We start from the raw sequence: 69,324 nt of genomic DNA, 5'->3' as shown, positions 1-69,324 counted from the left end.
GTCATCCTCCACACCTCACCCAAGTCCAAGGTGGATCAATTCTCCTTTGGAAATGTCATTTGGATCTGCTTCCTTCCCTTTGCCATTCCATACATATTATCCTAGACCAAGCCCCAGCCCCAGCGAGTCATTCTGGGCCCTCATAGAAGCCTCAGAGGTGGACTTCCCACTTGGGTTTGCTACAAATGCAGTCCCTCTTCAGAAACCAGACATGGCCAGGTGCCGTGGCTCATGCCTGTAATCCTAGCACTTTGGGAGGCCGAGGCGTGTGGATCACCTGAGGTCAGGAGTTCAAGACCAGCCTGGCCAACTTGGTGAAACCCCACTAAAAATACAAAATTACCTGGACATAGTGGCACATGCCTGTAATCCCTGCTATTCAGGAGGCTGAGGCAGGAGAATCACCTGAACCCAGGAGATGGAGGTTGCAGTGAGCCAAGATCATGCCACTGCACTCTAGCCTGGGCAATAGAGTGAGACACTACTAGACCTGGGCCTGTCCTGAGCACCACTTTCTTCTCCTCTTCCTCACCCTCTCGTTTTTCTCCTTCATTTATTGAGTACCTGTTATGTACTAGGCTGTTCATACATGCTATCTCATTTAATCTTCACAATAAATCCTAAGGTAATTGTTATCCCATTTTACAGAAGAAACTGATGCTCAGAGCAGTCAATTTGCCCAAAGTTCTACAGCTAATAAGCAATAGAGCTGGAATTGTAGATCAGATCCAGATCTGTTGAGTTCCAAGGTTAGTGTTTTGTTTTTTTTGCTATGCCAGATTGTTCCTTGTATCACTCTTCTACTCAAAAACCTCTGAGCCTTTCTATTTTCTTCTTTTGAGGCTCATTTTGATCTGACTCGATCCCACCTACAAAATCATTTATTCTTGCTACGTCTCAGCGTGACGTGGATTGGTACCACCCGGAAGAACATTTGCGTACTTTTGGGTTTTGTCTCCTTCTCTTTCCTGTTAGATTATTTTTATTAACAGCTTATACGAAAATACAGTATCACATTTCATAGATAAAACCCTTGAGGGATAGTAAACATTGAAAGATAAGGATCCAAGAATGCGGGCGCGGTGGCTCATGCCTGTAATCCCAGCACTTTGGGAGGCTGAGGTGGGTGGATCGCCTGAGGTCAGGAGTTCAAGGCTAGCCTGACCTCATGGCAAAACCCCTATGGTGGCACAAGCCTGTAATCCCAGCTACTCGGGAGGCTGAGGCAGGAGAATCGCTTGAACCTGGGAGGCAGAGGTTGCAGTGAGCCGAGATCGTGCCACTGCACTCCAGCCTGGGCAATAAGAGTGAAACTCCGTCTCAAAAAAAATAAAAAAATAAAAAAATTCAAGAATCACCTCCATGTATAGAATGGTTAGGTAAACCTAACAGAATAAAGTGATCAAATATCTAAGACCTCAGCAATACACAGTGGGCCAGACATGGCTTAGAAGAAGTTCAGGTGAAAAAGAATCAGGGGTTTTAGTAAGTTCAGTCTGAGACATCAGCATTGGTGGGGGAGAGGGGAATGGGAGAAAGTAAAAGGAACATCAGGCCGGGTGTGGTGGCTCATGCCTGTAATCCCTTTGGGAAGCTGGGGCGGGCGGATCACGTGAGGTCAGGAATTCCAGGAGTTCGAGACCAGCCTGGCCAACATAGTGAAACCCCATCTCTACTAAAAATATAAAAATTAGCTGAGCGTGGTGGCAGGCACCTGTAATCCCAACTACTTGGGAGGCTGAGGCAAGAGAATTGCTTGAACCCAGGAGGTGGAGGTTGTGGTGAGCTGAGACTGACTGCGCCATTGCACTCCAGCCTGGGCAACAAGAGTGAAACTCCATCTCAAAGAAAGAAAAGAAAAAGGAACATCAGGCTGGGAGTGGTGTCTCATGCCTGTAATCTCAGCATTTTGGGAGGCTAAGGCAGGTGGATCACCTGAGATCAGGAGTTCAAAACCAGCTTGGCTAACATGGTGAAACCCCGTTTCTACAAAAAATACAAAACCCCGCTTGAATGTGGGAGGCGGAGGTTGCAGTGGAGCCAAGGTCGTGCCATTGCACGCCAGCTTGGGGAACAAGAGAAAAACTGTGTCTCCAAAAAAAAAAGAAAGAAAGAAAGAAAAAGGGGCATCAGCATAACGTGACTGCCAGGAGCAAATCCAATGTTAAGTCATGTTACCGGAGGTACAGTATTTGGAATAAAGGAGAAGACAGATAATCTTGCTTTACTGTAAGTTGACCAGGTGTTACAATGGGAGCCATTGTTTTGTTACTTGGGAATGTTTAGGCAAAGGAAAAGAGTGGATCACGAGGTCAGGAGTTCGAGACCAACCTGGCCAACATGCCGAAACCCTGTCTCTACTATAAATATTAAAATTAGCTGGGCATGGTGGCAGGTGCCTGTAATCCCAGCTACTTGGGAGGGTGAGGCAGAAGAATTCCTTGAACCCAGGAGTGGAGATTGCAGTGAGCTGAGATTGCACCACAGCACTCCAGCCTGGGCGACAAGAGCAAGACTCTATCTCAAAAAAAAAAAAAAAAAAAAAAAAAAAAAGAAAGAGTAGGGACCACTAAAGCTCAAATACCTGAAGGACTATCATGGGGAAAAAGAATTAGACTTACAGTGTGCACCCCCACAAAGTGGTGCACAGACCACCAGGAGATAAGAGATCAGCTCAAAATGAAGTTCAGTTCTGTGGAGACCACTGGGAGATGAAGTTCAGCTTTGAGGAAGGAAAAACAGATGTCCATAAATGGAGTGAGCTGTCTTGGGAGGCAGTAAGCTCCCTGTTACTGAAGGTGTTCAAGAAGATACTGATAGCCAGGTGCCATGGCTCACGCCTATAATCTCAGCACTTTGGAGGCCCAGGTGGGCGGATCATGAGGTCAAGAGATCAAGACAATCCTGGTCAACATGGTTAAACTTTGTCTCTACTAAAAATACAAAAATTAGCTGGGAGTGGTGACACGTGCCTGTAGTCCCAGCTACTAGGGAGGCTGAGGCAAGAGAATCGCTTGAACCTGGGAGGAGAAAGTTACAGTGAGCTGAGACCGCCCCACTGCACTCCAGTCTGGCGATAGAGCAAAACTGCATCTCAAGAAAAAAAAAAAAAAGAAGATGCTAATACACTGCTGGCCAGAGATGTTGGCAGGGAGGTAACCATCAGAAAGAGTTTGAAGGCTGGGTACAGTGGCTCACACCTATAAGCCCAGCACTTTGGGAGGCTGAGGAGGGACGGTTGCTTGAGTCCAGGAGTTAGAAACAAGCCTGGGCAACATGGCAAAACCCCAGCTCTACAAAAAATACAAAAATTAGCCAGGTGTCATGGTACATGCCTGTAGTCCCAGCTACATGGGAGGCTGAGGTGAGAGGACCACCCAGGCCCAGGGAGGCTGAGGCTGCAGGGAGCCATGATCACGCCACTGCACTCCAGCCTGAGCAACAAAGTGAGACCCCATTTCAGAAAAAAAAAAAAAAAAAAAAAAGAGAGAACTTGAACTAGGTAGTTGGTCTTTGAGATTCACTCCCTTCCCATTAACATTCATCCTGCTTTTTCTTTCCCTGCCCTTCACCGAGCCCTCTGTGCACCTCTGTTCCTGGCTTGTCTTTCTAGGCCCAGGTCAGTTTTCTCTTTCTCCACGAGGTCTACGTGAGGATGCAATTTGCACTGACTGCATAAACTTCATATCACTTAATTATTCCGCATCTTTTTTTTTTGAGATGGAGTCTTGCTCTGTTTCCCAGGCTGGAGTGCAGTGGTGTGATTTCGGCTTAGTGCAGTCTTCACCTCCCGGGTTCAAGTGATTATCCTGCCTCAGCCTCACGAGTAGCTGGGATTACAGACATGCATCACCACTCCAGGCTAATTTTTTTGTATTTTAAGTAGAGATGGGGTTTCACCATGTTGGCCAGGCTGGCCTTGAACTCCTGACCTCCCGTGATTTGCCTGCCTGGGCCTCCCAGAGTGCTGGGATTACAGGTGTGAGGAGCCACTGCGCCCGGCCTATTCAGCATCTTTTATTGTTCTCTCACTGTCCCCATCTTATAAGCCCCTTGAAGGCAGGTACCTGTATTATTTGTACAATGACTAGTAAGGATAAGAACTTGGGGCTGGGCAATATAGAGAGACAACCACCTCTGGAAAAAAAAAAGCAGCACCCTAGTCCCTGCAGATAAAGCAGATGCGGTCCTGAGGCTGTGAGACCCTGCAGGAAGACAGAAGCATTAGGCTTATTCCCTTACCTCAGAGCTATGTCTTTTTTTTTTTTTTGAGACAGAGTCTCGCTCTGTCACCCAGGCTGGAGTGCAATGGTGCGATCTCTGCCCGCTGCAAACTCCGCCTCCCGGGTGCAAGTGATTCTCCTGCCTCAGTCTCCCAGGTGCGTGCCACCATGCCTGGCTAATTTTTGTATTTTTGTAGAGACAGGGTTTCACCATATTGGCCAGACTGGTCTCAAAACTCCTGACCTTGTGGTCCACCTGCCTAGGCCCCCCAAAGTGCTGGGATTACAGGTGTGAGCCACCGCCCAGCAGAGCTATGTCTTTTAAAAACACTTCCCTGATTTGGCATTTCAGAGGTGATAGTACAAATGCCTTAAGAATTAGAATAGGTTATAGGTCTTTTTTTTTTTTTTTTTGAGATGGAGCCTCATTCTGTCACCCAGGTTGGTGCGCAGTAGCACGATCTTGGTTCACTGCAAATTCCACCTCCTGGGTTCAAGTGATTCTCCTGCCTCAGCCTCCCGAGTAGCTGGGACTATAGGCGTGCACCACCACACCCAGCTAATTTTTTTTGGTATTTTTAGTAGAAACAGGGTTTCACCATGTTGGCCAGAATGGTCTCAATCTCCTGACCTCGTGATCTGCTTGTCTCGGCCTCCCAAAGTGCTGGGATTACAGGCATGAGCCACCGCGCCTGGCCTAATTTTTGTATTTTTAGTAGAGACGAGGTTTCACCATGTTGGCTAGGCTGGTCTCAAACTCCTGACTTCAAGTGATCCACCCACCTCGGCCTCCCAAAGTGTTGGGATTACAGGCGTGAGCCACTGTGCCCCGCCAGGTTATAGGTCTTGACAGATGGAGAACACAAGGCCCAGGGAAGTGAATCAGTTTGTTTTAAGTCACAGAGCAGGTTTTAGGTCTGGCTGGGATTGGGAGTATGCCTGGCCCAGGGCTTTGTTCATAATCCAGGGAAGCTGTTTTATTTATTTATTTATTTATTTATTTATTTATTTATTTATTTTGAGACGGAGTCTCGCTCTGTCGCCTGGGCTGGAGTGCAGTGGCCGGATCTCAGCTCACTGCAAGCTCTGCCTCCCAGGTTTACGCCATTCTCCTGCCTCAGCCTCCCGAGTAGCTGGGACTACAGGTGCCAGCCACCTTGCCCGGCTAGCTTTTTTTTTTGTATTTTTTTTTGTATTTTTTGTATTTTTTTTTTTTTTTTTTGAGACGCAGTCTCGCTCTGTCACCCCAGGCTGGAGTGCAGTGGCGGGATCTTGGCTCACTGCAAGCTCCGCCTCCAGGGTTCACGCCATTCTCCTGCCTCAGCCTCCCGAGTAGGGAGGGCTACAGGCACCCGCCACCTTGCCCGGCTAGTTTTTTTGTATTTTTTAGTAGAGACGGGGTTTCACTTTGTCTGCCAGGATGGTCTCGATCTCCTGACCTCGTGATCCGCCCGTCTCGGCCTCCCAAAGTGCTGGGATTACAGGCTTGAGCCACCGCACCCGGCTTTTTTTTGTATTTTTTAGTAGAGACGGGGTTTCACCGTGTTAGCCAGGATGGTCTTGATCTCCTGACCTCGTGATCCGCCAGTCTCGGCCTCCCAAAGTGCTGGGATTACAGGCTTACAAGCCACCGCGCCCGGCTTGGGAAGCTGTTTTAGAACGAGTAAGGGAGCTACATAAATATAAACAGGGTCATGATGAGAGAGAAAAGGGGGGCCTGGGAGAAGGCAGGTTCTGATCACCCCTCCAGGCTCTGGGGCATGTCCAGATAAGGAGGCCGAGTCTGCCTTCCCAGATCGTATGGCCTCACAGGGAAATGAGCCAGACACAGGAAGAAGTCCAGTGGAAAGTTGGATCAAGTGCTGCCGTGGTGTAGTGGAAAGAGTCTGGCCATGGAGGCCTGGGTACCTCTTCCAGCTATCAGCACCAGCCCTGTGCTTTTAGGGAAGTCCTTTCACCACTCTGGACCTTCACCGAGCAGTTTCCTCACCTGAGAACCTTCCATCTCTCAAAAATAACAGTCCTATAGTGCTACATATTGGAGCAGATTAATGCAGTAACTAAATATATTATGGGCATGCTCTCCCCTCCAGCACAATCTCAGAAAGCCTCTTGCCTTCCATTAGCAGCAAGAATGACATGTTCCCAGGACGCAGAACTGCCAGACCAAGGGGGCAGTGGGCGAGACACGAGTGACTGACCAACTGGCTTTCTCTGAGACCCTGCCTCTGGCAGCTTCTCCTGGGTTTATGAGCTCTGGTAACCCCATGCAGATCAGAGCCAAGTGAGTGTTTGTCTCTCAATAAGCCAACTATTTAATCGCTATCTATAGGATAAAGAAGAGCATGAAGATAAAGGCACCTAAGCCTCTTGTTTTACATTTGAAGAAGCTGCAACCCAGAGATAGGGAGTGACTAGGCCAAGGACTTGTACTTTGGACTCTCAGACCAAAGTTCTTTTGGGACTTGGAGAATCAGAAATGGGTTGTTTGGGGCTGGGCATGGTGGCTCACGCCTGTAATCCCAGCACTTTGGGAGACTGAGGTGGGTGGATCACAAGGTCAGGAGTTCGAGACCATCCTGCCTAAAACAGTGAAACCCCATCTCTACTAAAAACACACACAAAAAATTAGCTGGATGTGGTGGCAGACACCTATAGTCCCAGCTACTCGGGAGGCTGAGGCAGGAGAATTGCTTGAACCTGGGAGGCGGGGGTTGCAGTGAGCAGAGATCGCGCCACTGCACTCCAGCCTGGGCAATAGAGCAAGACTCTGTCTCGGAAAAAAACAAACAAAAAGAAGCATTGTTTGGGAATGCTGCCTTAGAGGCCTCTCATAACAACTGGTGGAGAGGCTTTGGTGGGATGCTACTTTTTTTTTGAGACAGGGTCTAACTCCAGTTGCCCAGGCTGGAGTGCAGTGGCACGATCTCGGCTCACTGCAGCCTCGACCACCTCAGACTCAGGTGATTCTCCCACCTCAGCCTCCCGAGTAGTTGGGACTACAGGAATGCACCACCATGCCTGGCTAATTTTTTTGTGTGTGTGCTTTCAGTAGAGACAGAGTTTTGCCATGTTGCCCAGGCTGATTTTGAACTCCTGGACTCAAGCAATCCACCCAACTCAGCCTCTCAAAGTGCTGGGATTATAGGGTGAGCCTCCACACCCAGCCTCCTATTCTATCTTTAGAGCTCTAGTGAGATGTACTGTTTGTCTGGACAGAACCATACCTTATGCTGGAAGTTCCAGCTCAGACAGTTGGTCCCTGCAGGAAGCTTCCTCAAACTCTCAAGTCTGGGATTGGCGTCCACTTCCCCTAAGTGTGCCCACACTGAATTGAAATCACCCGTTCACTTGTTTTCTGACCCCCACAAGGCTGCAGGCTGTGTGAGGACAAGGACAAACATCTATGTCACCAACATATACCACCCTAGTGTCTAGTCAAGTGCCAGGCACATAGCAGCTCCTCAATAAATATCTGTTGGATGAATAAGTAGGTGGGGCTGGTCAGAGAAGGATTCCTGAAGGAAAAGACTTTTTTTTTGTTTTTGTTTTTGTTTTTTTTAAGAGACAAGGTCTCATCTGGTTTGAGCTGGTGTTTGAAAAAAAATAAAAATAAAGAGAAAGGGTGTCTTTGTGTTGTCCAGGCTTGTGTGCCCAATCCCACCATGATCCGCACCAGAGTTTCAATCTATTCCATTCTGACCTGGGCCAGTTCACTGTTCCTTAGTCAACCTGGTGGTCTCCCACTCCTAGGAGGTCACCATATCGATGCTGCACTTGATGTGGACACCCATCAGCATAATGCATTACAGCCCAGAACTCCTGTGGTCAAGCGATCCTCCCGCCTGCTAGCTGGGGCTACAGGGCTTGCCACTGAGCTGGGAGAAAAGGCAAATATTGAGGTATCACAGGGTACAAGGAGGACAGAATTGTCTCCAATTGGGTGAACTGCCCATGCAAAAAGAAGTCTTGAAAGGAAAGTAGTGGGAAATAAGGAGAGGCAGAAAAGTAAGGCAATTGAAAGGGGGAGGGGAAGGAGCCCTTCAAGATGATTGGCTTTGCTAACCAGGGAGGGCTTTGGGTAGATGGGAGGAAGGGTCTCAGCCATGCTGGGGATAAGAACACCTGGAATCCCTCAAGTGGAGTCTTTTTACAGGGAGGGACCTAGAAAGCAGCTTGGCTGGAGGGGAGGGAAGCTGAAGCGGCTTGGGGTGGCTGGTAGGAGCTTTGAAGCCTGGCTGATTTGTATTTGATGCTGGGGTCTGGAGGGAATGGGTGCTCTGGGAAGGCGTGAGGCACAGAAAGAAAAGGTAGGAGAGAGCAACTTCCTCCTACAGACCCTCTCTATTAGATGGAGACCTTGGGAGGACAGGGCCTATATCTTCCGGTTTTTTTTCTACCCTCCTTCAGGTGTTTGGGACGCACAAATAGAGCCCCTAGGGCAAGGATCTGGAAGTGGCTGAGGCAGCCTGCTGAAAGAGATGGTGTGGCAGGGACTGTGGGAGCTCCCTCCTTCCATCAGCCTTCCCAGAAGGATCTCCTTCCCTGGGAAGGTGCTGTTCCCGCAAGAGGAACACTCTACTGTCGTCGCCAATGCTCTTCTTCCGCGAATCCCCATGTGAGCCTATTTTTGCCAGCGGCTGCTAAGCCAGATTTAGCCACCAGGGGGCAAAAAAGCAGCCCTTAAGGTCAGTATACCCTCCTCTTTCCCCACCCACACACCTGAAGGCCAAGATGGGCGGTGCCTCACCTGGCGCTCCAGTCGAGCGCGGTAGCTGCGTTAACCCCTTCCTGCCTAGTCTGCGGTATTCTCTCGGCAGTCATTCACAGCAGAGCTGAGGGGCACAGAGGACGGGGGAGGGGCTGTTCGCCAGGGGAGGGGCTAGGGTAGAGGCGAAGTCAGGTTTCCAGCTACTCAGGTCCTTAGTCCTCGCTGGAGCAGGCTAGCGTTCCCTGCCTCCGTAGGGTAGTTAGCCCCCCAGATGGGTGAAGCAGCCCCTCTAGGGGCAAGAGAGGCATGGGCTGCGGTCACCTGCGCTGGGCCTCAGTGGTGGGATGTAGAGGAGAGCGCTGAGGCAGCTACAGAACCCAGACTTCCGGGCTCCCCTGCGTCAATCTGGCAAGGACCTCTGCTGTCGGCTGCAACTTGGAGATGGGGGGGTGGGGGGAGGGTAGCCAAAGAGTGGAGGGAGAGACCCAGAGGGCGGCGGTGGGGATGGGAGGCAGGGAAGATTAGGCAAGAGAGCGGGCGATTCCGCAACTCTCAGGTGCCTTGTTTTGCGTGTGGCGACTCCAGAACCAAGCAGCCTTTCAGGGCCCTGGAACCCGACCAGTTCCGGGATTGAGTTCCGGGGCACAAGGTGTTAAACTGTGGGTGGGAGTGGGGTCCGGAGTCCCTCCTCCTTCCCTCCCTCACAGCGTCATCACCACAGAGTCCACCAGGCTGGCACTCAAGGAGTTAAGTCTGCCCGCAATCTGCAAGACTGGAGCCGCGGAGGGGGAGGAGGGGGAAGCGGAGGGGGTAGAGGAGAAGGGGGAAGCAGACTGCAGGGAGACAGCGTCAGGAACCCCCTCCCCAGGGTCCTGGCCCCTGGGCCCCCAGCCCCAAAAGAGGCCCTGTCCTCCCCGGGGTCGTGCTCTCTCCCCCCGCCCTGCCCCCGCCGTCCAGCTTTGTGTCCCCAGGAGGGTGGGCTGCAGGATTTCCAGCCAAGCCTTGGCTGCCTGCTCAGTTTTTCCAAACCCTCCAGTCGGGGAAGGCGGGAGCCCTGTCAGGATAAGAGTCCCTCCCCCTTGCCCCAGCCGGCCCCCTCTCTCAGCCTCCCTTTCCTGCCCCCGCACCTTTTCCAAACTCCTTCCCGTTCCCACCCTGGCCCCTGCGCCCCCTAGCACCTCCTCTGTTGGCTCCCAAGTTGCAAGCTCAGGTTGGAAGGGGCCAGGCGGGTCCCACTATCCTGAGAGGAGCTTATGAAGCCACACTCCTCAGGCCGACCCTGAGACCCGCAGGGCACCGGCTCTGCTTCTCTCCGCTTGGCGCCCGCCCCATCCCAGGACCTGGTCCTGGGGTCTCCCACCCCGAAACGGAGGCGTTGCTGGGGGGCGCCGGCAGAACCAGGCAGCAGGCTCTGTATGGCAGGTGCCAGGCCCTGGGGCAAGCTTCGAGGAGGGGGCAATGTTCCGAGCGCTGGCACGGTTCTGTCCAGCAAGTCTATTATATAATAATCACCATCTATCAGGAAGCCAGGCAGCTGGAGTGAGTGGGGAAGCCAGGATGCCCGGATCAGCTCTTCCTCCAGGGCCCAGGACGGTGTCGCCACCAAGATGGGGGTGCGGGCGCAGCCCAGCAGTGAGATGATGTGGGGGTCGAGGGGCAAGTGAGGGGCGCTGGGCAGTCAGACGGCGGCCACACAAACCCCGCCCCCAGACCTCTGACTGACAGTGCCCTGAACCAATGATTGAAGTCACTGTGGGACTCTGCGTTAACTCTTTCTTGGGTCCCTATTTGCTTTAGGGGATAGAGTCCTTTCCAGGAACTGTTTGGTCTGGACTCCTCCCACCGTCTTGGGCTAGTGCTCCAGCCGGTGAAGAGTACCAGCTGGAGAATCCTTTTGTCCTAGTAACCCCGGCAACGGGATGCCTAATCTCAGATCAGCAGCAGCCCTCGCGCCGACCCCCAGCAGCCTCAAAGTAAATTGCATTACAATATAACAGTTGTGTGTACACACTGTGCTTCCAGAAACACCCCCTCGTGGCGCTGGCACACCCACACTGCGTCACAAACGGGCACCCTCACGCATCCATACCCATGCGGGCACTTCCACCGACGAACGCCAACGCTGACACACCTGTGACACCCCTCGTGACACAGTGACACACAGATACACGGAAACACAGAGATTTCCCGAGTTGGCCAGTAGAGGGAGCCGCTCGATTCCAGCAAGGGCCCCCTGCCTCTCCTTTCCTCCTGGCTCTCTTCAGGGTTCCACCCAGAACTTGTGGCTGCCCAGAGCTCAGCTCCGAATCCCAACCTGGAACCTCCGCTGGGGGAATGAGTCACAGCCCCACCCAGGGGAGCGCTCTGCATGACTGCTCCATAGGACATGTATTGTGCACCATTTAAGAGACCCCTGGCAACACAGACTCACTCGCCCCTGCAAACTCTGTTTTGGACCCTGCCATGAGCCAGGAATTGTGCCCCTTTGGCTTGTCACATATGTAAGGGAAAACTGATCCACATAAATGCCGTGGTCCCCTCTAACAAGCACCCTGTTTGAGAAGTGGGGGCCCATATTATGTCTTTCTGGAGAGAAGATAAGAAATTAAACCTTATTTCCATGGGTCAGGTACTAGTCTAGGTGCTGGGATCTTTCACACTAGAAGCCTCTCTGGCTTTTGGTTTTCTTTTCTTTTAAGTGGGGATAAAATCGACTTCTCAGGACTGTGGTGATTCAACCCCCTAACCCAGGGCAGTGCTTGGCGCAGCAGATTCGCACTTGGAAAAGTTTTGGTGATTAGATCAAAGCATCATCATGAGACAACATGCATGAAAATGCTTTGTAAGTGGTGACGGGACACATGGTGAGGGGGGCTACTATGTTATCTTCTTTCAGGTTTTTGGCCCCTTCCACCTGTGCCTCCCTAAACCTTGTCCAGTGCCCAGCTGTTGGCACCATCAACCCATCAAATCAGTATTTACTGAAGTCCTACTATGAACCCAGCCAGCACTTGAGTATTGTGGGGAATGTAGAGGCTAGGAGGCATGGTCTGAGCCCTTAGGAATCTTTTGGGGGAAATCAGACATATATATGTGTGTGTGTGTATACACCTATATATGTATAGGGATGTATATACACACACACACATATATGTATGTGACAAACAAGATAAAACACATGAGGAAGTACTCAGATGCTATGACAGGATAGGTGGTCAGAAGAGAGGGAGGTCAGTGAGGCTAGAGTTATCTGGGGACCATCTGTGAGGATGGGCAGGGGACAGGGCTGAGGAAACAGCAGGAGCAAGCAGGCTGGCTAGTGTTCTTCCTATCAGACACAGTCAATGCTTGTCACTTGGTATTAATTCTGGGTGGGTGGGGACAGTAGGAAACAGTGAAAGTGCCCTGGGATAAGGAGACCCAAATTCTAGTCCTGGGCTTACCACTTTCTAGCTGGGTAGCTCTGGGTAAGCCCGTAGGTAATGTAAACCTCAATTTCCTCACCTCTGTAATGGGACCATAACATCTTTCTTGAAGGTTTGTGATGAACATTGAAACATGTGAAATGTTTTTAAAAAGTGCTTTGGGCCAGGCGCAGTGGCTTATGTCTGTAATCCCAGCACTTTGGGAGGCCAAGGCAGGCCAATTACTTGAGGTCAGCAGTTCAAGACCAGCCTGGCCAACATGGTGAAACGCCGTCTCTACTAAAAATACAAAATCAGCCAGGCATGGTGGCAGGTGCCTGTAATCCCAGCTACTTGGGAGGCTGAGGCAGGAGAATCGCTTGAACCCAGGAGGCGGAGGTTGCAGTGAGCTGAGACCGCGCCATTGTACTCTAGCCTGGGCAACAAGAGCGAAACTCCGTCTGAAAAAAAAAAAAGTGCTTTACAATTTGTTTTTCATTGCATCGATAGTCCTATAGGGTGGTGAGAGTGTGTGTGAGTGTGTGTGTGAGAGAGAGAGAGAAGCACTTTGAGGTTAGGTTAGGAGAGCTCTTTTGAGAAGACAAAGGTTTCACTTCCACAAACATTTTCTTAGCATCTACTTTGTGCTGCTGAGGATTGAGATGAAAAAACTCAGTCTGTGTCCTCAAGGACCTCATGGTCTACTAGGGGAGAGACATGAATAGAGATGCTCAGTGCATTATGGATGTGGGTGGGTACAATGAAGAGGGGACCCAGTGCTGTGTGTGTGTGTGTGTGTGTGTGTGTCCGGGCAACTTCCACTCCTTCCAATCAGTGCAGACAGGAAGGTAGGTTTGTCAAACCTTTCCCTAGCCTGGGATGTTGTTGGCGCGTCTCCTCCTCAATCCTCAGGAGTGGGGAGAAGAAACCCCCCTCCCTGCCCCCGGGCCAACCTGCCTCCGGCTAGCCGGCCGGGCGCCTTACCGAGTCAGACCACTGGGAGGCTGGGGGAGCCGGGTTGGGCGAGGAGGCAAGCGAGATGGGGGAGCTCTTATTTTGACAGGGGCCTCTCCGGGCTCTGGTATGAAGGCAGAAGGAGGCAGCCAGAGAGCCCCGATGCTTATTCAGGCTGGGGAGTGGAGCCGAGTGGAGGGGCGAGCGAGGCTCCGGCAGCGCAGGGGAGCCCGGGGAGGCGGCGGCGCGCGGCGGAGCCAGTGGCTGGACATGCCCCGGACCCGGGGCCGCTGCACCACTGCCGCCGCCCGGAGCCAGACGGCCGGACGCCCGCACACCTGGGTCCCCCGGCGCCGCGCAGCCCGGGGGCTGCGACCCGGACCCTCGGCGTCCGACCAACAATAAGCGCCCAGACAGCCCCCTCCCCACCCAGCGCCCGCCATCCCCGCGGGCTTTGGGGAAAGTGAAAGGAGGAGGCGAAGGAAGGAAGGAAGGAAGCAAGCAAGGGAGGAGGAGCGGGAGCAGGAGCCGGAGTCCTGAGGTTCGGGGCCGAGACCCCAGCCCCGCGCCCCGGCCCCGGCGGGTGTGCGCGCTCTCCCGCCGCTGCCCGGCGCCCACGACCATGCTCCGCGGTTGGGAGGCAGGAACCCAGGCACCCAGCGATCCCCGGATAGCCTCCCCCGGGCCGGGCTGGTATTGAGATTCAAGGCGTCCAGGATCAAAAGATCACCGCCTGCCTGCCCTCTCTGCATCTCCAACTGGCGAGCAGGAGGACCCCCATCCACACACCGACCCTGACCTGGTTATGGCTTCCAGCTCCGGCCTGGCGTGAGGACCCCCCAATCCGCGTGAGGTGAGGGGTGGGCTGGGGGCAAGGCGAAAGTCATGCCAGGCCAGCAGAGGCGCGAGGAGGGAGATCCAGTTTAAATCGGGGAGGGGAAACACAGTCGAATTGTCTCTTGCTCTCTGGCACGTACCCCTAGGCTGTTTAAGGTGTGGGGGACGCCCCCAGGGTCAGTGGAGGCTACTCTTAAGCCCCCAATCAGGTTGGCAGCTCCAGAACACCGTGGGGAGGGCTTAGGGGCAGCCAGGGGACCCTGCCACCCTAGCGCAGAGAACAAGGCCGGCCTTGGGCCAGCTGGAGCAGCGAACCTTGCCCTGGGGGCTTCTGGGAGATGTAGTCCCCCTCCCAGGCTCACCAACCCTGTGGGTCTTCGCACCCCAGCCCTCCTCCCCTGACTGATGGGAGCCTCCAGAAGGAGGTGGGTTAGGACTAGGGAGAGCTGGGGGTCAGTCACCCTTTTCCCCTAGGCACTGCCTGCAAGTAGCGGGGGCTGTGACTGAGGAGTCTCTTCTTTCAAGGCTTCTGAGTGATGTGGGCTTGGCTGGGGGTGGGGCAGTCATACAGTTCCTTGGAGGTGTCCCTGCGCTGCTAAGGGGAGGTGGCCCCTGCCTTGATCCAAAGGAACCCTCGGGGAAGAATGCAGGAAGAGAAGTGAGCTTACGCTTCTTGTTCCGCTAGGGTAGGTCCTATTCCAGAGCTGCTGGAATTTGGTTTCAGAAGAGACAGAGGACTACTAAGGAGAGAGTCCCTTGAAGTCTAGGAGTCTGGAGGGTGTCTCTGTGGAGGAATGAGGCTAGGATCAGCTTCTGTCTGTCTGTCCAGCTTCCTTCCTTCCGGGTTTTTCTGACACCCCCTCCCTCCCTCCTCTTTCTGTCTGTCTGCTGCTTGGGGTGGGTGTCTGTGTCTGTGTCTGGGGGGACCTCTGCTGAGAGGAGAAAAAGTGTTGCTCTGAGAGAGGTGACCTGGGCATGTGTTTGAGCCTTCAGAAAGGGGCTCCAAGGCTCCCTGGATCTTTTGCCCTCACTCCCAGCCTTGGTTTAGTGTGAAAGCTGTCTGTGAACTGTGTCTGCTTTAACTCTGCTGCTGCCTCTGAGCAGCTCTCTGGATGAGACCGCCACAGTGAGTGGGCTTCCACTGTCTTCTCCCTCTCTTCTCAGCCTCTCCAGGGTGCAGCCACTTCCGGGCAGGGGCTGCCTTGCTCCTTTGCTGCCTCTCAGCATGGGCCTGGCTACCTTCTTCGGGTCAGAACCACAGTTTCATGACCCCAGAGGAAGAGCGTGCTCAGGCCCTGTCTTCCTGGTGTCAGCTCTGAGGCCCTGATGATAGAGGCCTCAGGACAGGACCGGGAGAGAATGGGTGAAGAAGGTGAGGAGCAGGGAGAGAGACTGGGAGGCTGGTGCCAGGAAGGAAGGTGCCACCTCCCCCAGGTGATTTGCCTCCTTGGCCTTGGAGAGCCAGGTCTGGAAGGCCAGCCTTCTGGCCACCTCCCTCTAGGGGTTCCCTGCTTGCCCATGTTGCTCCTGAGTGGTGTGGGGTGATGGCTCACAGCAGGAAGGGTGCTGAGGGGCAGGTGGAATACCTAAAATCTTGGATCCAGAGTGACTTTTGTGCCTGGAGTAGAAGGGGTCCCATGACTGGTGATGGGTTCTGGAGGCCCATATGGAGGTTCAGAATGAGTTTCTACTAGGATGGGGAGTCATAGGATTGGAGAGATACTACAGGGTCCTAGAGAGGGAGTGGCAGTCCACAGAAATCTAGCGCCTCAGTGGCAGTTTAGGACCTATTGATCTCGCTTGTTGAATCTGTGTTGGGTACCCATGACCCTGCTTAGCTAGTTCCTGCCTTTGGAGTCCTGGTACCTGGGTTAAGCGGGAGCCCTAGGCTGGGATCTCAACTTCCACACCAGGCAGGACAGTAGCCTCTAGGCAGAGGCCTAGGGGGTGGCAGTGTCGGCTCAGCAAGGGCTGGAATGCCTGGCACCTGCTTTAGATTAAAGGAGATGCCGAGCAAAGGGGAGCTGCCTGCCTGTCAGGGGAGTGGCTGGGATGGAGCTCCATGGAGCCCAGGAGTGGAGAGGGAGGAAAGGACCAGGGTTGCAGCAGCAGCAGCCCAGGCAGGAGTGGAGGAAGCCACTGTCACCCAGCTCTGCAGCCCTCCTCCAGGGAGTCTGAGAGCCACTGTCACCTAGCTCTGCAGCCCTCCTCCAGGGAGTCCAATAGGAGGAGCTGGAGGCACCCACACTGCCCCTAGCACCACACACTGAAGTTCTGTCCCAGGACCTGGGGCAGCTCTGGAGAGCTGGGGTGTTCAAGTGTCCGGTCTTCCCAGGATCAGAAGAGGCCCACAGGGAGGTGTAGGGGGGTCCTTTGGGATTCTCATGGTCCTGCTGCCATGCTGGCTCTTTCTGGGGCTCTTTGGCTGCTGAGAGTGAGGTCTCTCAAGAGCCTGGGCACCCAGGGGTGACAGGGGAATGGCATCCCTTGCTTCCTTGTGCCAGAGCCCTGGGCACTGCCCGGGTGCTGACCTCTGATGGGGGGAGGGGGCAGAAGGGGGATGGCACCGTGGGAAAGTGGGCAGCTGTGGGAGCCAAGTGGGTACAGGCTGGGTGCCGCGGGCAGGGAGCCTCTGCCAGGCCCGCTCTCCCTGGGGTGGGGCGACTGTTCCATGGACTGGCTCAACCTGTTGAGCGCCTGGCTGCTCTAGCTCGGCATGTGTGCCCCTGCCTGCCAGCCCTGCCAGCTGCCCACCCATAGCCACACTGTGGGGGCTGCCCTCGGAACTGAGGAAACAAGGCTCTAACTGGCCAGAGGGGCCGGGATGGGGCCGGTGGGAGCTCCTGCCAGGGCTGAGGAGCCCATCTGAGTCCCAGAGCTGGGGCTGAAGCCAGTTGGAGGGCTGGAAGGCCAGGACTAGGAGGGGAAGGCCAGAGCACTGCACCTCCTGAGCTGGTGCATGTCACTTGGCTCGGCGGCCCTGAAGGCTGCCTGGACTTACAGCCTGGAATTTCCTCTGCCTGGTGCCAGGGCCAGGCCTCCGAGCCCCACCCCCAGCCTGGACTGACCTCCCCTCCCTCCCCTCCTCGGGGAGAGCTCAGCCTGACTTTCCCTGGAGGCTGGGGGAGGGGCAGTAAGGGCATTCTGGCTGCTGTGGGAGGGGCGACTTCCTGGGTGTGGGCATGTGTTGCACTGCCTCAGTCTCCCCGAGGGTCCGCATCCCTGTGGAGAGGAAGAAAGCATTGGGTTCCCAGGGGGATGCCCACAGCCTGCTCTGAGTGTGGGGGGTCCTGGAACCTGTAGAAGACCCCTGACTCCTGCAGGCCCTTGCTGTCTCCCTATCCCCTGTGACCCCTTAGCTTTCCACCCACTTTGGGCTGTGCTTGCTGGTGGGGAAGGGGAGCCAGGGTACCACTCTGGAGAGCAGAAGGTGGTCACTACTGCCCAGGAGTAGGGGAAAAGACACAGACAGCTTCCCTCTGATTCTCCATGCTGAGGGGGAGGGGCGGCCTCCCCTGCTTTCTCACTTTTTCTGTCAGTGACAAAAGCAGAGGCCTCTCCTTTGCAGCCCAGGCCCTCCCTGCTTGGCCCTGGACCGGTCCCCCTCCTAACCTTGGTGTTTTATTCTAGGCCCCCTTCCGCCAGGGCTGGGACTCCCTCTGTCCATTCCCGATCCTTCTCCAATGGACTGGTAGCCCTGGGCTGGCCTGTTTTCCCCTCCTCCTCACTCTGCACTTCCCCACCCCCAGCCTCAACTGGGAATGGCCCTGAATCCAGCAATTCCAGCATTTCGAAACCAGGATTGTTTTGAAATCCCTGAGTGGTTCTCCACCCCCACGCAGGCTCCCCTCCTCCCCAGAGCACTGCCTTCTAATCCGACTTCACACACTGTACGCTGCAAGTTTGTGTGTTTGAGTTTGTGTGCTAGCACATGGCTGCGTACTACTTTGTGTGTGTGTGTGTAAGTGTGTGTGTGTGTGTGTCTAGTGTGGGTGTATCTTCTGTCGGCGGTTCTGTTTGGCAGTTCTGTGTGATTGGCCGATGTCATGTGTGTTTCCTGAGCTCCCCGAGGCTGTCTCTATGAATACGGTAGCCTCTATGGGTCTTAAGGGGCCACTCTTGGAGAATTTGGAGTGCTTTTTAGGAAACGTCTTTGGATGTGCATCTTTGGGAGTTGCGTCTGCGTTGTCAGTGTCCGGGGTACCTCTGGTGAGTGTGTGTGCTGGGGGCGTGTCTCGTCCACGTGCATGTGCATGTGCGTGCACACACATGCGCTTCACTTCTCTTCCCTCCTCTCTCCTCCCTGGGAACGTGTCTGGGGTGTGTAGTCACAGGTCTCCCCACAGCTCCCTGGGACGTGGAGTCCTCTGCCCTTTGATAGGGAAGTTTCCTGGAGTGGGACCAAGGCTTCTGGCAGTTCCGTGGTCCTTGGAGAGAGAGTGGTGCAGTGGGGACTTTGTGATGAACCCTCCCTGGGAACTGGGTTCTCTCCCTCTACCCCTCATGGGCACCTAGCACCTTGTAAGGTCCCCATACCACCTGTCCACCCTCTTCTGGTCCTGATTATACAGTGGTGGTTGTTACAGGGAGGCCCGGTGCTCTAAAGGAAAAGGGGTGGGGAAAGGGAGCTAACCCCCCACCCTGGGGTCACTTGCTTCATTGAGGGCAAGGAACAGCCAATCACATTAGACCTGGGAGCTTGGTGGCAAATTTAAGGTTCAGAAAAAGTTGACTTCTCCAGTGAGGGCCAAATAGCTAAACAAGAGAAGACACTCATATTTCCAGCCTGAGCAGAAGACAGAGGGGTCTGGAATCCAGGCATCTAGGGTGGGGCCAGCTGCCCTTGTAGCCTTGATCGATTGTGGGAAGCCCTTCTTGATGTTTAATCTCATTCCCTCCTACTACACTTAGGCAGTATTCTACATAAGAGGAGGTTCCTAGGGTTTTTTGATTTGGGGCCAAAGAGAGGACGGTGATAGCAGAGTTATATCGGCATGGGATGCAGGCACTAGAACCTCCATAACCTTTCTGTATCTCAGTTTTCCATCCTGGGATCTCAGGCTAGAATGGAATGCATTCCTCCAGAAGCACTTGTGACAAATCAGTGAGGAAGCAGAGTGCTGGGGCTGGGGCTGATTGTGTGTGTGAGTCAGAGACCTGTGGAGACAGCAGCAGGAGGTGGACACAAGGATAAGCTGTCCCTTTTACGTCCCCACCCCCAGTGGCCTCTGGTCCCAGAGCACAGTGGGAGGAAGGGAGGGGTACAGGTTGGTGCCATGCTCAGTGACCCAGCAGGGGGAGGGCCTTGGCAAGGAATGTTCAGTTTGTTTCTCAATCTCTGTCTCTGAGACACGCACACACGTCACTGCAGACACCTTTAGGAGATGAGCTCAGAAAAGTCACCTAGGTGGCGGCAGGGCAGGGCAGTGCCAGATGGGGCCGTGTGGAACCAGCCTTTTGCTGGTAGATGCCCTGCTCTATATGAGCCTTAGAATGGAAAGTTGAGCACAGCCAAAGTCTTCTCCCCAGCAGCCCCCATCTCAGGTCTGGGAGGAACACAGGCTGGAGAGGGTTAAGTCTGGTTGGCAGGGACACCCCCCGCCCAGTGCAGTGAGAGAGAGGGAGGGGTGGTTAGCAGCTTGCTCTAGTTGGCGTCTCTCCCAGAATTCTTCGGAAAAGAACTCCCCTTTGACCCCCCAGTACAAACTGAGCCCAGCCACCAGCCTCCCTCCCGCCTGCTGTGGGAGCTTCGCCCAGCCCCCTCCTACTGAATTGCTAAACCTATTCCCTCGCCCCAGGCCCTCCCAACCAGACCAGGTCCTCAGGACTTGGCGTCTTCAGGGGACCAGGGCTATAGCCAGGGAGACCACACAGGGACACAGAATACACAGGCATTCTTTTCCCTGACATAGGATAACCTGGAGGTAGCTGGCACTAGAAACCAGGGTCCTCCAGCCTCCCCATCCCTCTCCTCCCCCAGGTCCTCAGGCCAGGTCGTGGGAGTCCTCTGCCTCTCCTCCTCCCCATGGGGCCAAGCTCTAAGGGAGCGCTAAGGTCTTCCAGTGCTTTCTCCTCTCTTCCAGGCTAGGGAGGGGATAGCGTGGTGGGTGGGGGGTGCGGGGGGGTGGTGCAGCTGGGTCAGGCTTGGCTCCCAGCCAATCCACAGAAGTCCTAGCGGGGGTGGGGGGGTGGCAAATGAGTAGCTCAGAGACTTCCTGGAGCTGCAGGCTGTGTGGACTGTGTGTACATGTTTATGTGGTATGTTGGTGGGGGTGCTGGGGTGATGGGAGGAGCGGGGGCATAGGTTGCTGGAAGGGGGCTTCTAGCTTTGACCCTCTCTCCACAGGGAGCCCCCATCCCAGACCACACCCTTGAGCCTGAGCCCGACATTATTCCTGAGGTGAGAGGTCTGTGTGCCCCTGTGTGTCCCTCTCAGCCTCCCTGATTTCTGTCTGCGGTGGCCGCGTCATCCTGGCTTAGCCTCTTGCTTGGCTTTTTGTCTTTTGGGCACCCTCCTCTTGGCTTTCTGCCCCCATCTCTCCTTTCATTCCCCTCCCTCCAGAGGAGGGAGGTCTCCTCTGGCTCCTGGTGGGCAAATAGCCTGACCAGAACCCTAGACCCAGTCGGGTGGGGAGTGGGGCCGGACCGGGAGGGGTTAGAGCCAGGCTCCAGTGAGAGTCCAGCCCTTCTCTATCTCAGCCGATCTCACCCCCCACCCGCCCCACCCTGCGGGAGGCGAGGAGATTCCGTCCAATCGCCCTGGAGGGCAAGGTACGATTTCCTGGTTATCCCAAGTCCTGGCTCCTCCTCGCTGGCTTGGCCTTTTCTGGCTCAGTCAAAGCCAGAGTGGCTGCCAGCCACAGTAGCGTGGTTTCAGCCCTGGCCCCCTGGTCCCCTAGTGTATACATGTGTGCGTGTACTCACACACACACACACGCGCGCGTGCGCGCGCCAGACTCTTTCCCTCCGTCAGCCCCCCTTCCTTACTTAGCAACAACTCCCTGAATTCACAACAAACACTCCTGAGGGCTCCCGGTCCGACTAGGGAAAGCTGGAGGAAGCTGGGGACTGGGAGGAGGCGCTTCTCCTAGACCATCCCCAGGAGGGAGGGGCTTCTCATCCCCTCACCTCAGCCCACACCCTCCCCATTGAAGCCACCCCCCAGGGACACCGAGGAAGTGGTCCTGCTCTCTACTGAGGAATGAAAGAAATGGGGAGCATTGGCCAGGTGTGGCTGAGCAGGTGGGTGGGGAGCAGGGCTGGGACTCCACCCTCACTGGTGAGTCCCACTTGACCTTTGACCCCCACCTGGGGCCTCTCACAAGCCCATGGTAACTCTTGGCAGGGGCTCTGTGCTGTTGTCTCAATGACTGGCCTTGTGCCCTCCTCTGACCAGCAGGGACAAGGATGGGTGAGGAGGTAACGGACTGGAGTTGGGCGGGGCTGGGGGAAGCTGGAGAACTTTGCTGTGTCCTGGCAGCACAGGCCAGGCCAGGCGGGTACCTGGGTTGAAGGAGTGGGGAGTGGTGCTCTCTCTCTCATCTTCCCTGGGCAAGCCCTGGGCACATCAGGCATGGAGGGAGGATGTGAGGAGCGAGAGGGTGGGGCCTGGGCACCCATGCTTGCTTTCATCATCGTTCAGAGGACTGACACTGTGGTGCATCTGGAGTGTTGTGAAATGGCCCAGAACCCAGATGCCAGGGAGTCTGAATTCAAATCCTGCTTCTTCTAAAATTATGGGCCTTAGGCGAGTTATTTCACTTCTTGGCACTTCCCTTTTCTTGGTGGGAAAGTGAGCATAATAAGAATACTTTCTTACCAGACTGTTCTGAGGATTAAATTAGATGATGCACTGGAAGCATTTAGGACTGTGAAGTTACAAAGTAAATGCTCAATAAATGTTGGTGATCCTTCTATTTTATTAGTCAGAGCTCTTCACAGGAACTTTTGACCCTCCCAGGGGTTTTAGCCCAGAAAGAATTGATAGTGAGAAGAGGGAGTGTGGGGGTGGGGAAGAGACAGCCTTTCCACACTCCAGATTCCTGGATTCTAATACCCCTCCAGACCCACTGTTTGCTACCTCCGTTTCCCCATCGTTGGTGCTTGCTGACTTCTTGATTGCAAGTTTGCCAAATAGCCAGGGGCCTGGAGAAGGCCCAGGGAGCTTAGGACACGCCTCCCTCGCTATCTTCAGGCTTCTCAGGGCCAGCCCTCCTCCCTGAGGCTGTTTGCTCAGTTCTGCTCCAGCACTCCTCCCACTGCCCCATCCCCTGCTGCTCTGCTCTCACCAGGCAAACAAGACATTCCGTCCTTAAATGGCTTAAATGGCCGCCTCCTCTCCTTCCTGGCCTAGGGGTCAGGGACCTGGCTTGGGGAGTGAAGTGTCAGTGTGGAGCTGTGACCTGGATGGCAGCTGTTAGGAACACCTCAGGGCCCTGGGCCCCCAGATTCCCTGTGCCCTGCCCGGGCATTTCCCTGAGGGGCAGTGCCCAGGCCTATGATAATGTGGGGGAGCCCTGAGGGGCCAAACAGGCACCTGCTGGACACAGATGGTCAGGGAGGGGGCATCCTGAAGCCCAGAAGGGGAGTGGAGTAATATCAGCATCCACAGCGTCCAAGGGACACCTCCAGAGTCCTTCCCTGAGCTGCAAGGGGGAGTGTGGACAGGCTAGGAAAAGTTCTGCCTTAACCCTGTGTGCTGGCAAGGGAGAATGCTGAGTGGGGCCGGCGGCCAGGGCTCCTATAGGCCCTGGGGTGAGAGTGGGATGGTGGAGGGGCTGAGGCTTGGGAGCTTCTGAATGAGGAGCCCAGGAGTGGGCGGCAGGGATGGGGTGCCCACAATGAGGTGTGGAAGCTATGCAGATAGGTGGGTAAAATCTTCTGGGGACTAAGATGTGGTAGAAGTCCCTAGGATCCCAGGGCCCCTGGGTCTGAGGCCTGGACTGAGCTAGCAGGTGTCTCTCCGGCGTGGTACCGAGAGGGGTGGGCTGGAGCCCCTGGCCCTGCTTACCATGTGCCTCTGGATCCAGAGAGGACACCTCCCTTCCATGGGCCAGGGGAATGAGGGCTCAGGGTCTGCCTGGGCCATGCCTCACTGCTGGGCTGGCCATGCCTCCTGTGCCCAGCCCCTGGGGCCTGTTCCTTGGGCAGGCTGGGGCTATTTTTGGGATCGGGCTGGGGCTCTGGGGCTGGTTTCAGATGTTCCAATGTGAACGGGAGAAAATGGGAACAGATGGCTGGAGGGTTCCGATCAGTGGGTACTGCTGGGCGCAGGTTATTTTTAGGACCTTGTTAACCCTTTGGGGGCTTGTGGGGTCACCCGGAGAGATATAGCCCTCTCTAGTTGAGAAGAGAACAGGTTTTCTTCCTGGGCCCCCTACTTTCCAGAACTGCTTGTCAATTGTTCCTTTGAGATCCATGGCTAGAGAGTAGGCTTAAGCTTTCTCCCAGCCCAAGTACTACAGGGTGACAGCCAAGGGACAGGCAGGGAGAAGGGTACCTGGCAGAGGGGAGGCTGGCTCTCTTGAAGGGAAATTCCCCTTTACTTGCCTCTTGGACTTTTGAGACATGGTCCTGAGGCTAAGAGAGTGGACAGCCGCCCAGCCCCTCTCTGTTTTCATGCTCTGGGTTTGAGTGTGTCGGTGAGCCCAGGATGCCCAGGACTGTGCCAGTGGAGGGAGCTGGCCTCTGAGAGGAAGGCAGGGAAGGAGCTGGGTCTTGGTACTTGATACCGCTAATATGATGCCCACGGGCCCTGTTCTCTTGGACACTCACAGGGAAAATATCTGGACAGTGCCTTCCTTTACCAAATGCCCACATATTTGGGTGCCATGGCAGAAGGTAAAAATGAGGACATTAAGGCCAGAAGTGGTTTGTTGAGGGCTGGTGTGTCTTAGGCATTCTGTTAGTTTCACATGGTTACCTCACTGTATAAAATTATTCTCATTTTGCAGATGAGGAAACCGAGGCTCAGAGGGATAAAGGGAAGGACAAGGCCCCATAGATAAGAAGGGGCAGGGTGTGATTGACACTATCTGACTACAAACTCAGTTTTTTGTTTTTTTTTTGAGACGGAGTCTTGCTCTGTCGCCCAGGCTGGAGTGCAGTGGTGCATCTCAGCTCACTGCAACCTCTGCCTCCCGGATTCAAGCAATTCTCTGCTTCAGCCTCCCGAATAGCTGGGATTACAGGTGCCCACTACCATGCCCGGCTAATTTTTGTGTTTTTAGTACAGACAGGGTTTCACCATCATGGCCTGGCTCATCTTGAACTCCTGACCTCTTGATCCACCTGCCTTGGCCTCCCAAAGTGCTGGGATTACAGGCGTGAGCCACTGCGCCCGGCCCTCAAACTCAGTTCTTATTCCACTGCATCCTACTGCCTGCCAGGGCCCCAGCCCCAGAGGGCGAGGCCGCCAGGCACCAGACCTCCTCTGGCAGCAGCTTTACTGAATGGGTGTGGGAGAGAAGACCTGGGGACAGGGGACCTTGCCTGTCACTGCTCTCACAATCCCCTAAGCCCTTTTTGCCTGAGGGTGCCAGGACTGACACCAGAAACCCCATGTGGCCTTCCTGTCTCCCCTGCAGAGGATCACAGGCATACATCCTGTCTCATCACCCCCACCCCTCCCGGCCTGGCCCACGTGCGCCTGCATCCTGGAGGGTCATGACAGTCTCGATGTCAATGTGGGCAGAGCTCATGGAGTCCCCAGGTGCTGCTGGTGCCAAGAGTGTGGGCCAGCAGGCGAGGTGAGGGGCCAGGAGGATGCCTCTGCCTCTGGCTGTACCTGGGGAGAGAGCAGAGCAGGCAGGCGGGCGGGCGGGCGCTGGGTGAGGTCCCACCGTGGTGCGCTTGGCTGTGCCAGCAGTCTGCTGCACTCCATCCTCCCACAATGGTCCCATTGTTCCCAGCAGCCAGGCAGTTTGGAGGAGGTTCCTCGGCCACCCCTACCCCCCTAAATAGGGACCAGATTAACCCCTTGGAGGACTGAGGCCAGGTGAGGGCCCACAGGGAGCTGCCTTGCCCATCTCTGCCTGTTCTGGGAACCCAGGCTTGGGAAGTTACCTTCTACCCACATGAACCCAGCACCAGACCACCTCCTGAGATGGGAGCCTCCATAGGGTAGAGAGTGGCACCTGGATCATCTCCTATCCCCACCCTGGTGCAGGTGCCAGGGGACAGGAAGTACCAGTGGGGCGGCGGGCAGAGACCAGATATATTTGGGCCGGTGGGGCTAATTCCAGCCACCACTGCCTGCCCTACTGGCTTCTGAGCTCCTTTCCTTCCTGTGAAACCAGAGCTAGGTTGGGCCTAGCTCAGGATTTCGGTGGATTTAAAGAGGCAGCACCATCCCTGCCGGCCTGGCTCCCTCTCCCCTGCCCAGGTAGGGTCTGGGGCAGAGAGAGGACTGGAGAGCTTCTTGCTCCTCCCTCGCCCTGGGCTAACCCCTGGCCCTTGCCTCTGTGGGGGTACCAGGCTTTTGGCACTCCTCTCTCCCAGAGCCTTGGGCGGGTGGGGTGGGCGGGGGTGGGCTGTGGTTTCCTGTGTTGGTTGTTTGTGCCTGGCCCAGAGTGCCCGCCGCCTGCCTGGGCTTCCTGCCCTGTCTTGTTTCCTTGTGCCCCCCACCCCCTCTCCACCCCTCCCCCCACTGTGGGAGGGAGCAGCTGGGGATTGGGTGGCTGTCTTTGGGGGCACCCCACTGCCAGGCCATGATTGCTGCCCAAGGCCCGACCACACTGACAATGACTGTAGGAGCCAAGAGAAGTGAGGTGACCTCAGGCCTGTCCAAGCAATGCCACTTGTCCCTGCGAGCTCCAGAAGGGACAGTGGGCCAGAATGGGCAAAACCACCGATCGCCCCCCAGTACCCTGTTCAACGATCCCAGACCAGAAAGGTCTGGGACCAGGAGTTTCCATGGCCCTGTGGAGCTGGGGTTGTCTGACATTACCCTAGGGCTGCAGGTGGGGTGGGGCTGGAAACTCCCAGGGAAAACCTCCCAAGCAAAAATGGCTGATTTGCATGGTCTCCTTTGGCACAGGGTGGGGGGAAGTGGGGAGAGCTACTAGGAACCAGGGCCATGGGAAGGCCCCCTAAGCCTGGAAGTCCCCACATCGAGGGTCCCAGAGCAGCACCTTGGTCCTTGAGCAGATTTCCTGCTGGGCTACGAATCCTTGACCTCCCCACCCGCTGAGTCACCACCTCAGGAAGAGGAAGTGACCTGAGTTGTGGAGAGAGCTTCTGAGGTCTGAGGGGTCCTGACACCCAGGAGAAAGGGGGTTTGGGACCCTGTCGTCTTAGGCGCTGTATCTCCCTGAGCCAGAGGCCAAGGATCTCGTTTGCTCTGTTGTCCCCAGCAGGGTCCTGAGCCCTCGCGTCATCACAGGGGGCCCTGGCAGACAGAAGTATGGACCCTCCAAAACATTTTCTTACTGCCTCTTTGGGGTGGTTTTGAGCTAGGCAGTGACACTGGTGGGCCAGCTGGTGAGCCAAGCAGAGGCTCCCAACGTGGGGGCAGCGGGAAGCAGGCAGGTTGCCACTGGATGTGTGAATGCCTGCCCTACCTGTGGTAGTTGTGTGTGGAGCAGAGCCGGTGTGTCACACCTGGAGGCTCTGGGCATCTGAGCCTTCCTCAGCTCCCTCCCCCAGCCAGGATCAGGTCCACTTTAACCCTTTGCAACCCTTAGGCTGCTGGCTCCTACCCTCGCAGTCACTCAGGGTGGGGGTGGCGGGTGGGGGAACGGATGGATATCTCAGGCCCTTTGTCAAGCCGCCTCCTCCGCTCCTCCGGGCACATTCATTCTCCTGGTATGCGCCTGGCCTTCCACTCAGGTGACTTGCACCTGCTCCCTGTTTGTGAGCTTGCTACCCCTCCCCACCTAACCCCCTAAGAGGGAGGCACGGTGATGTGTTCCCAGAGCCCCATCCCTTTGCTTTCTTGCACCTCAAGGGCCTCTGGCCTGGTGCTAGGAAGCCCCCTTTACTTGGTACTTCAAAATTGCATTGGGCTGAGATCAGCCCTCTTGCTTCCCATCACCAGGCCTTCCAGGTGTCTTCAGAGACTGTGAGTGTGTGGAGGAGGAGGGGTCTTTGGGAGCTGGGGCAGACTCTTGAGGGGCAAAGCGGGGAGGTGTGAGATGGGAAAGTCCTGACTCATCCACGCTTGACTCAGCTCGCCCTGCGGCGGGGTGGGAGAGAGGGGGTGGAGTCCCAGAGGGGAGGGTGACTGAAAGAGTCTTCTGGGGAGGAGCCTGGGCCTGAAAGGCCACTGGAGAGGACTGATTTTCTAATAGCCCCTTCCCAAATTCTTACAGGTTCTCAATTTTTGAGGCTGTGAACATAGGTAGTGAGTGGCCCTTGCCCTGCCCCTCCCCCCTTATGGGGGGCCTGGGCACTGTGGCTGGAATGTGGGAAGCCCACCTATCTGATGCAGGCTCAGAGGAGCAGTCATGGCTGGGGTGGCGAGGTGGGGCCACTGCGGTGTCTGGAATGAGGGTCCCCACACTGCCACGTACTGGATATATGACTCAAGGTCACATGACTTCCTCTTCCCAGACCTCAGTTTCCTCGTTGAAATGGGGTCGATCCTTTTGAGAATCTGCGAGTTGGTGAAGGGAGAGCCTGAGATGCATGCCAGCCAGGAGCCTGCTCAGGGCCCTGCTGTCTCCAGTGACTCCAGCCTCTGCCTCTGCTCTTCCCTGGTTGTGATGGAGAAGCTGGGGGTGGCGGGCTGTTTCCCAGGCAGGTCCTGGACTTTGGAACCTTCCCCCAGGAGCCTTCCTCCCCAGAGACAGGGCTGGAGTGGCGAAGGCCAATGTGCCCTAGGGTTAAGTTGGGGTTACACTCCCGCAGGGTGGCAGGTGGGGCCCCCTCACCCCGAGGTCCCCGCCCAGCCTCCAGCAGCCTCGCAGGGAGCATCAGGAGTGTGCACCGGTGTCTGGCCGGGCCTGTCACCGGGACGAGGCTCATGGGCCCAAGACTCCTCCCCTTTGACCGGGATCGACTGCTGGAGGGCGGGTAGGGGAGGCGAGGGGGAGCCAGAGCTGGGGGCAACTGGGTGAGGCCTCTGTGTTTGTGTAAGTCTGTTGCTGTATCTATGGCCCTGTGCGTGTTTCTTTGTAACAACCAGGCTCAACTTTCTTCGGCTCTCTTGTGGCCGGCCTCAGTCTTTTCATCTGTTCAATGAGTCCGGCGCTCCCACTCAGCCCTCGGGCAGCCCCGGTGTCTGCGCGTGCCCCAGGCTGTCTCCGTGGCTCCCACTCCGGCCCGGCGCTTCCCTGGCCTCTGGCGCGCCTCTAGCTTCCTGGGCTCCGTGCGTGTCTTTGTCTCCCTGTCCACGTGTGAGCTGTTGAGTGTGTATGAGTCAGAGTTCGGGTGTCTGTGGGTCTCCGAGCCCCTACCGGCAGCACCGGGTGCTCGCCAAGCTTTTGCCGGCTGGCGCGCGCCCAGCTCCTGGCGGGACTTGTCCGTGTGTCTGTCCGCGCGCGGGGCCTGGAGAAGCACGCTGCAGTCCTGTCCGCCTCCCGCTCGCTGCCTCGCTGGCTGTCGCTCTCTCGCTCTGCCTCTCCGCCCGGGCTCTGCCGAAGGGGGCGGGGTGGGGGTGCAGGGCGGGGGGAGGGGAGGCTCCTGCATTCTTGCGGTCGGGGAGGAATCCGAGCCAGCGTTACTGGTCTCCAGAAGAGCCCAGCTGCAGCCCCGGGGCCCCGCCAGGCCTCTCGCTGCCCGCCCGGGCCTGCTGGGATGGGCACGGGCTAGGCCTCGAGCTGGGGACGGGGCGGGGCGTGGCCCCTACCCCGGGCCCCCTCCACGGCTGGAGCGCTCTGGGGGTGGGGCGTGAGGGGTACCCCACCCTGGGTGAGGGGCGCGTCTGGGAGCAGGAATCCCTCAAGGGGCCAGGGCAGACCTCACGGCCGCCACACGCGGTACCTTTGCTACCTAGCCTTTTAGTGAATTCTGTCTCTGCCGCCCGTCAGGGCGGGGGCTTGCTGGAGACTGCAAGCCCCCTGAGGGCAAGGTGCGGGAGGGATGGGGAGAGGGCTGGCCTCCAGGATCGAGACCCCATCTCGTAATCCTCTTTTTCCAGTGCCACCCCACCCTACCCAGTTCCCTAGTCCCAGGGCTGTTGGGGCTTCCCTTCTCCCCTCCCCCTTTTACACCCCCTCCCCAAGTCACGAGTTTTCTCTTTGGGGCTTGTTGCTGCAGTCCGTGCTCCAGTACCGAGTACCTGGCTGGGCCCTGGGCACGCACAGGGGCCGTAGCCCCACTGTGTGTGGGAGCCATGAGGATCCTGGCTAACAAGACAAGGTGTGTGGGTGTCGTGGCGGGCGGGATGTGTGTGTGTGGAGTGTGGGAAGGGAAGGGCCCAGTGGTGATGGGGCCCAAGCTGTGCTGGCCAAGAGAGGAGCCGCCCTGGGCACCTGGCTCCCAGGCCACCAGTAGGCTAAAGTGGGGTTAGCATGGGAAGGCCTGGCCCGAAGCAGGAGGCGCAGCCAGCCTTAGTACCTGGGCCCCGGGGGCAGAGGGGACTGGCAGCCTGCTATGCTTGCAGCTTCTGGTCCCTTCTAGTTCTTCCCTCCTTAAAATGGTTTGAGCAGACCCCCTCCCACCCTACTGTGGAGTCCGAAGGCCGCCTCTGGCCTCAGTCTAGCTGGAGGTGGGAGCGGGAGTAGGGGGCGGTGCCTGCCTCCCTCCCCCCACCCCGGAGAAGCCGGCAGACAGGGCCAGGCGGCAGCAGCAGGACAGCAGAGCTGAAATAAATCTGAGCTGGTGTGGAATGAGGGGGGATAAATATCCTCTCCCGTGATGTGATCTTTCCAGCGGCTATTAATAGGTCTCCGGGGAGGGGGAGGCGGCGGGGGGAGCGGGCTGGAGCTTAAAGGGCCCGCAGCCTAGGCTGCAGGAATCCTTGGCTTCAAGCTGCACTCCCCATCTGCTTGACACACCGCTCTCCTCCCCCTTTCCTCCTGCTTCTGCCTGCCGGCCTGGCCTGCCAGGCCCCCCTCCTCAGGCCTTCCCCTCCAGCTGTCTGGACCAGTGGGTACCACTCCCCAGTGTGCGTTTCCCCACTGTCCCTGGGGAATGAGACGGGGGCATGTGCAGTGACCCCAGGTCCTGCGGCCCTTCTCTGCTGGTGTTGGGACATATGGGAGTTGAGGTTTGAGACCTTGGAAGGAGTCTGAAGACAGCTGATCTTAGAAGAGAGGATGCTTAAGTCTGATACAGAGGACAGGGTTGCCACAGAAGCTTGCAGGCTGATTGGTGTTGGGGCTGAGGTGGGCGAATTCTGCCAACTCTGGGCCCTGGTTTGCATTCGAATTGTGGAGGCTGGAGGGTGGAGGGTTTCCCCATCTCCACTCCCCAAGGTGGATGAGGGCCTTAGCCCTTGTCTGAGGAAGCCATGGAGGGAAGTAGGGAATAGCTGGTGGTAGTCTTGAGATGCCACCCCTTCCCCCTACCCTCCCCCATTATTAGAGGAGGCAGGATGGGGCAATTAAGTTCCAGGCATGCCTAGCCCCTAGCAAGGTTAACTTTTCACATCTCTCCTACCTTCTCCCAGGTTACCCCACCCCAGGAGGAGAGAAGCTCCAGGGAGCCCGCCGCTGTCCCCCCGCGGCCATTGCCCCCCTGCCCCAGCCAAGCCAATGCACCCAGAAAATAAACTGACCAATCATGGCAAGACAGGGAATGGCGGGGCCCAGTCTCAGCACCAGAATGTGAACCAAGGACCCACCTGCAACCTGGGCTCGAAGGGCGTGGGGGCGGGGAACCATGGGGCCAAGGCCAACCAGATCTCGCCTAGCAACTCAAGTCTGAAGAACCCCCAGACAGGGGTGCCCCCTTTCAGCTCGCTCAAGGGCAAGGTGAAGAGGGAACGGAGTGTGTCTGTGGACTCTGGAGAGCAGCGAGAGGCTGGGACCCCATCCCTGGATTCGGAGGCCAAAGGTACCCCATTTCCTTATCCCCAAGACCCTAGCATCTCCTATAGTCCAAGGCTCAGATGTTCTGGGAGATCACCTCTCTGCCCCCTGCTTGTCCAGTCCTCACCCCACATTCTTCTCCAGTGTTTCTGCATGGGTACCTTTCAACACCCACCAACCAGATCATTCGGGATTGGGGTTGGCCATGGTGCCACCCATGGAGGGGCCACACAGAGTGGTCAGACTTCTGGATTCCTTCCCCTCCTGCTTACCCACTAGAGCTCCAGAGAAGGACAGGGAGGTGCTGTGGAGTGAGGAGCAGACCCCAGACCCACACACTTCCCAGGAGCCTCCGTATCCCAGCTGGTGGGAGCGCTTTGGGAGCAGGCACTGGGGCCTGGAAGAGTAGCAGCAGCTCCCCCTCCCCGCCAGCCCTAATTAGAACCAGTTGTGGTTGGGGATTATGCTGTACTTGGTGTTGGGGGGGAGGGGAGACAGGCATGGGGCTATAGAGAGAAATCAGAAACAAATGGTGGTGTGGTGGGGACCACGGGCTGGCGAAGTGCCCACCATGGCCTGGGCAGTGCCCTCTAGGGTGGGGCATGTTAGAGAATGGGTCTGGGAGGGACCCCGGGTGTGGGAGAATGGGGTCTCTGGGTGCTCACTCTTTCCTCCATCCTGCCTGGGCAGAGGTGGCGCCCCGGAGTAAGCGGCGCTGTGTGCTGGAGCGGAAGCAGCCGTACAGTGGGGACGAATGGTGCTCTGGACCGGACAGTGAGGAGGACGACAAGCCCATTGGGGCCACCCACAGTGAGTGCCTGTTGATGCCAGGGTGCTCTAGCCCGTGATGTTCCAAGGGGATGGACTTGAGAGGACTGAGCCTGGGAAAGAAATGAGGACCAGGAGCCCTGGATTTTTCTCTCCCATCCCACCTCAGACTCTGTCCCTCCCTACACTGCAACAGCCTTGCCTCTGCCTTCCAGGTGCTCAGTGGCCCCCTCTCCCTAAGGACCCTTGGTGAGGCAGAGTGGAATGGCCCCCTTACTGGTCACATCACCTACACCTCTACTCGTGAATTCCTGGCCTATGCTGCCACCTTCTGGTTAGTGGAGGCAGGGCAGTGAAGGTCCAGTGTCCCTGGGAGTGGGACACTTGGCTCTGCTGTGCAAAGCCCTGCTAAGCCTGGGTGTGAGCTGCCACTTGGCTGTATCTCTGGTGCCCTTCCCTAACCTCTAATTGACTCCTGGCAAGTACCCAGGGTGTGTCACCAGGACAAGAAGTGGGTGTGGAGGGATGCCCACTCCTCCTCTGATTCTTTTATGAATCCACCTGTATTTTGGCCTTCCATGAGTGATGGGGGCGAGCCAGAGGTAACCCCTATCCCTGGGAAGCTTGTACACATTTTTTCCCCCTCAAAGTTTACATCCTTTTGATGGGAGAGACATAAGAAACTAGCCAGAGAGGCTGGGTGCGGTGGCTCTCACCGGTAATCCCCAGAATTTGCGGGGCTGAAGCCGGAGGATTGCTTGAGCCCAGGAGTTCAAGAACAGCCTGGCCAACATAGGGAGACCCCATCTCTAAAGAGAGAGAGAGAGAAAGGAAAGAAGTAAAGAAAGAAGAAAAAGAAACTAACTAGAGACTATTAAATTGTGAATTTCTTGAAGGCAGGGACGGTAGAAATAAGAAAGAAAAGAGTACCTTGACTACTTTGCTACTCTGTTTTATTTAATCCTTACAATAGCCTTGTGAGGTCAGTGTTATCATAATGTCAATTACAGAGGAGGAAAGAGAGTCAGCAAATGTGATGGAGTGAGCAGACTATGTCTGTGGCAGGGGTGCAGAGGGTCAAATACCAAACCTCTACAGCTAACTGGAACCTCACAGACCATCCCGTATCAGTTCTGTCTCCCCCGTGGGACTAACCTGGTGGTCGCCAAGCCTCTGGCTGAACCCTTTGATGATAGAACCGTTTACTGCCTCCCAGGCCAGACGCCTTCCCCCATAGCCAACACCTCCAGTTCACTTATGTCACATCAGACTGCACCATTGTAGAAACTTTGTGAGTTTTATTTATTTATTGTTTAGAGACAGGGTCTCTCTCTGACACCCAGGCTGGAGTGCAATGGTGTGATCACAGCTCACTGCAACCTCAAACTCCTGAGCTCAAGTGATCCTCCCACCTCAGACTCCCAAGTAGTTGGGGCTCAGGCATGTATCACACCTGGCTAATTTTTGTATTTTTTGTAGAGACAGTCTTGCCATGTTGCCCAGGCTGATCTTGAACTCCTGGTCTCAAGTGATCCTCATGCCTTGGCCTCCCAAAGTGCTGGAATTACAGGAGTGAGCCACTGTGCCTGGCAAGCATAGGGAAATACAAAGTAGAAATTGCTGACATCCCATACTCAAGGCGACCATTGTGACTCATTTAGTTGTACTACTCTTAGAGTCTTTTATTTATTTATTTATTTATTTATTTATTTATTTATTTATTTATTTATTTTTGAGTTGGAGTTTCACTCTTGTTGCCCAGACTGGAGTACAATGGCGCGATCTCGGCTCACTGCAACCTCTGCCTCCTAAGTTCAAGCAGTTCTCCTGCCTCAGCCCCCCGAGTAGCTGGGATTATAGGCATGCGTCACCACACCTGGCTAATTTTTGTGTTTTTAGTAGAGATGGGGTTTCACCATGATGGCCAGGTTGGTCTTGAACTCCTGACCTCAAGTGATCCACCCGCCTCAGCCTCCCAAAGTATTGGGATTATAGGCATAAGCCACCGTGGCCAGCCTGCCCTTAGATTCTTTTTTTTTTTGAAACAGAGTTTCGCTCTTGTTGCCCAGGGTGGAGTACAATGACGTGATCTCACTCTTGTTGCCCAGGCTGGAGTGCAATGGTGCAATCTCGGCTCACCACAACCTCCGCCTCCCAGGTTCAAGTGATTCTCCTGCCTCAGCTTTCCCGAGTAGCTGGGATTATAGCAATGCACCACCATGACTGGCTAATTTTGTATTTTTAGTAGAGACGGGGTTTCTCCGTGTTGGTCAGGCTGATCTTGAACTCCCGACCTCAGGTGATCCACCCGCCTCAGCCTCCAAAATGCTGGGATTACAGGTGTGAGCCACCACGCCTGGCCACTGCCCTTAGATTCTTAAAGAGTTCTTATTGGAGGGGCGATAGAACGTAGACATTGACAGAACTAGTTCTGCCATCAGGCTGCCTTGGTTTGCAACCTAGGTTATTTCTGTTAATTTGGGAAAGGGCCTCCATTTCCTCATCTATAAAAATATTATTTACCTCATAGGGTTTGTACAAGGAGTAAATGGGGTTATACATATAACATGTTAGCTTTTTTTTTTTTTTTTTGAGACGGAGTCTTGCTCTGTCCCCTGGGCTGGAGTGCAGTGGCCGGATCTCAGCTCACTGCAAGCTCCGCCTCCCGGGTTTACGCCATTCTCCTGCCTCAGCCTCCTGAGTAGCTGGGACTACAGGCACCCGCCACCTCGCCCGGCTAGTTTTTTGTATTTTTAGTAGAGACGGGGTTTCACCGTGTTAGCCAGGATGGTCTCGATCTCCTGACCTCGTGATCCGCCCGTCTCGGCCTCCCAAAGTGCTGGGATTACAGGCTTGAGCCACCGCGCCCGGCCTAACATGTTAGCTTTTATCGTTGTTATTGTACTAGAAAGTTCCTTGTTGGACTAAGCCCTGCCTCTCTCCCCATAGCTTGTATCCAAGAGCCCCTCAGCAACCCTCACACATGGAGGTCAGCTCTCAAGCTCCCCCACAAATTTCTGGCTCTGCTCTTCTATGTAAAATTGGAGAGATAGGGTCTAGAGCAGGGCCATTTTGGGGTGGGTCCGTCAGAGAAGAAGGTGGAGAAGAAACTTTTTCCAAAGAGGGCAGCCTGACACTGGGCCCATGGCCCGGTAGTCACTGCCCTAGCTCAATGGAGACAACTTTAGGCAGTTTGTCTCCCATTAACTGAGAATGCTGGGACTTACTGTCTGTGGGCCAGGCACCGTGACTTGCTTTTCTTGGCATGGGAATGGGCCTACCCACTCACCTAGAACCACTGGAGATTTTTTTCTACGCTAAGACTTACAGTCAAGTGTATAACCATGGAACAAAACTTCCCTTGGTGCTGAGGGTAGCTGGTCTGTCTTGAGAGTGTTTCCAGTATGCCAGCTTTTTCTGTTTCTTTTTTCTTTCTTTCTTTCTTTCTTTTTTTTTTTTTTTTTTTTGAGACAGTCTCGCTCTGTCGCTCTGGCTAGAGTGCAGTGGCGCGATCTCAGCTCTCTGCAACTTCCACCTCCTAAGTTCAAGCAATTCTCTTGTCTCAGCCTCCCGAGTAGCTGGGATTACAGGCATGCTCCACCATGCCCAGTTAATTTTTGTATTTTTAGTAGAGACGGGGTTTCACCGTGTTGGCCAGTCTGGTCTTGAACTCCTGACCTCAGGTGATCCTCCCGCCTCTACCTCCCAAAGTGCTGGGATTACAGGCATGAGACACTGCTCCTGGCTCTCTGTTTTTCAAATGGATTCTTTTACTCTGTGACATTGATTTAAACTTACTGTTAAAAAATATATTTCTTTGACCTGCCCCCTGGGCAAGGAGGAGGTTAGTATTTTACATTTTATAGATGAAGAAACCGAGGCTTAGAGGGATGTCTGGTTCATAAAATCACACAGTCAGTTAGTGGTGGGGCTAGAGTGAAAAACCATCCATCGTTTGAATCATCAGCTTGTGTACCCTCTATGCCTTCTCCCTAACTGGGTGACTAGACTGTGTGCACATACACTTACCCAGTTTGAGGGGCAGCAGCAGAGCTTCAGAGTCCCTGCCCTGGGTTCAGTTCTGGCTCTGTACTAACTGGCTGTGTAACTGTTTTTGTTTGTTTCTTTGTTTTTTGTTTTTTTTGAGATGGAGTCTCGCTCTGTCGCCTAGGTTGGAGTGCACTGGCGCGATCTTGGCTCATTGCAAGCTCCGCCTCCAGGGTTCACGCCATTCTCCTGCCTCAGCCACCTGAGTAGCTGGGACTACAGGCTCCCACCATAACACCCGGCTCGTTTTTTCATATTTTTAGTAGAGACGGAGTTTCACCGTGTTAGCCAGGATGGTCTCGATCTCCTGACCTCGTGATCCGCCCGTCTCGGCCTCCCAAAGTGCTGGGATTACAGGCGTGAGCCACCGCGCCCGGCCTCCTCCTTTGTTAAATGGAGTGTGTGACAGGTTCCTCCCAGGGTGTGTTGATGAGATGAAATCACACCTGTTAAGTCCCCAGCAGAATGCCAGGCCCATGGGAGCCTGTGGAAGGGACACATTTTCTCTGTCCCTGCTCTCCACATGGTCACCACTCTTGCCATCATGGAAACCAGCCTAATGAGAACACCAGATAGTGACATCAAATGTTCCTGTGGGCACGAGCTGTAAGGCTGTGAGCATCAGTGGGAGGGGTATCAGCTGGTCCTTCCTGTGTCTGGACCACTCAGCCCCTTTCCCTCTCCTCTCTCCTCCTGCAGATTGTAATGTAGCAGACCCAGCCATGGCGGCCCCACAGCTGGGTCCCGGCCAAACCACCCAACTGCCCCTCAGCGAGAGCAGCGTGCCAGGCGCCCCGCACGGCCCTCCTCCTGGCCTTCGGCCTGATGCCCCTGGGGGCGGGGGCGGGGGCGGGGGCGTCCCCGGAAAGCCTCCCTCGCAGTTCGTATACGTCTTCACCACCCACCTGGCCAACACGTAAGTGCCTGGTGGGCAGGCCACGTCTCTCTCTGCCCAGCACCTCTCAGCCTGGGGTTCTGAGGGAGCCATGTGCAGGGGCAGGGTGGGGTGGGTGAGGGTGGGGCTCCCTCCTGCTCACCTCTCTGAGCTGTGGGTGCCCTCACTCTGTGCAGGGCCGCGGAGGCAGTGCTGCAGGGCCGGGCAGACTCCATCCTCGCCTACCACCAGCAGAACGTGCCCCGGGCCAAGCTTGACCAGGTGAGAGTGGTGCCTCTGTGAGCAGCAGGACTGGGCAGAACGTCCCCTTACCTGTCTCATGCTCTCTTTGTCCTTCTGCAGGCCCCTAAAGTGCCCCCCACCCCAGAACCGCTACCCCTGAGCACGCCGACAGCGGGCACCCCACAGTCCCAGCCACCTCCACTGCCGCTGCCGCCACCCCCGGCCCCTGGCAGTGCCCCGCCTGCTCTGCCCCCAGAGGGGCCTCCTGAGGACAGCAGTCAGGACCTGGCCCCCAGCTCAGTGGGAGCTGCCAGCACAGGTGGTGGGACTGGGGGCACCCACCCTAACACCCCGACGGCTACCACCGCCAACAACCCTCTGCCTCCTGGAGGAGACCCCAGCAGTGCCCCCGGCCCTGCCCTGCTGGGGGAGGCAGCCCCCACTGGAAACGGGCAGCGCAGCCTGGGGGGCTCAGAGGGCCTGTCCAAAGAGCAGCTGGAGCACCGGGAACGGTCCCTCCAGACGCTGCGAGACATTGAGCGACTGCTGCTCCGCAGCGGAGAGACTGAGCCCTTCCTCAAGGGGCCCACGGGAGGAGCGGGTGAGGGGGGCCCACCAGCACAAGCCCCTCCTCCCCCCACCCAGCAGCCACCCACGGCCCCTCCCAGCGGGCTGAAGAAGTACGAGGAACCCTTGCAGTCCATGATTTCGCAGACACAGAGCCTAGGGGGCCCCCCTCTGGAGCACGAAGTGCCTGGGCATCCCCCGGGTGGGGACATGGGGCAGCAGATGAACATGATGATACAGAGGCTGGGCCAGGACAGCCTCACGCCCGAGCAGGTGGCCTGGCGCAAGCTGCAGGAGGAGTACTACGAGGAGAAACGGCGGAAAGAGGAACAGATTGGGCTGCACGGGGGCCGCCCTCTGCAGGACATGATGGGCATGGGGGGCATGATGGTGAGGGGGCCCCCGCCTCCTTACCACAGCAAGCCTGGGGATCAGTGGCCGCCTGGAATGGGTGCGCAGCTGCGGGGACCCATGGATGTTCAAGATCCCATGCAGCTCCGGGGCGGACCTCCCTTTCCTGGCCCCCGTTTCCCAGGCAACCAGATACAACGGGTGCCTGGGTTTGGGGGCATGCAGAGTATGCCCATGGAGGTGCCCATGAATGCCATGCAGAGGCCCGTAAGACCAGGCATGGGCTGGACCGAAGACTTGCCCCCTATGGGGGGACCCAGCAATTTTGCCCAGAACACCATGCCCTACCCAGGTGGGCAGGGTGAGGCGGAGCGATTCATGACCCCCCGAGTCCGTGAGGAGCTGCTGCGGCACCAGCTGCTGGAGAAGCGGTCGATGGGCATGCAGCGCCCCCTGGGCATGGCAGGCGGTGGCATGGGACAGAGCATGGAGATGGAGCGGATGATGCAGGCACACCGGCAGATGGATCCTGCCATGTTCCCAGGGCAGATGGCTGGCAGTGAGGGCCTGGCGGGCACTCCCATGGGCATGGAGTTTGGTGGAAACCGGGGCCTCCTGAGCCCTCCCATGGGACAGTCTGGGCTGAGGGAGGTGGACCCGCCCATGGGGCCAGGCAACCTCAACATGAACATGAATGTGAACATGAACATGAACATGAACCTGAACGTGCAGATGACCCCGCAGCAGCAGATGCTGATGTCGCAGAAGATGCGGGGCCCTGGGGACATGATGGGGCCCCAGGGACTCAGTCCTGAGGAGATGGCCCGGGTTCGGGCCCAGAACAGCAGTGGCGTGATGGGCGGCCCGCAAAAGATGCTGATGCCTTCACAGTTTCCCAACCAGGGCCAGCAGGGATTCTCTGGGGGCCAGGGACCCTACCAAGCCATGTCCCAGGACATGGGCAATACCCAAGACATGTTCAGCCCTGATCAGAGCTCAATGCCCATGAGCAACGTGGGCACCACCCGGCTCAGCCACATGCCTCTGCCCTCTGCCTCCAATCCTCCCGGGACCGTGCATTCAGCCCCAAACCGGGGGCTAGGCAGGCGGCCTTCGGACCTCACCATCAGTATTAATCAGATGGGCTCACCGGGCATGGGTCACTTGAAGTCACCCACCCTTAGCCAGGTGCACTCACCCCTGGTCACCTCGCCCTCTGCCAACCTCAAGTCACCCCAGACTCCCTCACAGATGGTGCCCTTGCCTTCTGCCAACCCGCCAGGACCTCTCAAGTCACCCCAGGTCCTCGGCTCCTCCCTCAGCGTCCGTTCGCCCACTGGCTCGCCCAGCAGGCTCAAGTCTCCTTCCATGGCGGTGCCTTCTCCAGGCTGGGTTGCCTCACCCAAGACGGCCATGCCCAGTCCTGGGGTCTCCCAGAATAAGCAGCCGCCTCTCAACATGAACTCTTCCACCACCCTGAGCAACATGGAACAGGGTGAGTCAATTGCGCAGGCAGACAGGCAGGCAGGCTCCGAGCAGTGTGCCCATGCTGGGGCTGGGCAGTGAGTCGAGGCCTCTGTACTGGGGCCCAGAGGTGGATGACTCTGCTCGCGGGGCAGATGATGACAGCTGTGGGCTTTCTCAGAGGGCACTACATGAGTCCCTCAGGCATTTTGAGGGATTGTACTTGGTGCCCAGGATCTTCCCCTTGCCCGGGGCCCTGAGGCTGCAGGGATTGCTTGAAGACTAGTGGGCTCGGGAGATACTGGGGGCCTGTGGGTGTGTCTGAAGGACCAGGTGATTTGGGGAACCGACCTCTTCCTAAACCCCCCCAATATCCACAGCCGAACTCATCTGCCCCTCCCCAGTCACCCCTGCTCTCTTTGTCTCCCCGTTTCTGTAGGTGCCCTCCCGCCTAGCGGCCCCCGGAGCAGCTCCTCAGCACCTCCCGCCAACCCTCCCAGCGGCCTCATGAACCCCAGCCTACCATTCACTTCCTCCCCAGACCCCACGCCTTCCCAGAACCCCCTGTCACTGATGATGACCCAGATGTCCAAGTACGCCATGCCCAGCTCCACCCCGCTCTACCACAATGCCATCAAGACCATCGCCACCTCAGACGACGAGCTGCTGCCCGACCGGCCCCTGCTGCCCCCCCCACCACCACCACAGGGCTCTGGGCCAGGTGCGAGGACAGGCCGGGGCCCCAGGGAGGCCAGCTGGTGTGGGCACTGGGATCGGGGAGCACAGCTGTGGTTGTGCTGACTTTTTTGTGCTTCTGAAGGCCCTGGCCATGGGGGTGGAGGCTCCCGGATGCTGTTCCCACTCACTGGAGTCATTAGTGAAATGCAGCCCAGCGCACTCGAGTGGTCTTTCCAACACCTGGTGGTGTCTGGCGACCTGAGCCAGAACTTAGTCTCTTGGCTTCTAGCTTCAGTGCCTCCAGTCCCTTCCCTCCCAGCCAGGGGAAGCCAGTGGTGAAAACTCCGACCCTTGGCACCACCTGGCTTGGGAGTGGAGAAGGCCTGAGCCCTGCACCCTCCCCGAGCTGGGCGCACCGTGCCTGACCCCCGTCTTTATTCCCTACAGGGATCAGCAACAGCCAGCCCAGCCAGATGCACCTGAACTCAACCGCTGCCCAGAGCCCCATGGGCATGAACCTGCCAGGCCAGCAGCCCCTGTCCCATGAGCCCCCACCCGCCATGCTGCCCTCCCCCACCCCTCTGGGCTCCAACATTCCACTGCATCCCAACCCACAGGGGACAGGAGGGCCCCCTCAAAACTCCATGATGATGGCTCCAGGGGGCCCCGACTCCCTGAATGCCCCCTGTGGCCCGGTGCCCAGCTCCTCCCAGATGATGCCCTTCCCCCCTCGACTGCAGCAGCCACATGGTGCCATGGCCCCCACTGGGGGTGGGGGCGGGGGGCCTGGCCTGCAGCAGCACTACCCGTCAGGCATGCCCCTGCCTCCCGAGGACCTGCCCAACCAGCCGCCAGGCCCCATGCCTCCCCAGCAGCACTTGATGGGCAAAGCCATGGCTGGGCGCATGGGTGACACATACCCACCGGGTGTGCTCCCTGGGGTGGCATCAGTGCTGAACGACCCCGAGCTGAGCGAGGTGATCCGGCCCACCCCAACGGGGATCCCCGAGTTCGACTTGTCAAGGATCATCCCCTCTGAGAAGCCAAGCAGCACCCTCCAGTACTTCCCCAAGAGCGAGAACCAGCCCCCCAAGGCTCAGCCCCCCAATCTGCATCTCATGAACCTGCAGAACATGATGGCGGAGCAGACTCCCTCTCGGCCTCCCAACCTCCCAGGCCAGCAGGGCGTCCAGCGGGGGCTCAACATGTCCATGTGCCACCCCGGACAGATGTCCTTGCTGGGCAGGACAGGTGTGCCCCCACAGCAGGGGATGGTGCCCCATGGCCTGCACCAGGGGGTCATGTCATCTCCACAAGGCCTCATGACCCAGCAGAATTTCATGCTGATGAAGCAGCGGGGCGTGGGGGGCGAGGTCTACAGCCAGCCGCCCCACATGCTCTCCCCGCAGGGCTCCCTCATGGGCCCCCCGCCCCAGCAGAACCTCATGGTGTCCCACCCCCTTCGGCAGCGCAGTGTGTCCCTGGACAGCCAGATGGGCTACCTCCCGGCGCCAGGCGGCATGGCCAACCTTCCTTTCTAGAAGTCGCTGCCGGGGCTGGAGCCGGGGCAATGTTGCAAATACGATAACCTTTAACAAAGTTGTTCCCCTCAGTGCTGGGATGGCCTGGGTCGGGGAGGGGGGGTGGAGGGGTGGGAGGGAGCTTGCGTGGGGAGTGGCATTTGTGGAAACCAGATGTGCTGGCAGCTTAGGGGGATGTGGCAGAGTGGGGTGGGGGGATTTTGGATTGGGGTTGGTTCCATTTTGGCCACCAGGACTGCCCCTCCCCCACTCCTCCCAATTCCTATGGAGCCTCTATTTTACCTCTTTCCCTGCATCCCTACACCCGCCACACCCCCTTCAGCTGTGCTTTTGGAGTCCTGGGTGGGATCTGGGGGGAGAGAGGAAGGACAGGTCAGGTCTCCCCCAGCCCTTCTGCTCTTGTCTCCTCGTGTCCGCATTGCTGGAGCTCCACCTCCCTCTTCGTTTCTCTGCACCCGCCCATTTTCCTTCTGTCTTTACCTGCTTCGTATCCTTTCCCTGCTGATGTGGCTGACCCCTCTCCCTCCCCTCCCTGCAGGCGGCTGGCCAGGTGGGCAGGTGCCAGCCGGAGCTGTAAATAGAGCGCTGCGCTTTTGTGCTGGTTTGTGCGTGTGCTGTATTTCTGTGTTTTGATAGAAGTCACACAAAAAAAAAAAGGTTAAAAGAAACTCTTCCCCCTTCTTCAAGTTATTGCCCTCTCCATTCCCCTGGACCCAGGACGTGCAGCCCTACATGGCCACCCACTCTTTGCAGTGTCTCTGGGTCCCTAAGGATACCATTCCTGTCCCCTTCCCAAATGGTAAAATGACGTAAATGCCCCACTCCTAAACTGAGGTCAGACCACCTAGGCTTCCACCTGGTGAGCCCTAGCAGGGCTGAGTCCCCCAGGGCGGCAGCCTGTCTGCTGCTGAGTGATTCGGGGAGAACATGTGTGCACACGCACACGGGTTTGCCCACACCGGTGACACGGGGCCCTGGCTTCCCACTTTGGATGCCTGGGCATCCCCTGCTGCTACATCTTAGCCAGAACTTGAAGTCTTGTCCCAGTTTGGGATGAAGGAAAGGAGGAAGAGGTGGTGGCTGTGTGGCCCCCTTGAGTGGAGCCATGGAAGGTGTGGCATGGTGCCATTGGGGCCTGTGGCTACAGTAGCCATGGGCCGGGTAACCTCCAGGGCCCTGACTTCCAGAGGCTGCTGCCATCTACTTCTTATCAAAGAAGGGGGAGAACAGTTCATCTGAGTCAGTGCACCTCCCCTCCAGTCTCCACCCCCTGAAGATGGAATCAGGGAAACAGCATCCTGCCGCCTCCTTTCTGCCTGCCAACTCACCGGCAAGGTTGTCCCTCTGCCCAGGGCTCAGGGCCATGTACCAGATCTGTCTGTGCCCACCCAGGCACAGCCACTGCCTCCCCCTAGGCTCCCTGCTCCTCCCCAGGAGAGCTCCCCATCCGCCTTTGGTCAGAGCTGAAGCCATATACGACTGGGTGTTTGTCCCCTACTTTGGCCCCAGGAGTAAAATACTTCTCCTTTTCTCGCTTCCTTTCCTGCCTTGGGAGGTGGCAGGGCAGTTCCCTGGCTGAGGCCTTTTGCGCCCCGCCTCCAGGGCCAAGGGCCATTCTAGACAGGGTGTCTTCTACCAGGACCAGTCCCTAGCCTTCCTGGCCTGGAGGGCCTGGTCTCGCACTGGCAGCTGTAATACAAAGGGAACTTGCCCCACTTCTCCCAGCCTGGTGCTGTCCTCTTGGCCCACCATCAGCCAGGTCCAGCGCTTCCTCTGGGGCTGACAACAGGCCCCTGACTCCCCCCGGCCACCTCCCAGGGGCTATGGCCAGGGCCTCTGTGTTTGGGGGGTCACTTGCCCTTCATCCTGCCAGGCGCTTTGCCCTCCCTGCCTCAGCCTGAGCCCTGTGCCCTTGAGCCCTCCACCCCGGCCCAAGACCCCCCAAACTGTCTGACTCTGTGTTTCCTGCCCTGAGGAGAGAGGGGTCAGATCGCAGCGGGCCGAGTGCCCTCTCCGTCCCCTCTTCTCCCACCTGCGCCACAGGCCAGCCTACTCTTCCCTCCATCCATGGCCATACCCCTAGCCATTTTGTACCATTATATAAATATATATATATAAATATAAATATATAAATACAATATGTGAAGACATCTTCTTGGTTTTTATTTTGAAACAATTTTTAGGCTTGTTCCGGGGGTCTCTGTGCTGCCTGTACTGTATTGACCTGTTTTATAGGTGCCTTTTTATTAAAAAGAAAATTCAAAATCCAGCCTCTTGCCTCTTTGCCTCTGCTTCAGACTCCTCTGTGGATTAGATTACCTAGCTTGCTAGGAGATAGTCAGAGAAAAAAGGCGCATCCCAGGTCTTCCTTGTTCTGCCGTGAAGACACTCTCCCCTGAGCCACAGCTGTTATTTCCCCAATGGGGCCTCCCAAGGAGCTTGGCTGCTTGGCTTGGTGGGACAAGTGCAGGGGTCCCTGACTCCCTACCCGATCAAAGGCTGGGGAGGTGGGAGGGAGTGCCCAGAACTGTGGGAGGGAGGTGGGAGGGAGCGCCTCCCACACCCCAGGTGAGCAAACAAGCACGGAGCAGCTTCCTGCGGTTCCATCTGAGTGACATCCTCGCAGGGGCAGGGCACGGCTTCCTGGGGCCTGGGGACTTCCCTGCCCCAATGTGTTTCTTACACTTCCCTGCCTAAGGTGATGCCACAGAAGGGATGGTTGAGTTGACTCCCACAGGCCCCTTCCAGTCCACCTTTCTCCATTCGGACTCCTGAGTTTCCTCGGGTCTGTAGCTTGTGGGAAGGGAGTGAGGAGGCGACAAGCCAGACTCCTTCCCCATCAGTGCCCACAACCTCCCATCCCCTGGACCCGGCCACCCTAGGAGTTCTCCACCCCACTCCATCTCGCCTGGTGGAGGGGACCACCGGGTTTCATTGATCCATGTCCCTCCTTGGGGTTGGGGAAGAAAGCTCTTTTCTTTCCTCTGTCGGGTTTCTCTCTTGCTTTTTGGCCTTTGCACTTCCTCAGGTCACTGGCTGGTCTCCAAGGGCACCTAGAGACGGCCTTGCCTGCAAACCACCCAGGACCCGGTGACATGGGGAGGACCAAGCACTGTTTCAGTCCGAGCCAGTGGCAGCTACCTGAATTCAACCAGTCCAAGCTTCCTGCTTGGTCAAAATGGCTGCAGGCTTGGGGACTTGGTGGAATGTCTGTGTTTTTAGGGACTGAGTTGTCTGAAGGCCACAGTCTGCTGCCAGCTGGCCTTTCTTCAGCCTTAACCTCCACTCATCCCCTGGTGCTCAGCTTCTCCTGGCCTTGCGGACAGGTGGGTAGGAGGGGAGAGGGGATCAGCTTCTCCTGGCCTTGCGGACAGGTGGGTAGGAGGGGAAACTGCGGAGGTCAGCAGCCCTAAGCTGATGGAGTGTGTTCTGGGAGGGACAGGCGCTCTCCGTTGGCAAGGGCAGAAGTAGAAGTTGTTTCCTGAGCGTTGGGTGATTAGAATGGGAGGTACATGAGGTTCTCTCAGCCCAGGAGGGTGCAGATGGGTAGAGACAGGTTTCACTGTGCCTTCGAGCTGCTTTCCGCTCCCTGGGCTCCAGCTGAGTCCCAGGGCTGGCAGAAGAGCTGGCAGGGATGTCCTAGAAATGGGGGTTGGTTCCTCCAGCTACCCCAGCTAAGGATACTCCTAGGACACTCTAAGCCACCGTGAGCCCTTAGGATCCCAGCTCCTGTTGGAGGGAGCATCCAGCATCACTGCGTGCCCCAAGGAAAAGCAGCAATAAAGGGGGACACTGGGACCTAGAACGTGGTGAGGGAGGTGGCATTCTCTGACTCAGAGAGACTGCTCTTGCGCCAGCTAGGGAAGAGCTGGCACAGGGAGGCAGGGCCAGTGCAGCCCAGCTTGGTCAGGAGCCGCGACAGGTCACTGCGGAACTTCACGCCAGCGAAAGTGTAGAGCATGGGGTTGAGGCAGCAGTGGGCCAGGCCTAGGAACTCACACATGGTGATGGCCACGGAGAGAGAGCCATTTAGCTCACAGGTATTGTCCACAGCCTTCAGCCTCACCAGGGTGTCCAGGAAGATGACGATGTGGTAGGGTGACCAGCAGAGGAAGAAGATGCTCGTCACCAGGATGGCCACCCTGACTGCCTTCTGCCGCTGAGGGCGCCGCTGGGCCTGGCGCAACCTGTGCACTACCCCCACATAGCACCAGCCCATCACCAGCATGGGCAGCAGGAATCCCACCACATGGTAGAGGAATCGGGAGGTGAACCAGGCATGCGTTTCAGCTTGGTTCTCTTGGGAGAAGGTGCAACGTGGCAGGGAGTTGTTGGGATGGGCTTGGCTGACTTTGGCAAAGAGAATCTCCGGCAAGGCAAAGAGGAAGCCCACCAGCCAGATGGTCCCGCAGGTGATGTGGATGGAGAGGAGGCGGCGGTGGCGGTAGGCGTGGACGGCGTGGACAATGGCCAGGTAGCGGTCCACGGCGATGCAGGCCAGGAGCAGGCTGCTGCAGTAGAAGTTGACTTTGTGCAAGGCAATCACAGTTTTGCAGAGGAAGGTCCCCAGGACCCAGCCCACAGAGCCCTCGGCCACAGCAAAGGGCAAGATGAAGACCAGCAGGAGGTCGGCCACGGCCAGGTGGAACAGGAAGGTCTCCGTGGAGCTGCGTGTCTGCCGGTGCCGCTCCAGAATCACCAGCACCAGGACGTTGCCGATCACGCCCAGGAGGAAGATGAGGCTGTAGGCCACGGGCACGAACACAGCCTTGAAGGAGGCCATGAGGGGCCCCTCCGTGGCAGAGCAGAGGTGATTTTCCACCAGGGAGGTATCGTTATAGTTGTCGAATTTGTCAAATTCCAAGAACTGCAAGGGCAAGGAGACGGGAGGGTGAGAACCTGAGGACCTGTCTTTCCTCTCTGAGAGGAACCCTAGCTCTCTTGGAGGTTTTTCCTACACAGGGTCCACTGACCAAATGTCAAGTTTCAAATTTCAATGTGGAACAAATCACTTTGTCTTTTCCAACTTCAGTTTTTTGCCTGTCAAAGGGATCGCATTCCTTAGAGTGGTGGTGCAGATGAAGGGAGGTGTGCGGGTGGCCATGCTTTGTAAGTGCTGAGGGGCTGGGCCCCATAAGTCAGCTTGTGTTTTGGGGTCCTCATGTACGGAAGCCTGCAGCCTTGGGGGCTGGAGTCACAGGATTTCAATTTGGGGAATGGACCTGGTTGGTACAAGGACCCGTCTGTTTCAGTTCCGAGCAGAACAGTCGGGCACTGCAACTTAGCATCGTGCTGGGGGCTGGGGGCGGGCGGGTGCTGACGTGGCCTGTGGCTCCCTCCTCATGGGTCTCGCTGTTCCTGACCATCTCCGTTATCACTGAAATGGCAGTAATAGCCTCCCATCTGGTTCAATATGCACAACCTGCTCAAGGTATGTAACAGTGTTCCTTCAGCCAGGCGCGGTGGCTCAAGCCTGTAATCCCAGCACTTTGGGAGGCCGAGACGGGCGGATCACAAGGTCAGGAGATCAAGACCATCCTGGCTAACACGGTGAAACCCCGTCTCTACTAAAAAATACAAAAAACTAGCCGGGCGAGGTGGCGGGCGCCTGTAGTCCCAGCTACTTGGGAGGCTGAGGCAGGAGAACGGCGTGAACCCGGGAGGCGGAGCTTGCAGTGAGCCAAGATCCAGGCCACTGCACTCCAGCCTGGGCGACAGAGCAAGACTCCGTCTCAAAAAAAAAAAAAAAAATACTATTCCTATTTCGCAGATGTGTCTTGCTAAAGATCAGGTTTGTGTGAACCGACATTTATCTACTTCCAAAGCCAATACTTCCCACTGAACAACCCTGCCTGGGCTTCCTTCTAGGGGCAGCAGATGCAGGTTCCCTGCTACTTCCCATCACTGGCAACCTCCCTGTAGCTAGGAGCACTCAGAAGCAGAAAGCCCAGAGGCAGAGAGAGGCAGGAGAAAGTGAGGGCAACACGGGGAGACTGGCAGGAGAGAAGGAGAGAGCCTACTTCAAGCGCAGGGGGCGTGCCCGTGATGTCTCCGGAAGTTCCCTCCTCCCCATCCTCCTCTTCCTCTCCCCATCACCCCACCTCCATCACCCCAGCACTCAGGTTGTTTACCCAGCTAACCACAAAGGAAGACATGTGCCTGTTTTCACACCTTTCACTCACAGCTGTCCCCTGCACCTGTTCCTCCTCACCTCCCAGCTCTGTTCTTCCCACCCTCCCTACCCAAGCCCCTCCCCAGGCAATTCAAAATCAATTATAACCAACCTATGTGGGTTCAAAAAGACAATACTATAAATGATGAGCCCCAGGAAGGCAGAGGATAGGATGGGGCACCCTGTCCACCAGGCTCTGAGTGGCTTAATGCTGCCCACATTTTAGGAGAGCAAGGCCCCCCCACAAGGAGGGGATGGTCACACTGGGTGCCACAGGGCTTTCTTGCCTCTCAGGAGCCACAGTTGTGGGTCACACACTCACTCCTAATGCTGAGCAGACCCATTCCCCAACCTGGGTCTTTCTTTCTGGCTCTGAGGGAATGGGGCTCTGTGAGAAGCAGGTGTGGGAGATACATCAGTGCAAGGGCAGAGCCATCTGCCAACCCTTCCCACAGCATCCCTCTGCCATTGCCTCAGTCTAGTCTTCCTTCTCTTCACTCTAATGCTCAGGAGACCATCTCTCCATGGGTCCTGTCTCCACCAGCTTCTCTACTCCTGTCCACATCCTGCACAGAGGACAGGGTGAGTTTTCTAAAACACAAATCCCATTGCATCAGTGTTCTGCTTAAAGTCCTTTACTGGTTCCCCATCACCTATAAGCAGTGGTTTTCTTTTGTTTTTTGTCTTTATCTTTTTTTTTTTTCAATTTCACTTTTTTTTTTTTTTTTTTTTTGAGGTGGATTTTTGCTCTTGTTGCCCAGGCTGGAGTGCAGTGACACGATCTTGGCTCACTGCAATCTCTGCCTCCTGGGTTCAAGCAATTCTCCTGCCTCAGCCTCCCGAGTAGTTGGGATTCCAGGCATCTGCCACCACACCCAGGTAATTTTTTTGTATTTTTAGTGGAAACAGGGTTTCGCCATGTTGGCCAGGCTGGTCTCGAATTCCTGACCTCAAGTGATCCACTCACCTCGGCCTCCCAAAGTGCTGGGATTACAGGTATGAGCTACCGTACCAGGTCTCAATTTCACATTTAATAACAAAGTCAACTATAAGAAAAAGTCATATTTGTGATAATGTTCGTCAGTAGAAGATTTATTGGAGTCTGGGCATGGTGGCTCAGGCCTGTAATTCCATCACTTTGGGAGGACAAGGCAGAAGGATCACTTGAGCCAAGGAATTTCGGACTGCAGTGAACTATGATCATGCCACTACACTCCAGCCTGGGTAACAGACCAAGACCCAGTCTCAAAAAAAAGAGTAGAGTAAGCCAAACTTAGTGCCATTCACACATTGCTAAATTTCAGAACTGCTGGGCACAGTGGCTCCCAGCACTTTGGGAGGCTTAGGTGGGAAGATTGCTTGAAACCAGGAGTTCAAGACCAGCCTGCACAACATAGCGAGACCTCAACTCTACAAAACATTTTTAAAAAAAATAAAGTTTAGAACTAATTGCAGAACATCCCATGCAGTAGGATCCCATGGAATTTCTCTCCCAAACACACACCTTTGTTTTTGTTTTTTGATAGATAGTGTCTTGCTATGTTGCCCAGGCTGGAGTGCAGTGGCTATTAATAGGTGTGATTATAGCACACTACACCTCGACCTCCTGGGCCCAAGTGATCCTCCTCCTGCCTCAGCCTCCTGTGTAGCTGGGACTGCAGGTGTGTGACAACAGCGCCCAGCTCCAAGAACTTTCTTTAGAGTACCCATGACTGTGTGTGTGTGTCACAGGGTTCCCCTGGGGTGGGGAATGGTGTTGTGGCTCCAGGCTCCCCTCCTTGACTTTAAACTATAGCTCTCCACTTTTGACTTGTGTAGTGCTTCACACATAAGCTTTTGTTGAAAAAAATGGTTCTACTTTCATTTGAAAACCATGGACCTGTGGGATGAAGTCTAACCTCCCCAACAGAGCCTTTATGTTCCTCCCAAATGTATATTCCTCTGACCTTTCAAACTTTGTCTTCTATTAATATATTATTGCTCTAGGTCGCCCCTCGGCCTCTCCCTACCAGCCCAACACATTCCTGTCTCCAAACCTCTGCTTGGCCTTTTCCTTCTGCCTAGCAGGTCTTTCTTTCCAAATTGGCCTATCTAATTTCTACCCTTCCTCCAAAGCCGAATTCAATCCCATCTTCCCACATCCTTGCCGGCTCCCCTCTTGGAATTCTCTCTTCTCCTTATGATGCGTGTGCATTTATTACAGCACCCAGGGTTGGGATGACCACTTTCTAACCAGATGGCAAAGGTCTGAGAAGCAGGCCTTCTGTGTCCCCCTCCCAAGGTCATGTGTTTTACATAGGACAGATGTGTGCTGACCTGCTCTGAAAGCAGTTTCCCAGAGAAGGCCAGGAGCCCTGATAATCTGAGACTTAGGCAAGTGTCTCTGCAGGGACTCACTCCGTCGCCTTCTGCATTCTGCCTTCTCCCAATAACCTTGACCGCCTGGATCCTAGATCCTATCTTGAGTGCTCTCTCTCTATTGGGAGCTCTTTCCAGTATTGTCATTGAGCACACCCACTTGACTAATACTGGAATTCAGCAGTCTTCACGCAGAGCCAAGCCATTCATGCAGAGGGAGGAGAGCAGCAGGGCCTGGGGCCATCAGCAGGGCTGAACTCCACCTACCTTGGCTGTGCCTGGGTGAGGGCTTAGGTCCAACCAGCCTATCTGACCCAGAAAGCCCTGGGTTTCTGTCCCTAGGGCTCCCATCTCCTGAGAACCAGATTTAGAGGGGGGTTGGGAGGGGCCTGTCTCTTCCTCCTTGCCAAGAGGTATTTGTTTGGCAGCGTCAGAGAGAGGAAGATGGGAGGAAGCTGGTTTGAGGGGTGCTGGGAACTGACAGCACATCTCACCAGGAGGTGTCAAACAGACGCTTTGGGGGTTCAGGAGTGGCACATGTTAAAGCCACTTCCCACACATAGGAGTTCTAGCTCCCCCAATCTCCCCCAAACTATGGAGAGAGGCAATAAAGCAAGGTTGGCTCTTGCTTCCTGGGAAGTTGAGGAATCAGGAATCCTGAATACTGTGGGGCATGTTGTGCTGAAGGAAGCCCTTCAATCCTATGCCCAGAGGGAGCATAGGGCAGACCGTTTGCGTGAGCGGTGTACCCATTCTTTGACATGAAAAGCTGTAGAAACCCAAGGCCCTCATGAACACACACACTCTGACAACAACACCCACCTTGCATAGACAAGAAACAAGATGACCAGAATGAGGCTGAGAGTGGAGCTAGAATCTAGTTAGAAAATTGCTGTGAGCACTGCGGAGGAGCAGGGGCTGTAACAGTGTCCAGTATTGAGGGGCTTAGGGAAAGGTGGGGAGTGTAAAGAGATGCAAAGTACTTGGCCTGTGGTAGGGCCCAAAATGTTACTCTTCTCCTTCCCTCCACAGTAGGATGCAGGCTCCTCCCTGGATAATTAAGTTTCCAAGCCCCACCTCACTTCTCCAAATAACGAAGCTGCCCCACTGCCCAGCACTGACCAGCATGAAGCTCAGCTCACATTTGCTAATGGGGATTCTATGTCAGCAGGTACATTGGGCAGGGGTGTCTAGCATGCCTCAGGGATCTATCCTCGGTCCCCTCCTCTTCAGCACTCTCAACCTAGCTTTGGGGGCACTCTCAGGCAACACAGAGTTCTTTACAAGCTGGAACCATGGGCCCAACCTAACCAGATGAAATTGCGTGGGGAAAATATACAAGCCAGGAGTCAGGTTTAAAACTTTACCCATCCAGGGATAAGTTGGGGAAGACCAGGTAACAACAGTTGGTGAGAAAGACTTGGGAGTTTGTTGCCTACAAGCTTAAGATGAGTCATGGGAGTGACGTGGCCAGCAGAAGGGCCACTGTTACCTTCATCTGTTCACCTTGAGTCCATGAGGGCTGATGTCACGGATTGGAAAGAAGCTCCATGGGCAAGAGGAGCAGCAATGGACTCTTGCTGTGGGCTTCCGGGGCAGTCCAGAAGGACTGGGCAGAAGCTGAGGGGGTAGAGTTTCAGTCAAATGAGGGAGAACTTTCTAACAGGCAGAACTGTCCAGCAATGAGATGAGACCCTTGGGAAGGAGAGGAACGTTTGAGCCCAAGTGTGCGGGAAGAGATTCCTGCCCTGGGAAGAAGGAGGCTGGACTCTGCCTTCAAATGCCCCTCACTCTCACTCCCAGATTCTCTGTCTGTCCTGCCCTGCCTGGGGCTGAGCTGGTTCTCAGCGTGATCTCCGTCTAGCTCAGTAGCTGGAGACTTTGCTTTTCTAGTCCATTCTGCCACCAGTGAATGCCCCAGCCTGACCTTGCTTCTCAGCCCCGAGAAGCGGGCAGGGCTGCCTGCGTGCGTGGCTCACTCAGGCCGAACCCCAGGACTCCAAGGCCTGAGTCATCCTGGCCACGGGAGGTGTCTGCACACAGACGCCAGTCATTGCTCTGGCCACGGGGAGCATGCAAGCTCCATCTCCTTTTATGTCCCTGTGTGGATATTCCCAGCTGAGAGTCAGGAGCTGTGAGTGGAGCCAGCCAGGGTATCTGTCATTCCAGCCTTCGGTGGCTTAAGGAGTGCAGGGGTCTGGAGGAATGAGACTGGCTGTGAGTGAGGGTGTAGGTCTGTATCCCTTACCCCGTCTTTCTTCAGGAGGCCCACAGCCCTTAAAGACCATCTGAGACTCTGGCTTGCCATTTGACACATCTCCCTTGTTGCACCCATAGCCTTCAGGGACAAGCCTGTGAAACTCCTCTTCCATCTCTTCCCACGGGTTTTGGCCATTAGAAGCAGGTACTGCGCTGGATGTGGTTTTAGGGGGACAGTTTAACCTACTCCAAGCCTCTGCAGCAAGACTTTAGGCTTAAAGGGGTCCCACCTGGCACCCCAGCATCTCTTTGCCCTTTGGATACAGAGTCACACAATCCAAGGTGCAGATAGACAGGCCTCCTAGGTGTGTGTGGCAGCCTCTTGAAACCATCTCCTGGGCTGGAAATATTTTGCCCCACCACTCTTGAAAGAACGCTCATTCTTGTGTCCTGATTCTCAGGTCCACACACACGGCCACTGTTGATGCCGTTCTGCTAGAGGAGTGGGATCAGTTACAGACTGCATCCCTGGGGAAGGCAAGAGTTCCTGACAAGACTCTGCAGTCTGTATGCCTGAACCCAGATTCACTTTGACCCTGACCCATCCTCAGCCTGGCCTTGGGGCTCTCCCTCATGTCTGACCCCTCCAACCACACCCCCAGTTGGGCCTGCTCTGCTGGGGTTGCTCTGGGACTTTTGATCTGATTGGCGGGGGGCGGGTGGAGAACCTCCCTTCCCCCCAGAAACAGCCTGAGCTAGTTTTGGTTCCTCTTCTTCACACCTCCGTGATGAAATGAGATGGTCCACGTGGACGGGCTGTGTAGCCTGTGATGCTCTAGTCACAGTGAAGTCATGATGTGTAGTAATTATCTATGGAGAGGGGTCATAGAAAGCCAGGCTCTGGGGCTTGGGCCAGCTTCGCCCTGTGCTATAGCAGCTTCCCTTTCTGGTTGGTGTGCAGGGTGGGGCTGGAGGTATAGTTTATGACCAGCCTCTGTGGGTGCCCCAGCCCAGGCCCTGGTTCTGTTGGAAGGAGGCTCTCAGATCAAGGTTCGCATAGACAGGGGCTGCTCTAGGTCTGCCTGGGTCTGCTTTTCCAGCAGGATGGGTCCCTGGCGTGCCCACCCCAGGACCTGGAATCTTCTGGTTCCTGGCTCTTAGCCATCTAATATTTTTCTATTTGGACCATTCATTCTTGAGAATTAGCAGCCCCTCCACACCTCCCGGCCCCTGCCTTAAAGAAGTGGACATTTTAAGCGGCTCAAGTTGGTCTTCGAGTTCAACAGGACAAATGGAATATAGAATGACCAACCTGGCTTATGGCCAGGAGCCCCCAGTTCCTTTTCTTTTTTTTTCCTGGCAAGTTTGTGTAGCCAAAAGTCTCCAGTTCTTAGCCCAACATTAGAGTGTAAAACCCAGTGTTCAAGGAATATGAACCAATACTTGGTATGGGCAAGGACAAGGAGGAGACTAGGAAGCAGAATGAATAGAAGAACCTGGACTAATTCCAGAGGAAAATGGTGAACTAAGAGCTTTACTGCATCAAAAATCAATAAATACTTATTGAGAGGCTGTTACATGCAAGATTCTCCTGCCTGTACCACTACGCCCCGGGGTTTTTGTACTGTGACACTGAGGGACAGTCTGCCAAGCTGCTCACGGCCCTTCAGTGAGTAGGTGGGGGTGGAGGAGAGGGTCTGTGTTCTGAGGGGACATTGGCCCTGGAGACAGGGTATGTAGGAGATTCGTGAAGGGAGAACGACGCACTGGTGGCTGGCTGAAGAACTCCAGAGCCCAGATGGTCGAGGACTCTTGGACTCCTGGCTAGACCCTGAGTGAGGGATCCAGATATCTGAATGCCTGGCTGAGGATCACTCATTTGAGGTGTGACATGAAGCAAGTCACTAGGTCCCTTTCCCCCAGATGTAGGTTTTCTTGGGACATACCCTGCTGCCCCTGGCCCCTGCCACCACCTGTCTCTAGTAGGTCACTCAGTGAGGTGAGACGCGCAGTTAGGGGAAACTCAAGGTTTCTCAGAAGCTGGGACCTGCCAGGTCTCCAGTCGGTTACTAAGAAATCCAACTGGGTCAGGGCTCGTGGTCAGTTTGAAGCTGCAGGCAGAGGAAGACGCCCAGTAACCTAATCAGGCGAGGCCAGCAGCCGTGACTGGGGACCAGGGTGGGAGCACATTGCCCCTTTGGGGCTTCAGCTTTTTAGTCTGATTTGGGATATTGCCCAGACTCTGTGATTAGACTCAGGGCAGCTTCATAGGCGTGCAACTGGTGCAGTCACACGGGGCCTGCACCCAGCAGGACCCCCCACTTGGTTTAGTGCTCTGCTGTTGCCTTCTTGATATTTTTAATAATTTTTCAACAAGGGGCCCCATGTTTTCATTTTGCACTGGATCCCACAAATTATGAAGCAGGTCCTGATTAGATGAATGGTCCGGCTCTGATTCTGCTTGCGGTTTGGATCCGAGAGGCCAGGCTTTGGGTAGTTAGCCCTTCTGCTCACTTTCTCCCCGTGTCCTACTTATACTTCCCAGCCTTGCGATCTGGGCAAGCGAGAGGCAGGCTTCTCCAAGCAAGTCTGGGAACACGGTTGGTGGAACTACAAAGTCCACTCCAGCTGGGGGAGCAGGAGGGAGTCAGACAATATCTCAGGGTAAGTTTGGGCCAGGAGAGTCGGTAGGAGCCAGGGTTTGGCTCCTTCATACCTTTGGCATTCATAACCCAGAATGCAGTCCCAAGACAAGTCCTCTCCCCAGGGGGAGAAAAGACCGTGAAGAAGTTTCCAAGAAACCCTTACAACCAGCCCCTGCTGTCGGTTCACAAGGAACCCTGTGTTTCTCCGGTTGAGCTGCTCCACACACACATCTTTTGGGAGCCCAGTGACGACCAGGTCAACTGCACCTGTACGCTTCACTGCAGAGACTTGAGTGCTGGCAGCGTAGTGCTGGGGACCATTTTCTTAGCCCACCCAAGAAACCTTTCCAAGAATACCTTATCTCTAGAGATTCTACAGCAGGTTCCAAGACATTTTTTCAGATTAACAGTTTTCTCACCCTGCTCCCCGACTCCAACCTGCTGGGATCCTCTTCCTTGCTACCATCTGTTCTCATACTTCTCAGTTTAGCACATAATTGTTGTCTAATAGCTTCCAGTGAGTGATTTTTTTTCTCTGGTCAGAGCAGAAGCTATTTGAGGGCAAAGACCAGATCCTCAACTTCTCCACCCAACACAGAATGTAGTGCCCTGATGATATAATCATATGGCAAGAGATGAACAGCTATGCACTGATTGACTGATGAGCAATGCCAGCCTCCTTATGGTAAGAAAACCTCCAAAGGTACTTTCCTGTCTAGTTCCATATTCCCACCCTAAGAGAAAAGGAGAGAAAGAATGGGGAAGTGAAGTATCCTGTTCCCGGTCACATAGCAACTCAGAGAAGGATGCAGGGCCTGAACCCACGTCTTCCAGCTTCCTCTAAAGGATGTCTACTAAGGACAGCAGCTCTCCTTATCTGCTTCTTCCACAGAATGGAAAATAAACTCTTGAAGGGCAGGAGCTGACTGACCTGTCTAGATTTTACAGATCCACAGCGGGAGAGGATTCCCATGCTGTCCCCTCTCTCTCAGACTCTGGCAGAGGATATTAGAATTCCAGGCAGGGCCTCGGCGACAGGAAGCTACCCGTGTCTACTCACCAGGTCCTCCAGGTTCTCGAGGTCCATTTCCAGCATTAGCGGGTAGTTCATGGCTGTGCCGGCTGTGAGTCACCAGACTGGTCACTGTCTGATGTTGAGAGGCTCCCCGCCAGGTGCCTCTAGAGAGGTGGCAGCCGTCAGCTGCAAATTTAAGCAAATGAGCTGCGCATCGTCTCCTGGGGCTGTAGGGCCGCGACCTGCCTCACAACTCATCACTTTTTTTTTTTTTTCCACTGGGTCTTTTCTGTTTTTTGAAGAAAGAGGGAAAATCCCCCACAGCATCAGTGCTAGTCAAGCATTTCAGCTTCTTTCCCGGCAACAATTGTCTCAACTGGGGCCTATGACTAGTTTAAAGGTTGCCCTCACTTCTCCTCCCTATACCCCCAATAAGGGGCTCACAACTTGTAATGAAACCACCACACAAAGTCAGCAGACTGATGAGGGAAACTCCTGATCAACAGAGAACAGGAGAAGAGCTCTCCCAGCAGCCTCTCCTCCAAGCCACCTCCAGACCTTCATCTTCCTCGCCACTAGGGTGATCAACCATTCCAGTCTGCCCAGGACTGAAAAGTCCCTTGACTTGGGAAACCCCTAAGTCCTGGCAAATCAGGGCACTTGGTCAAACTACTTGCCACCATCCTTTTGCCCAACAGGGGCAAAATCCCTTCCCTTCTCAGCTCAAGTTCAGAAAAGATAGGTTAGAATTTTTCAAATGGAACAACAGTAAAACAATACTGGAAGACAAAAATGAAATCAACTCTGGAAGACCGAGGCAGGAGGACTGCTTGAAGCCAGGAGTTGGATACCAGCCTGGGCAACATAGCAAGACCCTGTCTCTAAAAGAAAAAAAAAAGTGAAATCACCAAGAAAAGCATATAGTTACAGAGTCATTTTCTGACTCAAAAATAATGATGTTCTATCTATAAATTAAATTGGCTTGCTGATAAATTATTAACCTCATAGATTACCAGGCTAGAGAGGACTTCAGAGATCATCCAGTCTAACCCGCAATTTTTATGCAGGAGGTCCGTGAGGCTGAGAGGGAGAGCAACTTACCCAAGATCCCACTGCTAACCAGTGGCAGAGCTGGGACTTGAACTCAGGTCTTCTGACTCCACCTTTAGTGTTTTCTCTACTCCAAGCTGCCACTCTTGCAGGCACTCATAACCTCTGTCCTTTCCCTCAACTCTGCCCTGTCTGAGGGCCTTTTCCTTTAAGAAGCCCTTTTGTAGATGTTGATCAATTTCCTTTCCAAGTCTCATTTGTGGCTTTTTCTTCCAGAAGTGGGCATTTCCTCTCTTGGTCCACAATGATGTGAAAACAATGTCTGCACGCACAGCGGCACCCACACATGGTGGCTGTTTCTTGGCCCCACCCCCACCTTTGTATCATGCTCCCTTTCAACCAAATCACCTTTCGCTGGGATCCTACCCTTTCCATTGCTCTCCTTCACCCTCTCCTCCATATTCACCTTCCCTCTTTCCCCTCTTCACACCTTGCTTACTGAAGATGCTTACCTCACTGCATCCCCAACAGATGTACCATTCTTTTTTTTTTTTTTTTTTTGAGACAGAGTTTTGCTCTTCTTGCCCAGGCTAGAGTGCAATGGCATGATCTTGGCTCACCGCAACCTTTGCCTCCCAGGTTCAAGCAATTCTCCTGCCTCAGCCTCCCGAGCATCTGGGATTACAGGCATGCTCCACTACGCCCGGCTAATTTTGTTTGTTTGCTTATTTATTTATTTTGAGACAGAATTTTGCTCTTGTTGCCCAGGCTGGAGTGAAATGGTGCGATCTCAGCTCACCACAACCTCCACCTCCCGGGTTCAAGCAATTCTCCTGCCTCAGCCTCCCGACTAGCTGGGATTACAGGCATGCGCTACCACCCTGGCTAATTTTGTATTTTTAGTAGAGATGGGGTTTCTCCATGTTGATCAGGCTGGTCTTGAACTCCCCACCTCAGGTGATCCGCCCACCTTGACCTCCCAAAGTGCTGGGATTACAGACGTGAGCCACGGCCGGCCAGCCAACAGATGCATCATTCTTAGGATTAAACAGCCTGAGGCGTTTCCAGCCTCTGTTGGTGGTATTGGGGTCGTTTCCTTGCTCTTCTCCATTCACTGCCTTTAGAAGCTGCTTTCAAGGAGGAAGGCTTTCAGGACAAGGCAGCACACTTCTTACCCAGCACTTCCAGTCCTGATACCTCCGGGAGGAAGCTGCCCCAAGGTTTCCTGTGTCCCAGGCTTGCTGGGAACTCCTCATCCTTCCATTCACCCTATTCTCAACATCCCTGCCCCTCCAATCCCTCAGCATACTCGACTTAGCCTTGGCCACCCCGGCTAGGGACATTGATCAGGAAGGAGTACAGCCTATAGAATCATAGAGGAATTGAAAGGAACTTTGAAAGATAAACCAGACTATCCTCAACCACACCCCCACCCCCAGCAAATGCAAGATTCCTGTCACTGCATCCTTATCAGATGATCACCCAGGATCAATGAATACAAACATCAATGAAGGTGAGACATTTGCTCCTTTCAATAGATCATGTTTCAATGGAGGATGGTTTCATGATTAGAAACTTATTCCTCATGATGAGTCAAAATATGTCTTCCTGTAACTCCACCCCAGAGGTCCTGGCTGTCCCTTCTGTCTGGACTGTCTAACTCTTCTTCAATAAGCATCCTCTGAAGACAGCCAGCACATCCCGAGAGTCTTCTTGTCTCCAAAACACACTTCCACAGTGTCTTCAGTCGTTATTCGAACACTTAGTTTCTGGGTCCTTTGACACCCTGTTTTTTGACTTCTGGGTGATTTCTGGGACATAGATAAGTCATCCTTGGGTCTATCCAAGTCCTGATGGCAAATATTGACAGGATGAAGCCAAAATCAGAATTCTGCTTCATGTCATTAGAGACCTACTATACCCAAAGGTCAGGAAAGACTTCATGGAAGTCTTGGCCACTGGAGGCTTGGAGAGAGCGAAAGCTTGGTGTGCCTGGAGAGGGGGACACGATGGAGAGTGTGGGACATGATAAAAACTGCTTGGAAAAAATGTGTAGAAAGAATTCCCTGGCCGGGCATGGTGGCTCACGCCTGTAATCACAGCACTTTGGGAGGCTGAGGCAGGTGGATCACGAGGTCAGAACAAGACCATCCTGGCTAACATGGTGAAACCCCATGTCTACTAAATATACAAAAAATTAGCCAGGCGTGGTGGCAGGCACCTGTAGTCCCAGCTACTCAGGAGGCTGAGGCAGGAGAATGGTGTGAACCCAGGAGGCGGAGCTTGCAGTGAGCCGAGATGGCGCCACTGCACTCCAGCCTGGGTGACAGAGCGAGACTCCATCTCAAAAAATAAATAAATAAATAAATAAATAAAATAAAATAGAGAAAGAATTACTTGGGGTTCACGTCTGTAATCCCAGGACTTTGGGAGGCCCAGGTGGGCAGATCACGAGGTCAAGGGATTGAGACCATCCTGGCTAACATGGTGAAACCCCATCTCTACTAAAAATACAAAAATTAGCCGGGTGTGGTGGTGCACACCTGTAGTCCCAGCTACTCAGGAGGCTGAGGCAGAAGAATCGCTTGAACCTGGGAGGTGGAGGTTGTAGTGAGCTGAGATGGTGCCACTGCCCTCCAGCCTGGTGACAGAGTGAGACTCTGTCTCAAAAACACACAAACAAAAAAATTACCTTGTGCCGGGCACATCATAGGCATTCTGTGTGTGGTGATGTGGCTATGGCAATGATGATGATGGTGATGATGATGATGAGATAGGGCAGGGGGAGGAGTGAGGAGGTGATTGAAGCATGTATTGGACAAGGTAGGAGCTGCTCTTATGGCCTTAGTGCAGTGGTACAATCAAGGCTCACTGCAGCCTCGACCTCCTGAGCTCAAACCATCTTCCTGCCTCAGCCTCTCAAGTCACTGGGACTACAGGCACATGCCACCTCACCTGGCTAATTTTATGTTTTTTGTCGAGACAGAGTTTCACCATGTTGCCCAGGCTGGTCTTGAACTCTTAGGCTCAACCGATATGCCTGCCTCAGACTCCCAAAGTGCTGGGATTATAGGCATGAGCCACCATGCCCAGCAGCCATGAGTTCTAATGTTGCCTTGAGAAGGCTCAGAGAGTTACTACCTCTACTAGAAACCATGATCTTACAGTCTTCACACATAAAGCCAGACTAGCTCCCTAGGAGAGAGAGGGCAATGTCTAAGCTGTGATCCTTTGCCTTTGAAGGGAGATGCCAGAGGTTCCACCTGTGTGTGACCATCAGCTGGGAGAGGACCCTTCCAGGTCAGGCAGCCCAGGTTTTATTTCAGTTTGCAACTTGTTTGTATTTCACCTATGCAGGATCCCAATCCCCACCCCATAGGCAGTCTAACTGAGGCTAAATTGTTTTCTAGTCTTCTCGTCAAAATGACCACTGGAGGCTGAGCATGGTAGCTCACCTCTGTAATCCCAGCATTTTGGGAGGCCAAGGGAGGAGGATCACTTGAGCCCAGGAGTTTGAGACCAGCCTGGGCAACATAGGATACCCCATCTCTACAAAAAATAAAAATATTAGCTGGTGGTGCACACTAGTGGTTCCAGCTACTCAGGAGGTTGAGGTGGGAGGATTGCTTGTGCCCGGGAGGTCGAGGTTGCAGCAAGCTGAAATTGCACCACTGCACTCCAGCCTGGATGACAAAGCAAGATCCTATCTCGAAAAAAAAAAAAAAGACAAAAAGACTACTGATGCATCCGCCAAAGACTGGGTTTGTGTCTGGTTTAGGCATGGGTGGCTGCTTACATCAGCTCAGGTAGATTTTTCTCAGTAATTATACTTTACAGTCCATGGATTACATTGAATTTCTATTTGCTCCAGAGATTAGATGGCAATCACTTGTCTTGGAGTTCATTTTCCATATTCCACACAAAAAGTAAGCTGTTCCACACAGTTTTGGGGTGCTGCTGCGGGGAACGGGCTGGGGTTTCCCCCTCTATTAACCTGGGACTCTCTCCCTTTCTGACCTCGCCAGAGACCTTGTTCTCTTCTTTCTCTAGGTCTTTCCTAACAGCTGAGAACAGAGCTCTCAGGTCCCCAACTCATCAGCCTCAGGAAGAGTAGAGTATGCCTCTCAGCACTGAAAGAAACTCACCATAGCACTTGCAGTCACCGGTCTACACAGTCCCATGAGAGTTTACATTTAATGTTACTTAATCTTTATATTTCACTTAATTTCACATTTAATTATATGTAGTCCTTGAAGCAGCTTGTGCAAGAGGGATTGGCATCACTCCTGGCCATATTTTAGGGGGATAAGGAAACCGAGTCTCATTTTCTTGCTCGTGATTGCAGGGAGGGTTCGTCGCAGAGTCAGAGCCTGAAGTCAGCCATGTAGGCACCAAATCCGGGGCTCCCTCCACAAGACCACACGGCCCTTCTCTCAGAGGCGCTGTTTGCAAAGGACAGGCACTTACCTGGCTGGCTAAAGGGAAAACTATGGCTAAACCCTGCACGAGCTCTTCATCAGGTACTTTCTATGTGCCACAAACTATGATAGGTTTTCACAGGTCGTTTCTTTTCATCCCCTGAACAGCCTTTGAGTATTGAGTTTTTTGTTTTGTTTTGTTTTGTTTTTGAGACGGAGTCTCGCTCTGTCGCCAGACTGGAGTGCAGTGGCACCATCTCGGCTCACTACAACCTCCAACTCCCTGGTTCAAGCAATTCTCCTGCCTCAGCTTTGGGAGTAGCTGGGATTATAGGCACGCGCCACCACGCCCAGCTAATTTTTTGTATTTTTAGTACAGATGGGGTTTCACCACGTTGGCCAGGATGGTCTCCATCTCCTGACCTCGTGATCTGCCCGCCTCGGCCTCCCAAAGTGCTGGGCTTACAGGCGTGAGCCACCGCGCCTCGCCAAGGGTTGGGTATTTTTATTACCACACTGCAGATGCGGAAACCAAGCTTCAGACCGTAATGGGAAGTAGCATGAATGTTCACAGCTCACTCAGGCAGCAGGGACCCAACACCCCATCACAAGTCAACACAGGAAGTGGGGTGGTAAAGGCTGTCATTGCCGGCAGCCGGCACCCACGCACAGCTCCTCTCTCGTTAGGAAACACGTAGAGTCCTGCAGGGGGGAAATGGGCTGCAGGTGCTGGGTAGGCACATCAAGGTTACCACAAGGTTATGGGGGCCACGAATGAGCTTGGGAACATCAGCCTGGGGCGGGTTGTGTGGCCAGGGTTAGAGTGAGTCTGGTGCTTGGATCAGGCGCTTGTATACTGAGTACTGCAGCAGCCAGAGGGAAGATTCTGCTGGAGGAGCACTTTATCTAACAGAGAAGGTAAAACAGACACATCATGCAAGTTGGCCCGCTCGTATTCACATGCAGCCGGGCACATTTTCAAAGCAGTATACAAAACTCTACCATGTTGCTAAGGTAGTGTGGGTGGAGTCAGCAGTGTGGAAGGCACAGGGAATGGGGGAAATGTGCAGCATTCCTTCACACATGAGTGCTGTGGGTGCACGTGCTGGGTAGGCTGAGTGGGTGACAGGAGGAACGCTGCACTGGAGGCCCAGCACTTCTGCTTCCCAGCAAGACCGCTTTGAGACCAGACCCTGCCTGCTTGTGCAAAGACATACCAAACACAGAATGCCGAACAGGCATCCCTAGGGGAGTGCTCCTCACACTTTATGCCTCAGAGGCACCAGGAGGGCTTGTTACCTCAAGCCCTACCCCAAGAGTGTCTGATTCAGGAGGTCTGGGGTGGGACCTGAGAATGTGCATTTCCAGCATTTCTAACAAGTGTCCAGGTGATGCTATGCTGCTGACCTGAGAACTATACTCCTAGAACCACTGCTCTAGGCCACGAAGGACTGGTACACAGCCATATACCAATTGGTACACTCGCCACCACACAGCTTGTATTCCAACCTGGAGCTCCCAACCACCCAGCAGGGCCTTCAGTCTCTCCACACAAAGGGTACTGTACTTGACATCTCTCCAGAGCAACACAGCATCTCATACAACCAGCACAAAACCCACAACAACAACGACACAGCACCTCATACAACCAGCACACAACCCACAACAACACAGCACCTCATACAACCAGCACACAACCCACAACAACACAGCACCTCATACAAGCACACAACCCACAACAACACAGCACCTCATACAACCAGCACACAACCCACAACACAGCACCTCATACAACCAGCACACAACCCACAACAACAACACAGCACCTCATACAACCAGCACACAACCCACAACACAGCACGTCATACAAGCACACAACCCACAACAACACAGCACCTCATACAACCAGCACACAACCCACAACAACAACACAGCACCTCATACAACCAGCACACAACCCACAACAACAACACAGCACCTCATACAACCAGCACACAACCCACAACAACACAGCACCTCATACAACCAGCACACAACCCACAACAACGACATAGCACCTCATACAAACAGCACACAACCCACAACAACAACGACACAGCACCTCATACAATCAGCACACAACCCACAACAACAATGACACAGCACCTCATACAACCAGCACACAACCCACAACAACCACACAGCACCTCATACAACCAGCACACAACCCACAACAACACAGCACCTCATACAAACAACACACAACCCACAACAACACAGCACCTCATACAACCAGCACACAACCCACCCCACAACACAGCACCTCATACAACCAGCACACAACCCACAACAACAACGACACAGCACCTCATACAACCAGCACACAACCCACAACAACAACGACACAGCACCTCATACAACCAGCACACAACCCACGACAACACAGCACCTCATACAACCAGCACACAACAGTTGGTTTTCCCAGAACACCGGCCTCCCTGGGCCCCACTCTGGCACCTTTGAGATTTCTATGATGCCTCCCAGGCTCTGACGGATTGTACCTCTACCTCTCTGGTCGGTCTCAGCTCTACTCTAATAAGTAATGCATGAGCTCTACTAGTTAGCTTTCAGCATGTCATGTAATCCTGTCACTTTGACCATAACCCATAGGAAGAAATATATTTTATATCACAAGCTAGTTGGACATGTGTGCATGAACATATACACACAAATACACCGCAAGTTTCGTAAACACTGCTTAGTATGAGTAGCATACTCATATTTTCTACTCCTCCTCCCTCCCTCCTTTCCTCCTTCCTTTCCTTCTCTCTTTCTTTCTCTCACATTTTCTTTCTTCTCTTTTTTGTAGAGATGGGGTCTCACTGTGTCACCCAGGCTGCAGTGCAGTGGCACAATCATGGCTTACTGCAGCCTCTACCTCCCAGGCTCAAGTGATTCTCCCACCTCAGCCTCCTGAGTAGCTGGGACTACAGGTGTGCACCACCACACCAAACTAACTTTTAAATTTACTGAAGGCTGGGCGCGGTGGCTCAAGCCTGTAATCCCAGCACTTTGGGAGGCCGAGACGGGCGGATCATGAGGTCAGGAGATCGAGACCATCCTGGCTAACACGGTGAAACCCCGTCTCTACTAAAAAATGCAAAAAAACTAGCCGGGCGAGGTGGTGGGCGCCTGTAGTCTCAGCTACTCGGGAGGCTGAGGCAGGAGAATGGCGTAAACCCGGGAGGTGGAGCTTGCAGTGAGCTGAGATCCGGCCACTGCACTCCAGCCTGGGCAACAGAGCCAGACTCCGTCTCAAAATAAATAAATAAATAAATAAATAAATAAATTTACTGTAGAGATGGGGTCTTGTTGTGTTGCTCAGGCTGGTCTCAAACTCCTGGGCTTAAGCCATCCTCCCACCTTGGCCTCCCAAAGTGTTGAGATTATAGACGTGAGCCACCATGCCCAGCCTTCTTTCTATTTTTAATAGAGGTCAATGAATCAAACTGCTTTCATGGGTCCACACATAAGTCACAATCCCCAGTCTGAAAATTACAAATGGCTGGATGTGGTGGCTCACGCCTGTAATCCCAGCACTTTGAGAGGCCGAGGTGGGCGGATCACGAGGTCGGGAGATCGAGACCATCCTGGCTAACACAGTGAAACCCCAACTCCACTAAAAAGACAAAAAATTAGCCGGGCACGGTGGCAGGCGCCTGTTGTCCCAGCTACTCGGGAGGCTGAGGCAGGAGAATGGCGTGAACCCAGGAGGCGGAGGTTGCAGTGAACCAAGATCGTGCCACTGCACTCCAGCCTGGGCGACAAAGTGAGACTCCATCTCAAAAAAAAAAAAAAGAAAGTTACAAATATAACTTCTCTGAGCATTAGTTTCCTAATATGTACAATTGTAAAATACCTGCATGGCCAATTTTGCTATTAAATAATATTGTGGGCCGGGCGCGGTGGCTCAAGCCTGTAATCCCAGCACTTTGGGAGGCCGAGACGGGTGGATCACGAGGTCAGGAGATCGAGACCATCCTGGCTAACACCGTGAAACCCCGTCTCTACTAAAAAATACAAAAAACTAGCCGGGCGAGGTGGCGGGTGCCTGTAGTCCCAGCTACTCGGGAGGCTGAGGCAGGAGAATGGCGTAAACCCGGGAGGCGGAGCTTGCAGTGAGCTGAGATCCGGCCACTGCACTCCAGCCTGGGCCATAGAGCGAGACTCCGTCTCAAAAAAAAAAAAAATAATAATAATAATAATAATATTGTGTATGTAAAAGATTTTTTCTTTCCAAATAGAAATCCTCCATAGGTTCAAAGTGCTATCTCTCTCTCTCTCTCTCATACACACACACACACACACACACTCTCTCTCTCTCTCATGCTTTTTTTTTTTTTTGAGACAAGGTCTTGCTCTGTTACACAGTCTGGAGTGCAGTGGCATAATTATCGCTCACTGTAGTCTCAAACTCCTGAACTCAAGTGAACCTCCCACCTCAGCCTCCTGAGCAGCTGGGACTATAATGTCTACCATGCCAGGCTAACTTTTATTTTCTTTTATTTATTTATTTTTTGTAGAGATAAGGTCTTGCTATGTTGCCCAGGCTGGTCTCAAACTCCTGGACTTAAGCAAACCTCCCTCCTCAGCCTCCTAAAGCACAGGGATGTCAGGCGTGTGCCTCTGTATCAGGCCCACTCATGCTTTTTAAAGGGAGGTCAAAAAGGAAGGAACTTTGAGCAGGACTTTGAGGGAAGGGGGTCCACAGGTGGTAAAAGCACATTTTGGGGAAGGGATGGTGAGCAGTTTGTCTGGACTGGAGCAGAGGAAGATGTGGGAGAAGGCAAGGAGGGTGGACACTGAGAGGCCCAGATGAGCCTGTCTGGGCATTTGGATGGCAGAGGGGGCGACTGAGACACATGGCAGGGACTTCAGCAACAGAACTTCACGATGAAGAAGCTGATGGTATTTAAGGTGCTTGCCTTCCTTCCTTCCTTCCTTCCTTCCTTCCTTCCTTCCTTCCTTCCTTCCTTCCTTCCCTCCCTCCCTCCTTCCCTTCCTTCCTTTCTTTCTCTTTCTGTATCTTTCCTTTTTTGGATGGAGTGTCGCTCTCCTCACCCAGGCTGGAGTGCAGTGGCACGATCTTGGCTCACTGCAACCTCTGCCTTCTGGGTTCAAGGGATTCTCCTGCCTCAGCCTCCTGAGTAGCTGGGATCACAGGCAGCTGCCACCATGCCCGGCTAATTTTTGTATTTTTAGTAGAGACAGGGTTTCACCATGTTGGCCAGGCTGGTCTCAAACTCCTGACCTCAGGTGATCCACCCGCCTCGGCCTCCCAAAGTGCTGGAATTACAGGTGTGAGACACCACACCCGGCTAAGGTGTATTCATCTCAACTTCCAAAAAACATGTATGAATGGCTTACCAAATGCCGGCTTCAGCAGTGAACCAGATAGACTGGCCTCATAAAGTCTCTTGCAAGGATGGTGGTGGGTCCTCAAATAACTCACCAGTTTATCATTAGTATTCCTTAAACCCCCACAACATTACAGGCCCTAAACCAGGTGCTGGGAGAGTGATAAGAAATAAAATGGAATGTGGCTTCCGCTCTGCGGTAGCTTATACCCTGGCGAGGAGGGAGGCATTAGACCCATAAACTACGTGCTTAGTAATAATAATAACTTATAATATCGTTAGAAAATGTGAAAGTGCTATGAAGACAAAGAACAGGGTGCTGGGAGAGCAAATAACAGCATGAACTCAATCTTTGTAAACTAATAACGAAGACTGTCATACTCCCAGATTAATTTACAGTTCACGAAGCCCTCCCATTCTTGGTCTCATGAGGGCCTCATCCCAGCCTGTGGAGACAGGCAAGCAGGCGTTCTTGGCCTGCGAAAACTAAGTAAGAGTCCATCGGTCTCATGCGTCATATAAGTCTACTCAGTTAGTGAGGAACCCCAGCTAGTTCTGACTCAGGGCCCAGAGCTCTGTCCTCCAAGGAGCAAGAGATGAGCCGGCCCTGAGCAGGGCAGCTAGCCCGCTTGTTCTGGAGGAGAATCTCAAGACATCAAATGGTGAAAGTTCATCTTCCCCACGTTCAGTCTCGACGGAGCCTCGCAGTGAGGCTAGTGTGAAGAACTGTGGTCAGCAACGCAGAGCTTAGAGGCTCGGCCTTGGGTGGCCCAGAGTGGGGGCAGGCAGGACAGAGTGACCTTGAAAACAAAGGAGCAGGAAATGCCAAAGAATAAAGATGCTGAAGCGGCATCATCAAAGGCGGCCGTGGAACTAACTCAGCAGTGAAAGTGAGCCGGGCCCAGGGCAGAGGCGATGGGCCAACGAAACTCCTCACCGCATTCACCATCACGATTGGGGACACGATTGAGGCCGGCCCACCTGCCACATCTGCACCTTGATCATGGAGCTCCTCCGAGAGAGGTTTCCAAATGACTCGGCTCTGCTACCCCAGGAAGGAAGCCTTCAGGGCTGCAAGGTGGGGGCCACTGGGTGGGGGCCAGGCACCTGAAAGAGAGTAACTGATGACACAGCAGTGGGGGACAGGGCTGCTGACACTGTGGGACCGGCACTGGAGGTGGCAGAGACGGAGCAGCCACCTGGCCTTACCTACCCAAGGGGGACAATGGGAAATCCCGCCAACGGCTCCTGTGAACAGAGAAGCAAGTGCCAACCCTGGCACCACAGTTTATGTCCTCTGTAACCTGGCTCCAATTCCCTGCTTTTGTTTCTCAGATATAAATATTTATAGAATGTCTACCGTGTGTTTCCAAACTTATATCCTGCTTCTCCCTTTGCGGTGCACTGCCCTCCAACCACATGAACTCCAATAGCCTTCCCTCCTCCTGCACCCTCCACCTCTCTGCTAAAGACGTTTCCATTTCTGGAATCTGAGCAGCCCTTCCCTCATATCTCTGCATGACCAAAACCTAAATATCCTCAAGGCCCATCTCAGTACCCCTTTCTCTACAAAGGCTCTCCTAAATCAAAGTAAATGTGCCTCCACTCCCACCCCCAAGCTGATCTGGCACTTTACCTGTATTTTTCACCTTGCACTGTAGTGATTAATGTACTCTACTTTCCTGGTAGGCTATGAGGGCCTTTGGTGACAAAGCCATTTATGATTCTTCCTTCCTCCCCTTTCCTCAAGAGCTTTGCACCCAACAGGAGTATAATAATTGTCTTTGACAGACTGGCTGAATGAATGAGGAGGGAGTGAGGGTGGGGTCAGCGGAGGGTGGGGTGGGAAATCGGGTGGGTCTGACTTCGGCTGTCCTGGGTGTTTTTCTGTGGCCTGCCTGTGGTGCTCATGCTCATCAGGAGAAGCCCAGGAGCTTTGGATCTCAGCTTGGATATCAGTAGCTGCGTGACAGTGGCCAGTCTCTGTTTTCTTCCCCATGTGTAAATGGCACGACCTATCTCAAAGGTTATTGTGAGGATCAATGTGTGATCAATACACAAAAACACTCAGTACCTAATAGGTGCTCGATAAAGTTTGTTGACGAGTTACACAAGTGATAGTGATTTTTTAGTCTCTTTTTGGAGGTTGGGGTGGGGGCAGGGTGGCCATCTGCCCTACTCTTCCTTTCAGTACAGACGTCTGTGCCCTTGTCAGTCTTTCCTACTAGATGAGAACCCTGCACAGGGCCAGGCACATAGGGCAGAGCGAGCAGTCAACAGGTTTGGTGAATGGATGGATAAGCACAAGTGTGATACGTAAATCAGTAGTCTCTGGAGTGTAACATCCTATTTCCAATTAAGCAAGGTGTTCTGGAAACTACAGGAGCATAAGCGGCTGCTGTTGTTATTGTTCTGCCTCTGGACAAGAGGAATTCGTGTCTTCTGGGTGGTGAACCAGCTCCACAATCCTCCAGGGTCCCCTGCCGGCTGCTGCAG

At 54.6% G+C, this 69,324-nt stretch overlaps 2 protein-coding genes across 5 annotated transcripts; one reads left to right on the top strand and one right to left on the bottom strand.

The window, feature by feature from the left end:
- Positions 1-13,188: 13,188 nt before the first annotated feature.
- On the top strand, positions 13,189-43,844 carry BCL9L (BCL9 like). 4 transcript variants are annotated; one of them, XM_010389323.2, is made up of 10 exons: positions 13,189-14,145; positions 20,476-20,529; positions 29,328-29,429; positions 30,682-31,067; positions 31,733-31,852; positions 36,557-36,773; positions 36,929-37,013; positions 37,095-39,387; positions 39,796-40,077; positions 40,482-43,844. In XM_010389323.2, exons 3-10 carry the CDS (start codon positions 29,404-29,406, stop codon positions 41,573-41,575), a joined length of 4,503 nt encoding a protein of 1,500 aa, XP_010387625.1. In that variant the 5' UTR covers positions 13,189-14,145; positions 20,476-20,529; positions 29,328-29,403; the 3' UTR covers positions 41,576-43,844. The 4 variants fall into 4 exon arrangements, with proteins under 4 accessions (XP_010387625.1, XP_010387626.1, XP_010387627.1 ...); XM_030917404.1 differs by lacking the exon at positions 13,189-14,145 and adding an exon at positions 16,775-18,338; XM_010389324.2 differs by lacking the exon at positions 29,328-29,429.
- Positions 43,709-56,231, bottom strand: CXCR5 (C-X-C motif chemokine receptor 5). The gene is made up of 2 exons (XM_010389327.2): positions 56,010-56,231; positions 43,709-46,442 (listed from the first exon to the last, which is right to left on the bottom strand). Exons 1-2 carry the CDS (start codon positions 56,058-56,060, stop codon positions 45,375-45,377), a joined length of 1,119 nt encoding a protein of 372 aa, XP_010387629.1. The 5' UTR covers positions 56,061-56,231; the 3' UTR covers positions 43,709-45,374.
- Between the last annotated feature and the right edge of the window lie 13,093 nt (positions 56,232-69,324).

This window comes from Rhinopithecus roxellana, chromosome 15 (genome assembly GCF_007565055.1).
Source record: "Rhinopithecus roxellana isolate Shanxi Qingling chromosome 15, ASM756505v1, whole genome shotgun sequence".
NCBI lineage: Eukaryota > Metazoa > Chordata > Mammalia > Primates > Cercopithecidae > Rhinopithecus > Rhinopithecus roxellana.
This window is presented reverse-complemented; position numbering and strand designations above follow the sequence as displayed.

Excerpts from the sequence above, each read along its gene's own strand:
- BCL9L (XM_010389323.2), top strand. The coding sequence starts at position 29,404 with ATGAGGATCCTGGCTAACAAGACAAG. Across the intron at positions 29,430-30,681 it reads ATCCTGGCTAACAAGACAAG|GTTACCCCACCCCAGGAGGA; the intron begins GTGTGTGGGTGT and ends ACCTTCTCCCAG. Across the intron at positions 36,774-36,928 it reads ACCACCCACCTGGCCAACAC|GGCCGCGGAGGCAGTGCTGC; the intron begins GTAAGTGCCTGG and ends CACTCTGTGCAG.
- CXCR5 (XM_010389327.2), bottom strand. The coding sequence starts at position 56,060 with ATGAACTACCCGCTAATGCTGGAAATGGACCTCGAGAACCTGGAGGAC. Across the intron at positions 46,443-56,009 it reads TCGAGAACCTGGAGGACCTG|TTCTTGGAATTTGACAAATT; the intron begins GTGAGTAGACAC and ends TTGCCCTTGCAG.